This window comes from Bufo gargarizans, chromosome 3, assembly GCF_014858855.1.
Source record: "Bufo gargarizans isolate SCDJY-AF-19 chromosome 3, ASM1485885v1, whole genome shotgun sequence".
Taxonomy (NCBI): domain Eukaryota; kingdom Metazoa; phylum Chordata; class Amphibia; order Anura; family Bufonidae; genus Bufo; species Bufo gargarizans.
In genome coordinates, this window is record NC_058082.1 from 368,583,675 (window position 1) to 368,655,763 (window position 72,089).

The following is a 72,089-nucleotide window of genomic DNA, read 5'->3' on the forward strand; positions in this document are numbered from 1 at the left end:
TCCCCTATATGTTTGTTTATCAATGTGGGTGTCTTAGTGATGTGTAGTTTTCCCTGTCTTGTGAGTTTTTTGTGGGGGTCTGGGAAATTCAACTTGTCCTCCGTGCAAGGCTGTCTATAAGTGCAATTGTTATATTATAAGCTAATAATGAATACAGTTTCTATATTTTTTGTAGATGAACGTGAAGTCATATCTTGTAATGGATTATCTCTTTGAACACTGGAAGACAGCAGGACCCGACCGGCATTTAATAATTTACATTATTGATATATATTTTTGTGAATAATGTGTTTTTTATGAGCAGATACCTGGGGCCCGGTAATACAGGTGGGGCTTGGCACCAATTGCGGTCTGGGATAGTGGATTTCCAAAAATATGTGTGGCTGGGCGAGGATTGCGGGCATGACACATGTGTAGAGTGATCACTATTGCCTGTCCTCCAAATGAGGTAACTGGGACATGGAGTCACTTTACAGTGACATCTATGTTTGCTGGCTCCTCTAATGCCTGCTGCCTCCGATTGGTCACCAAGCGGAGGTTACTTGCACAGGGGGCACAGGTGTGAATGTGCGTGGTGCACGGACCTGTAGGGTAAAACATTTAAATATTTAAATATGGGGATGAGGTGGTGAAATATGAGAGTGGCTTTGGCCACCGCTTTGGAATACACCGCTGTACCCCCTTTTTGTTACGACAATGTAACTTAATAATTGATATTATGACAGATCCGTGACCTAGTGTGTGTGTGTCATGTGACTGTTCACATGATTGTTGTACCTGCCGATCTATGTCCGCCCATATTTGGGATCGAGCATACTCAGTCCGCTCATGTTGCCGTGCGGCCATCTTGGTTGTGGGCCGCTGGTCTCTGCTCATTATAGTTAGTCTTGCGGTATAAATTATGTCCCGCGCATGCGCAGTGTCGAGTTCCGGACGCCGAGTTAGTCCTGCGCTCTTCAACAGTATGTGAGATATCCAATAAATATTTTTAATTAAAACAATTATGGGCACCTGTAATTAATGATTGATAATTATGTTTATGCACTATAACTATATGGATTATTGATTTTATCTATCACAGTTTTGACACTTTTTTCGATAAACTGTAGTGTTTGACTACATTTTGTATATTATGAATTTGTACAATTGAGACTCACTATTTTTATGGTTTTTGTATTAATTGGAATCCTATTATGTAATCACATAGTAATTTTGTATGCTTTATAAGCACCTGACTTTGCACTAAACACTATGGCTTGACAAAGGCTCCATAGAGAGAGCTGAAACATTGCTGTTTACACATGGGTGAATAAAATACCATTCTGTTTTTTACGGATATTTGTGTGCTGCCTTGGATTTTTTACTAGATATTTCTAATCTGCACTCCCAAATCGCAAAGCGAGTAAACGCACGGTATTGTTGCTGTCCAAACTAACCACAAGTATTTTCCCAAAACTAGACTCAGAACAGCATAAAATATAGAAATACAAAATATTTTATTGGACATACACGTGTATAAAACATAGACATCCGTATACATAAGCAGCATTAAATAACACAGGATGATCTCCACAGGTCTGTCACATTATATTACATGTAGCTTTGCAATAATTCCCAAGCTGTGTGAAGGATAGTAATCACAGCCATCATTCAAAGTATATAAAGTGCATAGTGCATCAGCTAAAAAGGATGACATAAGGGAAAAACATGCAGTAAAGGTAAATACAGACCAAACAGTCCTGGATCCCAACACGTGTTTCGCGGTCGCTTTCTCAAGGGATACTGATAGTGTGTTTGAACTGGTCATATATAGTCTGCAAAATAGGTAGATTACCATCACATGGGTTGCATATTAGCATCTAATGGCGAAAACCGGAAGTGTGATGCGTTCCACGCTGGAACGCATCAAGTCACTTCCTGTTCCGTCAGTGTCCGGACACTCATCTCCTTATTTATAATTAAAATCATATTAGGGCAGAGAAGCTCACACATTAATGTATTTACAATGAGGGGCCATGAGTTCCTAGAACTAAAGGGTGGATCGGTGGCAAGCAAAGACAGAAAGTGCTGTCAGGAAGCGCATTGCAAAACCGGATATCCGGTATGCGTTCCACCGTGGAACGCATCGGCCCTGAACCCTGTCGGCTCAGTCTCCTCTCTCCAGCGAGCGGGGGCAGCCGGAGACATATTACCTATAGAGCACATGATGCGTTCCAGCATTCATTGCGGATGTATACATATAAGTAAGTATACTAATAAGTAGCGCTCATTTAGACACATATCTCTCTCCACAGACATACACAATATATCTCCCTATACACTAATTGGAATTTGTATCTATATCTAGCATAACAATCATAAGATACTATATAAAATATATCACATCATCGGTAAGACTGTACCTAATTATATAGTACAGATTTTTTGCATATAATAACCATTGATCTATTATAGTGAAAATAACAAAAGGTGAAAAAACTGATGAAAGAGGGTGTGTTTGTGCAAAAAATAGTAGTGAAAGTAAAAAATAAAAAGTGAAAAAACTTGAAAAAACAATAAGGAGTGAAATGAGTGAAAAGGAAAGGGCGAAGTGAATATTGGCGTTGAATACTTCACAAATTAACTTGACACTAATACCTATTCATAATACATAATGCAAATAAATGTGTATCTATCAATGGGTATGTCTATTTATTAAAGATGGAGCCCTTGCTCTTTCCATTATCATATTCAAAAGCGCTCTGTATACTCTCCATCCAAGTAGCCTTTAGTGGTACTCTCCATTATATATGATTTGTCCTCGGATGACATCACTCAATCTATAAATATATGACAATGGATATGGCCGTCAGACACATTGCACCCGGAATAACCTAAAACAGCAGAAAAATATATAAATTACTAAATTTAAAAACAGTGCATTAAAAAGAAGGTCGAAAGGTTCAACACCACTCTGGACCTACAGGGGAAGAATTCACATTGGGCACAGTTTAAAGATATTATTGGACTATCCCAAAAATGGCAAAAAACTTAAGGCCTCATTCAAGCCAAATGGTATCACCGTGTTCAGCTCAAAAATCCATTTCACTTCTTTTTGAGCAAGGACCTTCTTCCAGTCACCTCCCCTCCCACCAATCAGAACTGTATCAATCCCTCTTACCTTAAGGAGAGAGGCATTGCAATTATGATGGATCTTGAAATGTTGTGGGATCGTTTTTAGATTCTGCGGGTCATCTTCGTCCTTTGCCCCCAAAATTCCGAGTACATGTTCTCTTGTTCATCGTCTCAATTGTCTCGGAGTCATCCCTATGTAAGACAGATTGCAGGAACAGGTAGCGACATAAATCACTCCCACTGTCGTACACGAAATTGTGTGCGTAATCTCGTAGTTCTTCCGCCCCGTGCAGTCTGTAAAGGTGTTTGTATGTATGATGTTGGGGCATGCAATGCATTTTCCACACGGGCGACATCCCCATTTGGGGCCCTTAAATCCAAAAAGATTCCCCGTGGTCTTACCTTCATAATGTCTATGATCTAACATATCTTTTAGGTTCCTTTCCCATCTGAAAGTGAGAGAGGGATGATGTGGTAAATAACCCCGCAGGGTATGATCCATCCTTAGTATTTGCCAGTGTTTTTCAAGTTTGGAGGTGAGCTCCTCATGACCGGAGTTGCATGATGTAATAATCCTCACTATTTTATTACCATCCTTCTAGCAGCTTTTTCGATCTTCTAGCAGCTTTACTCTTTTACAGTATTTTGCTCGCACATATGCTTTTCTTACCAAGCGATCACTGTATCCCCGATCTTTAAATCTCTTGGTTAGGTCATCTGCCCGTTTCTCAAAGTCATCATCCCTGGAACAGATTCTTTGCAGTCTCAGGAACTGTCCAGTGGGTATGCCATCCAGTAGTTTCCCTGGATGCTAGGAGTCGGCACCGAGGAGACTGTTCACAGCAGTGGGTTTTCGAAACAGATCTGTGTGTATAAAACCATCGTTATCCACGTATAAGGCTACATCCAAAAAATCCATCTTGGTTCGCCCCATCTTGTACGTAAGATGAATGTTCACGCTGCTCACCAGTTTAACTGGTTTTAATCTCTTTACAGCAGTAAAGGATTTACAGATGTTTGCACGAAACGTAATTTTTAAGAAGTTGTATCACAGGAGTGGCACGGAGGACACTATGTTCACAGCGGTGGAATTGGAAGCAATCCGCACTTTAGAGGAATTGCAGAATGAACAAATGGATGAGACACCGGTGAGTAGACTACCTGCAACTCTATTACCAAAATCAAAGAAATTCCCTCCTATGTCATTGTTTTCAAACATTTTTGTTAAAGTTGTTACAGAGGAATTGAGGGCGGTTCGGAAACTGACATCTGGCGACAACCTCAACAGACGACAACGTCTTGCACTGAAACAACTTAACAAAATTGATAACCTCGTAATTAAATCCTCTGACAAAGGAGGCGACGTGGTTCTGTGGCCAACTCATATGTACGAACGGGAGGCCTTTAGGCAGCTTATTAACCCTGATTGTTATCGGAAATTGACTTTTAATCCCTTGTCTGCGTTCCAGGGTGATCTGGGCGGGATTTTACAAAAAGCAGTAGATACAGGAACAATCACCTCTAAAGAACAGAAGTGTTTATTCATCGTGGATCCAACTATAGCAACATTTTATATATTGCCCAAGATTCACAAGAATGCAAAGATTCCGCAAGGACGCCCTATAGTCTCAGGTAATAATAGCTTTCACTATTATTCATCTGTTTTTTCACCTTTTGTTATTTTCACTATAATAGATCAATGGTTATTATATGCAAAAAATCTGTACTATATAATTAGGTACAGTCTTACCGATGATGTGATATATTTTATATAGTATCTTATGATTGTTATGCTAGATATAGATACAAATTCCAATTGGTGTATAGGGAGATATATTGCGTGTGTCTGTGGAGAGAGATATGTGTCTAAATGAGCGCTACTTATATGTATACATCCGCAATGAATGCTGATATCGCGTGCGTTCCAGCATGGAACGCATCATGTGCTCTATAGGTAATGTGTCTCCAGCTGCCCCCGCTCGCTGGAGGGAGGAGACTGAGCCGACAGGGTTCACGGTGGAACGCATACCGGATATCCGGTTTCACGATGCGCTTCCTGACAGCACTTTCTGTCTTTGCTTGCCGCCGATCCACCCTTTAGTTCTAGGACCTCATGGCCCCTCATTGTGTGAGCTTCTCTGCCCTAATATGATTTTAATTATAAATAAGGAGATGAGTGTCCGGACACCGACGGAACAGGAAGTGACTTGATGCGTTCCAGCGTGGAGCGCATCACACTTCCGGTTTTCGCCATTAGATGCTAATATGCAACCCATGTGATGGTAATCTACCTATTTTGCAGACTATATATGACCAGTTCAAACACACTATCAGTATCCCTTGAGAAAGCGACCGCGAAACACGTGTTGGGATCCAGGACTGTTTGGTCTGTATTTACCTTTACTGCATGTTTTTCCCTTATGTCATCCTTTTTAGCTGATGCACTATGCACTTTATATACTTTGAATGATGGCTGTGATTACTATCCTTCACACAGCTTGGGAATTATTGCAAAGCTACATGTAATATAATGTGACAGACCTGTGGAGATCATCCTGTGTGATTTAATGCTGCTTATGTATACGGATGTCTATGTTTTATACAAGTGTATGTCCAATAAAATAATTTGTATTTCTATAATTTATGCTGTTCTGAGTCTAGTTTTGGGAAAATATTTCTAATCAGGATCAAGTCCGTGGTCTGTCTCAAGGAATTGCACCTACTGGAACTGTGTGCTGCTCATCAATTTTTTACTTCATAGATATATATATATATATATATATATATACATATATATATATATATATGTATATATAATAGAAAAAAGATGGGCAGCACTCCAAGAAGGAACAATTGCAAAAAACGTTATTTATCCCAGTGGAACATGCAACGTTTCGGCTCTAGACAGGAGCCTTCCTCAAGCAATGATTCATTGCCTGAGGAAGGCTCCTGTCTAGAGCCGAAACGTTGCATGTTCCACTGGGGTAAATAAAGTTTTTTGCAATTTTTACTTCTTGGAGTGCTGCCCATCTTTTTTCTATTTTGTATTTACTGGATTGGCTTTAATCCATTTTGGGCCAGCTGCACCCATCAGCTTGCATTAGGGATGGTGCTGCCACTGTTTTTTTTATTTATATATATATATATATATATATATATACACTCACCTAAAGAATTATTAGGAACACCATACTAATACGGTGTTGGACCCCCTTTTGCCTTCAGAACTGCCTTAATTCTACGTGGCATTGATTCAACAAGGTGCTGATAGCATTCTTTAGAAATTTTGGGCCATATTGATAGGATAGCATCTTGCAGTTGATGGAGATTTGAGGGATGCACATCCAGGGCACGAAGCTCCCGTTCCACCACATCCCAAAGATGCTCTATTGGGTTGAGATCTGGTGACTGTGGGGGCCATTTTAATACAGTGAACTCATTGTCATGTTCAAGAAACCAATTTGAAATGATTTAAGCTTTGTGACATGGTGCATTATCCTGCTGGAAGTAGCCATCAGAGGATGGGTACATGGTGGTCATGAAGGGATGGACATGGTCAGAAACAATGCTCAGGTAGCCCGTGGCATTTAAACGATGGCCAATTGGCACTAAGGGGCCTAAAGTGTGCCCAGAAAACATCCCCCACACCATTACACCACCACCACCAGCCTGCACAGTGGTAACAAGGCATGATGGATACATGTTCTCAATCTGTTTACACCAAATTCGGACTCTACCATTTGAATGTCTCAACACAAAACGGGACTTATCAGACCAGGCAACATTTTTCTAGTCTTTAACAGTCCAATTCTCCTGAGCTCGTGCAAATTGTAGCCTCTTTTTCCTATTTGTAGTGGAGATGAGTGGTACCGGGTGGGGTCTTCTGCTGTTGTAGCCCATCCGCCTCAAGGTTGTGCTTGTTGTGGCTTCACAAATGCTTTGCTGCATACCTCGGTTGTAACGAGTGGTTATTTCAGTCAACGTTGCTCTTCTATCAGCTTGAATCAGTCGGCCCATTCTCCTCTGAACTCTAGCATCAACAAGGCATTTTCGCCCACAGGATTGCCGCATACTGGATGTTTTTCCCTTTTCACACCATTCTTTATAAACCCTAGAAATAGTTGTGCGTGAAAATCCCAGTAACTGAGCAGATTGTGAAATACTCAGACCAGCCGGTCTGGCACCAACAACCATGCCACGCTCAAAATTGCTTAAATCACCTTTCTTTCCCATTCTGACATTCAGTTTGGGGTTCAGGAGATTGTCTTGACCAGGACCACAACCCTACATGCATTGAAGCAACTGCCATGTGATTGGTTGAATAGATAATCGCATTCATGAGAAATAGAACAGGTGTTCCTAATAATTCTTTAGGTGAGTGTGTATCTATATATATATATGTATCTATATATATATATATATATATAAATATATATGAAAAGGGGGAGAAAATGTGAATGTATGTGTACATAGTCTGCTATACTATTAATAACTATAGCAATGACTTTTATTTTCTTTATTTTAACTTTAAGAATTTTACATTTTTATTTATTTTTTACTTTTTATTTTATTTTCTTAGTGGAAAAAGTGAATTAACCCATTCCTGCTACAGTCAGGGCAAGAAAGGATACATTTTCAGACTATAGACTCACAGTTAATTTTATAGCAAGCAGGGGGTGCTCTCACATCAAGAAGAGCACGCTCCTGTCAGGTTTTTCACATTACATTTTGATGGATTAGTATAAGAAGGTGTTACAGAGATACCACTCAGGGAGACCACTATGATACTTACTTCGACTGCAGCTGTCTAATGGCGGCATGGTGACTGATATCTGCAGGACCAGGGGGCACCAACAGATCACAATGTGACCCGATACTTTTATACATTGATTTACAGATACGAGCTTATTGACACAAAGTATATAGCAAGTTAGCAAGAAGTGTAAAGTTTATAAAAATGTTTGTCTCATATCTAAACAACTCATTTTCAGTTTGCACTAATTGCTACTAATCTCAGACTTTTCTTATGTGGGCATGTCCTTCCAGTAATAGATGCTGAAGATGTGTTCTGAAAATCCAGAAATCTGTTTCATTCACTACCACTCTTGAACTAGCACAATTTAATTCTATCACTGCTTTCACCTTCTGCAGACACTGATACAGTCCCTGTGTGATTTACTCTGATCTGTGCAAACACCAATGTGTCCCTGTATTTTCTCTCCCCTCACTGTATTCTGATCTGTCTGTCTGATCTACTGTATCTCCTTCCTGGTCAATAGTGATGAGCAGGGGCAATATTCGAATTTGCTATATTTCGCGAATATTTGGTAGAATATTCGACATATATTCACAAATTCAAGATTATTTTCTTTATCGTGAATAATCGGCAATGTGATATTTGCGTAATGCGCGCGAAATACAGGCGTGGGTCACTATAGCTACATATTTCAAGCTGCTAGACCTACACTGACTATCTCCCACTAACTATCTGTATTATACATATAAGCTATCTAATGTAATGACACAGGAAAGCAGAGAACACAGCAATAACACTGCTGTCTCTCTCAGATCTGCAAAATACTGCATACAAGGGCTGCTGGGGAGGTTCTTATATAGTAAAGGGTAGGCAACTTTCCTATTCGTTGCTAGGGATGTTACAAATATATATATCACTATATTCTAAATATTCGCGATTCTCGAAGTGGCGATATTCGCGATTGATATTTGCTATTCGATTATTCACACCCAACACTACTGGTCAAGTCTGCTTTGTGTGCAGGGGCAGCCTGGTCATATACTCTACAGGGAAAATTCTCAGTGGACTTAAACCAAGGGGGCTGGCCAAGCCCTCCTCACAGCTGCTGGCTAGCTAATGATCTGATCCGCTCAGCATTATTTAATGCTAGGAACATCAGGTACTTACCGTATGCACCAGGCCAGCAGCCACAGATGCTTTCGCTTTCATGAACTCCACTGTATCACCATCCTCAGTATGGTGATTGGGCAATATTTAATGCTGTATTGGGATATTTGCTTTTGCAGGAGTGGTATTTTCTGCTGCACTACAATACTGCAGGCCCCGCCTACTTCTCTTGTCCCTGCCTACTTGTGTTGCTCCGTCTTTTGTCAATTTGGACTTGCCTACAACTTGGGGTGACTTTTTGTTTGTTTGTTTGTTTTTTTCCAGGGCAATTTTAAGTTCACAGTTTGCCCCTATGTGTGCGATCTCTGCATTATAGCAAGTTTAAAGGTGTCTCACAGACAAATAGGAGGAATCTCAAATTAACACTATCTGGAAAGTTTTCTTTTGTGTTTACAAAAAAATAAATAAAAAATCAGTACAGATATTGGTTTTAATCCTATGGCTGTGCTGTTGTTCATTTAAGTCTGTGCTTGAAAAGGCATTTCTGGGAAACCTCCACTAAGTGCCCTTCTGCAGCCAGATTAAAAGGCCCTCCCCATCAGCAACCTTTGAAAATAATATATATAGAGAGATACATAAATAGAAGGGAACATATTAAGAAAAGGTTATGGGGAACCACCAGGATTGGAAAAGAGTCTTCTTTTTTTTCTCCCATTATAGCCTGGCTTTGGTGATGGTATACTTGAAATATTGCAAAACTACAGTTCAAAAGGAACCTTAAAAGTTTTTAACCCTTTCACTATAAGCAGGTGTGTTACGTGACAACAGGTCTGTCTCCTCTATGACTTCTTGTGGACTATAGGAATACATCAGTATCTATCAAAGCCCGTCTTTCAGTTCTCAGACTCCTCCTTTTCCCACCAAGCTCCATCCTCATTGTTCCACTGTATGTTCCCTCCCCTGCTTCTGAAGATATTACTTTTGAGCCAGGGGACTAGATTGCAGTACTATAGTAGATGAGTCCCCACGAGGATTAGTTGCAGTGCTTTCAAACTCACATGACTCACACTGTTTTACGCTACTTATCTATGAACGCTGTGTTCAGTGTATTCCTATGAGATGCAGCTTCACATCACTTATAAAAGCAGCAGGAGCTTAATAATTGCATGTGGTGGGAAAACCCTGCCCATGCACCACCAAACTCGACATCCAGGAGGAAATACACTTGTCTGTATCTCACATACCCAGACACATTGCCCTATTGTGCATGCAAGCAAAGTACACGTGTTCATTTTAGAAAGGAGGCCCAAGCCACCACCACATAGCACATCTTGATCAACCAGCGAAGCAGTGAACCCTATCACATCATGCCATAGAAATGCTCACAATTAAGCAAGGGAGAGCATTGTGTGGCTACATCTTATAGACTAGACTGGGGTGCTATAAAACTTTATCTCATCTGCCTCTGAATGGGAATGGGAAATAGGCTATACCAGTGATGGTGAACCTCTTAGAGACTGAGTGCCCAAACTGCAACCAAAAACCCACTTATTTATTGCAAAGTGCCACACCAATTTTTATATATCTTCCATGTACTTTATCATTTAGCTATAATACCTGCCTACATTCAATGTGCTGCCTGTGCTGTCCATAGCATGTCCTGCACTATTGAATGGCAGGAAAAGTCTAAGGCATATTGGTACACCATAGACTTTCTCCAGGGTGCGGATGCCCACAGAGATGGCTCTGAGTGCCGCCTCTGGCACCCGTGCCATAGGTTCGCCATTACTGGGCTATACAGCTGTATGTGAGATTGTGTTATGGCAGCAACATCAGAGAGAAAGAAGGAGCCAAGATGGTGGATGTCCCATGTTTGACGCATCAACTTACACAGGTATACACAAGACACACACAAAAAATAGGATATTTCTGTATATAACAGTTGTGACTACTACACAATCTACAGGTAGGGATACCAAATGCAAAATTTTATTGTAGCTGCAAAATATATCTTGCAAGTGCATAAGTGTGAATATTGCAACATAATATTCTCCTTTGAAATTCGTATACAACAGCAGTTAAATCAATTTACCACTATATTGAATAAACCAGGGATGTATTTTATTGAAAGTCCATATTCTTAAAATCAAGTGAACACCGGTATTTTCCATTGAGAAACTTTGAGCAAACAAGACTAGGTATGCAGGGACAGGTGTAATGAAGGCGTTTACCATGGAAGGGAACCTGCAACAAAAACACATAGCAGATTTAGAAAATATAATTTTGAAGCCAACCATGACGTACACTCCTCAAAAAAAAATTAGAGCCTCTGTCACCAGGATCAGCCCTATTAAACCAGACATATTGCCTGGTAGGGCTCATCATGGTGATTAAAACGATACCTCTCATTTGTCTGTGTGCTAAACAGCTACAGAGAAATCTGTGTTTGTATTGTATGCAAATTAGCACTTTAAACACCAAGAGGCAGAGCTGAATCATCTAAGCACTGCTTTGTAACACCCCTTGTGCTGTGCACACTCTCCCTTCATTGACAGGTTTAGACAATAGGCTGGGGGCAGAGCTGTGTCCTAAAGTTGTGTGCTAGCATGTAAATATCATATACACTGTGTACTATTTTTGAATCCAGAGGGAAAACAAACCAGACTGGTGTAGTGAGCTGCATTTATATTTATATAAGCAGATATATAACGTATGTTTGACCGCGACGCGTGGTTGATTAAGTGTGGTTGATTAAGTGTGTGACTTAAGATTAAGTGACTTTAGATTCAGGGACTTCAGTGGGGGACTGCAATTAGCCAGTTTCTTAGTACTACATTATATTGTATTTCTCGCTTTTGTGGTGTAATCCCCATTTAGTATGTGTTGCACAATTGACAACGCAGTCCAGTGCACATCTTGCATGATGTATGCAGTCCTGGAACAGGAGTTCAAGGGTGTATATCTTTGTTCAAGATGTGAGCAAATTACCCATTTGGAATCGCAAATCGAGTCTCTAAACGGGCAAGTTGCAAAAGAGTTTGCTTCTCACCGAGCAAGCACTCTCTGGGGTAGATGAGGGGGAGGGTGACAGAGAGGAGGCTGAGGAAAGTGAGGTAGCTAGCTGGGTAACAGTTAGAAAGCAGGGTAGGGGGAAGAGTGCCAGGTAGGCTAGCCTGATCTGACACACCCCAACAAGTTTGCACATTTTGCAGATGAGGGGGATGTCAGTCCAGTGACGGCACTGCTGCAGCCGGACACTTCCTCTGCCAGTCAGGGGAATGTCATCTCCAGTAAGCTGGGGACCAGCAGAGCCGGGCAGGCTAGACAGGTGCTGGTAGTGGGAGACTCCATTATTAGGGGAACAGATAGTGCAATCTGTCACAAAGACCGTGATCGCCAAACAGTGTGCTGTCTTCTTGGCACTAGAGTTCGACACATTGCGGATCGGGTTGACAGATTACTGGGAGGGGCTGGAGAAGATCCAGCGTTCATGGTCCATATCAGTACCAATGACAAAGTTAGGGGTAGGTGGAGAGTCCTGAAAAATGATTTCAGGGATTTAGGTCAAAAGCTTAGGGCAATGACCTCAAAGGTAGTATTTTCCTAAATACTACCTGTACCACGGGCCACACTAGAAAGGTAGCAGGAGATTAGGGAGATTAACAAGTGGCTCAAGAACTGGTGTAGGAAGGAGGGGTTTGGGTTCCTGGAGAACTGGGCTGACTTCTCTATCGGCTACAGGCTCTATCGTAGGGACGGCTGCACCTCAATGGGGAAGGGGCAGCTGTGTTGGGGAAGAAGATGGCTAGAAGGTTGGAGGAGTGTTTAAACTAGGGACGGGGGGAGGGAAATTACATTATAGGAGGGGAAGATAGTGCAGATAGAGACCGGGGGCAAGGTAGTGGGACTGGGGGAGGAATGGAAGGAGAGACTAGAACAGTTCAGAAGGAAAGGTGTAGGGTAAAAAAATATACATAAACCTCTCAAATGTATGTATACCAATGCCAGAAGCCTGACAAATAAAACTGGGGAACTGGAATTAGTGATGTGTGAGGAGGACTATGACATAGTGGGAATAACTGAGACATGGCTGGATGATAGCTATGACTGGGCAGTTAATGTACAAGGTTACAGTCTGTTAAGAAAGGATTGGCAAAACCGGTGAGGGGGAGGAGTCTGCCTTCATGTAAAGTCCTGTCTAAAGCCCACACTCCGTGAAGATATAAGTGAGGGACATGAACATGTGGAGTCACTGTGGGTAGAGATACATGGAGCTATAAACAATAATAAATTACTAATAGGAGTTTACTATAAACCACCTAATATACCAGAGTCCACATAAAATCTACTACTAAATGAGATAGACATGGCGGCAAATGATAATGAGGTGGTTATTATGGGGGACTTCAACTACCGAGATATAGACTGGGAAACTGAAACAGGTATATCTCATAAAGGAAACAGGTTCTTGGCAATAACCAAAGACAATTACCTCTCCCAACTGGTTCAGGACCCGACTAGAGGGACGGCCATACTGGACTTAGTATTAACCAATAGGCCTGACAGAACAACAGACGTGCAGGTTGGGGGACACCTGGGAAATAGTAACCATAAAGTAATAACCTTCCAATTATCATTCAAAAGAGCGTTTCTACAGGGAGGAACAAAAATACCAAACTTCGAAAAAGCTATATTTGGCCAACTAACTAGGACAAAGTTTTCAAAAATAAAAATACAGCCACAAAATGGGATATCTTTAAAAGCATCCTAAAATCTAATTGTGAGAGGTACATACCGTATGGGAATAAAAGGTTAAGGAACAAAAAGAAACCAATGTGGATAAACAGAACTGTAAAGAAAGCAATAAATGACAAAAAGAAAGCATATAAAACACTAAAACAGGAGGGTTGCACGGAAGCACTGAAAAACTATAAGGAAAAAAATAGAACATGTAAAAAACAAATAAAAGTGGCCAAACTAGAGACAGAGAGATTAATTGCCAAAGAGAGTAAAACTAACCCTAAAATGTTCTTCAATTATATAAATGTTAAAAAGTATAAATCTGAAGGTGTCGGCCCTTTAAAGAGTAATGAGGGGGGAGTCGCAGAGAGCGACGAGGAGAAAGCAAAGCTGTTAAATATTTTTTTTCTCCAATGTATTCACTGAGGAAAATAAACTGTCAGATGAAATGCTGAATGTAAAAATAAATTCCCTATTAAAAATGTCCTGTCTGACCCAGGAAAAAGTACAACAGCGACTTAAAAAGATTAAAATAGACAAATCGCCAGGATCGGATGGCATACACCCCCGTATCCTAAGGGAATTAAGTAATGTCATAGCCAAACCCTTATTTCTGATATTTTCAGACTCTATACTGACAGGGAATGTCCAACAGGATTGGTGCATAGCAAATGTGGTGCCAATATTCAAAAAGGGTCCAAAAACAGAGCCTGGAAACTATAGGCTGGTCAGTTTAACATCTGTTGTAGGTAGACTGAGGGTTTTCTGAGAGATGCTATGTTAGAGCATCTCAACGTAAATAAGCAAATAACGCCATATCCGCATGACTTCATGAGGGATCGGTCATGCCAAACTCATACAATCAGTTTCTATGAGGAGGTAAGTTCTAGACTTGACAGCGGCGAATCAATGGATGTCGTATATCTGGACGTCTCCAAAGCATTTGACACTGTACCACATAAAAGGTTAGTATATAAAATGAGAATGCTCGGACTGGGAGAAAACGTCTGTATGTGGGTAAGTAACTGGCTGAGGGATAGAAAACAGAAGGTGGTTATTAGTGGTACACACTCAGATTGGGTCACTGTCACTAGTGGAGTAACTCAGGGGTCAGTATTGGTCCCTATTCTCTTCAATATATTTATTAATGATCTTGTAGAAGTCTTGCATAGTAAAATATCAATTTTCGCAGATGACACTAAACTGTGTAAAGCAATTAACACTGAAGAGGACAGTATACTACTAAAGAGCGATCTGGATAGACTGGAGGCTTGGGCAGATAAGTGGCAGATGAGGTTTAACACTGACAAATGTAAAGTTATGCACATGAGAAGGAATAATGCAAATCAACCGTACTTATTAAATGGTAAAACACTCGGTAACACTGACATGGAAAAAGATCTAGGAATTTTAATAAACAGCAAACTAAGCTGCAAAAACCAGTGTCAGGCAGCTGCTGCCAAGGCCAAAAAAGATAACGGGTTGCATCAAAAGGGGCATAGAGGCCCGTGAGGAGAACATAGTCCTACCACTTTACAAATCATTAGTCAGACCACACACGGAGTACTGTGTACAGTTCTGGGCTCCTGTGAACAAGGCAGACATAGCAGAGCTGGAGAGGGTCCAGAGGAGGGCAACTAAAGTAATAACTGGAATGGGGCAACTACAGTACCCTGAAGGATTATCAAAATTAGGGTTATTCACTTTAGAAAAAAGACAACTGAGGGGAGATTTAATTACTATGTATAAATATATCTGGGGTCAGTACAGAGATCTATCCCATCAGCTATTTATCGCCAGCACTGTGACGAGAGGACATCCACTGCGTCTGTAGGAAAGAAGGTTTGTACACAAACATAGAAGAGCATTCTTTACGGTAAGAGCAGTGAGACTATGGAACTCTCTGCCTGAGGAGGTGGTGATGGTGAGTACAATAAAGGAATTCAAGAGGGGCCTGGATGTATTTCTGGAGTGTAATAATATTACAGGCTATAGCTACTAGAGAGGGTTCGTTGCTCCAGGGAGTTATTCTGATTGCCTGATTGGAGTCGGGAAGGAATTTTTTATTCCCCTAAAGTGAGGAAAATTGGCTTCTACCTCACAGTTTTTTGTTGTTTTTTTGCCTTCCTCTGGATCAACTTGCAGGATGACAGGCTGAACTGGATGGACAAATGTCTTTTTTCAGCCTTATGTACTATGTTACTATAGCTTCACCACACTTAGATCTGCTCAGAAAGCTAATCTACATATTACTGCTTTATTCACAGACATAATATATTATCATACGGGCACTGGTAATATGTGATAGCTTATAATCATAGAAAAAACATACATCTCTATGTGAAAATTCTATAGCTTAGAAGTTAAGCTGTTGGTTTTGCATGAAGGGATCCCTGGTTTGAATCTTAAGAGAGACTTTGAGGTTTTTTCATTAGATATTTTTTTTCTTCCACATTTATTAGTGTTGATCGAGCACCATAGTGCTTGAGTGCTCGGGGGCTCAGGCCGAACACATCGGAATGCTCGGGTGCTCTACCGAGCACCTGAGCTCACTGGAAGTCATAGAGAGAACGACAGCATTAAACCATGCACCCCTGCTCTGAAGAACCAAGGGAGGGTGCCTGGTTGATAGTAAAAGGTTAGAAATTGATGGAAACACCACCAAAATGATTTGGGAACAGCATGGGGAGGTTGTCAGGATGCATCTTGGACTCCCAGGTCACTGCTGGAAACTATGTTGTCCGAGTTGTACGCCACTTTTACAGACTGACAATAATACGCACAAAACCGAAGATAAAATCAATTTTTGAGGAAAAATTATTAGGAAACATTCTTTCCTGTATATTTACTTGTATATAAAGTAAACGTGCTGCCAAAAATTTGACTCAACACGGGAACCCTCCCCCGGCCTGGACACGGAAAGGATTGACAAATTGATAGCTCTTTCTCGATTCTGTAGGTGGTGGTGCATGGACGTTCTTAATTGGTGGAGCGACTTGTCTGGCAAATTTCTATAACGAACGAGGCTCCTCCGTGATAACTAGTTACGCCTTCCCGGCGGTGAGGATTGTCCAGAATCTTGGAAAGTGAGAATGGACTTGTAGGTGAGGGCCTGCTGGTGAGCTGACACTCAAAAAAATTATATGCGAGGGCCTGCAGGTGAGCTGACTCTGTAAAAAATTATATGCGTGGGCCTGCAGGTGAGCTGACACTGTAACAGATTGTAGGTGAGGGCTTGCTGGTGAGCTGACCCTGTAAATAAATATATTCGAAGGCCTGCTGGTGATCTGACCCTGTAAAACATTATATGCGAGGGCCTGCTGGTGAGCTAACCCTGTAAAGGATTGTAGGTGAAGGCCTACCAGTGAGCTGACCCTGTAAAACATTATATGTGAGGGCCTGCTGGTGAGCTGACCCTCTAAAAAATTATATGCAAGGGCTTCCAGGTGAGATGACCCTGTAAAACATTTTAGGAGAAGGCCTGCTGGTGAGCTAACCCTGTAAAACATCATATGCAAGGGCCTGCTGGTAAGCTGACCCTGTAAAACATTGTAGTTGAGGGCCTGCTGGTGATCTGACCCTGTAAAACATTATATGCGAGGGCCTGCTGGTGAGATGACCCTCTAAAAAAATCCATCCCAGGTTGGGTCAGTGACTTCATTGTCCACCACCTCCTCCTCCACTTCCTCACTCTGTTCATCCTCCTGACTTGTTGACCTAACCACTACCTCAGTGATTGATTGACAACTGGTCTTATCCTCTTCCTCAATCTCTTGAGACAGTAATTGCCGTTGAGTTATTGGCAACTGTGTCTCATCATCATCCACCTCATTAAACAGTAATTGCTATCCCCCACCGTCATCTTCTTGTGATTGTGGATGCTCAAGAGTTTGGGAATCAAGGCACAATATATGTCCCTCTTCAAGCATGCTTGGCAAGAGGGCCAAATCAAGGAATGGCGCTGAAAAGATCTCCTCAGAATATTCGAGTGTGGGATCTCTTGTTTGCCCAGACTCTCCATGGTGGGAGACAGGAGGATCAGGGTGAGGATTGGGTTGAGCAGACTCTTGGTTTACTGAGACTGAACTTGGTGCAAACTGGGACATGAAGTTTGGTATCATGGATGAGTGTGTTTCTTGTGCGCTTGCAGCAGGCACAGTTTCACCGCACCCAGGGCCACGGCGTCTGTGTGCAACATCAGCATCACGACCACTGCCCCGTCCCTTACTGCTCGCCTTATTCATATTAAATGTTATATATGATTGAAAGTCTGTCACACGTACAGTAGTGTAGGATTTGGAAGTGTATGCGCAAACACATTTAAAAAGGTATTTGGGATGTGGAAACGTCACACAGGAGATATTCCACAGATAATATCAATGCTGTCACCAGTGGCTAATGAAAAATTACAGGGAATTTCACAGGTATTTGGGATGAGGAAACATTATACAGGAGAGGTATCACTGGTTATGTCACTGTACGCAGCGTCTACGCAAAAAAGTACACTGTATTTAACAGATCCATTTTAGAAGCGCACACGTTACACTCCAGATGTGGCGCTGGTAATGTCACTGTCCGCTGCAGACACCTTCTACGGAAAAAGTACACTGTATGTCACAGATAAAGTTTTTAAGCACACACGTTATACTGCAGATGTGGCACAGCTAATGTCACTGTCCGCAGCGGACACCGTCTATTGAAAAAGTACACCGTATATCACAGATATTTTTTGGATGCACACACTTTACACAAGAGATGTGGTGCAGCTAATGTCATTATCAGCAGCGGACACCGTCTACGGAAAAAGTGCACTGGATGTCACTTATATTTTAGGGATGCACACACTTTACACAGGAGATGTAGTGCAGCTAATGTCACTGTCCACAGCGGACACCATCTACGGAAAAAGTACACCGTATGTCACAGATATTTTTGGGATGCGTACACTTTACACAGGAGATGTGGCGTAGCTAATGTCACTGTCTGCAGTGAACACCGTCTACAGAAAAAGTACACTGGATGTCAGATATTTTTTGGATGCACACACTTTACACAGGAGATGTGGCGCAGCTAATGTCACTGTCCGCAGCGGAAACCGTCTACGGAATAAGTACACTGTATGCCACAGATATTTTTGGGATGCGTACACTTTACACTGGAGATGTGGTGCAGCTAATGTCACTGTCTGTAGCAGACACCGTCTAAAGAAAAAGTACACAGTATGTCACAGATATTTTTGGGATGCGCACATTTTACACAGGAGATGTCGCGCAGCTAATGTCACTGTCCGCAGCAGACACCATCTACTGAAAAAGTACACTGTATGTCACAGATATTTTTGGGATGCGCACATTTTACACAGGAGATGTCGCGCAGCTAATGTCACTGTCCGCAGCAGACACCATCTACTGAAAAAGTACACTGTATGTCACAGATATTTTTGGGATGCGCACACTTTACACAAGAGATGTGGCGCAGCTAATGTCACTGTCCGCAGCAGACACAGTCTACGGAAAAAGTACACGGGATGTCAGATAATATTTGCATGCGGACACTTTATACTGGAGATGTGGCGCAGCTAATGTCGCTGTCTGCAGTGGCCTAACTATTGTACGCTATAAATAAATATTGCTGCCACACAATAGTCTTTAGAAGGACTTTTGGGTCCGTAAAGTTTTAGCTATTTAGCACAGGTTGCGCTAAAAATATAGATTGCTGCTGCCACACACAATAGTCCTTAAAAGGACTTTTGGGTCTCTGAAAAGTATTGGTGTTAATAGTATTCTTAAATCACTTCCTAATCTGTCTGTCCCTTCCTCAGCACAGCTTTCCCTGACTAAGAATGAGCCGAACATGGGTCATCGGGTGCTATATGGCACCCGATGATGCATCCCGGCCAGCCAATCACTGTAATGCCATCAGCCAACATGGCTACGGCATTACAGTGAGGGCAGTACTTACCTGCACGTTTATGGTGATGGATCATGTGATGGACCTTGTGATGAGTGCATTAACGTCACCACGGGTCTATTTCCTCCTGGGCATCAAGGAAGAAGACAGAAGAGAAGCCGGGCTGAGCGAACAAGTGGATGAGATGAGGTACATTTTTTTTTTTTTTTTTAACCCCTCTATCCCCCCTATTTTACTAAGCATTCTGTATTAAGAATGCTATTATTCCTGGATTAGGGCATACAGAGTGTCTCAGAGGTTCTCACTTGGATTTAGGTCTGAGTAGTGGCGTCGCTAGAGGGGGGCGAGGGGGGGCAATTGCCCCCCCTATGTTGTTCCTTGCCCCCCCGGGTGCCCCCCCGCTGATTCCCCTGAGTGAATACTAATGAGCGCTTCCATTATGGAAGCGCTCATTAGTACCGAAGAACCAGGAAGTGGTGAACGCTCTGTACTCACCACTTCCTGGTCCTCGGCTGTCGGCTGTGCAGGGCTGCGCACAGCGTGAGGTCGCTCTGTGACCTCACGCTGTGCGCGCCAGTTTAGAGCACAGTCGACTGAGGAGGGAGAAAATGGCAGGCGGCGTCCGTCCAGGAGCAGGAGAGGTAAGTGTTTTTTTATTTTATTTTATAAAAAATGTGGCTGCTGGGGGCATTATGGGGGCTAATAGGAGGCATATGGGGCTAATAGGAGGCATATGGGGGCATTTAGACGCATATGGGGCTAATTGGAGGCATATTTGGGGGCTAATTGGAAGCATATTTGGGGGCTAATTGGAGGCATATGGGGGCATTTGGAGGCATATTTGGGGGCTAATAGGAGGCATATTTGGGGGCTAATAGGAGGCATATTTGGGGGCTAAAAGGAGGCATATGGGGCTAATAGGAGGCATATGGGGGCTAATAGGAGGCATATGGGGGCTAATAGGAGGCATATGGGGGCTAATTGGAGGCATATGGGGTCTATGGGGCTAATTGGAGGCATATGGGGGCTAATTGGAGGCATATAGGGGCTAATTGGAGGCATATAGGGGCTAATTGGGGGCTAATAGGAGGCATATGGGGGCTAATTGGTGGCTAATTGGAGGCATATGGGGGCTAATTGGAGGCATATGGGGTCTATGGGGCTAATTGGAGGCATATGGGGGTTAATTGGAGGCATATGGGGGCTAATATGAGGCATATGGGGGCTAATATGAGGCATATGGGGGCTAATAGGAGGCATATGGGGGCTAATAGGAGGCATATGGGGGCTAATATGAGGCATATGGGGGCTAATTGGAGGCATATGGGGGCTAATTGGAGGCATATGGGGGCTAATTGGAGGCATATGGGGGCTAATTGGAGGCATATGGGGGCTAATTGGAGGCATATGGGGGCTAATTGGAGGCATATGGGGGCTAATTGGGGGCTAATAGGAGGCATATGGGGGCTAATTGGGGGCTAATTGGAGGCATATGGGGGCTAATTGGAGCCATATGGGGGCTAATTGGAGGCATATGGGGTCTATGGGGCTAATTGGAGGCATATGGGGGCTAATTGGGGGCATATGGGGGCATATGGGGGCTAATTGGGGGCATATGGGGGCTAATAGGAGGCATATGGGGCTAATAGGAGGCATATGGGGGCTAATTAGAGGCATAATGGGGGCTAATTAGAGGCATAATGTGGGCTAATGAGGCATAATGGGGCTAATATGAAGAATAATGGGGGCTAATGAGGCATAAGGGCTGATATGGGGGCTAATGAGAGGCATAATGAGGGCTAATGAGAGGCATAATGTGTCATCCACAGATGCCCCCATAACAGTGTGTCTTCCACAGATCCCCCATAACAGTGTGTCTTCCACAGATCCACCATAACAGTGCGCCTGTGCACTGACGAGAGACAGAAAGAAGGGGAAAGAATCCGCGGAAGCAAGCAGAGGAGGCACAGCAGACGACTGAATAGCTTCTTTTGTAAGTAAATTGTTTTATTATAAATGTATCCCTGCATACCGCAACTCTCTAGTATTTTGTAATCTTATTTCTATATACTTATTTTGTTTTTGCCCCCCCATTTTTGACTGTGGTATCTTTGTGCCCCCCCTATATATTGTTCCTAGAGTCGCCACTGGGTCTGAGGAATGTGAGGGTCAGTCAATGGCATCAATGCCTTTGTCATCCAGGAACTGCCTACACCCTCTGGCCACATGAGGTCGGACATTGTTCTCCACCAGGGGGAACCCAGAACCCACTGCACCAGCACAAGGTTTGACAATGGCTCTGAGGATTTCATCTTGGTGCCTAACAGCAGTCACACTCATTGGTAGTAGGTTTTGCCTTAAAGGGAATCTGTCACCTCCCACAAGTCCTATTAAGTATGTATTGAACACATGCCTCTGACCTTTGATCAGTAATTTGTATGTCAATACTTACCCCCAGCCATGTACACAGATCTCATAGGTCCCATAGCATAACTAGGGCCCCCCTTTGCCCCACCCAGTATGCATGCTTCAAACACTCCCAGGCAAAGCGGAATCCAAAGTGTGATGCCTATACATCATGAATTTACTATTTGCTTTATTAAAGGAGTTGTCTCACTTCAACAAATGGCATTTATTATGTAGACACAGTTAACACAAGTCTCTTACTAACATATTGAGGCTTTATTAATATTTCAATCACAGAGTATATAAGCCTAATTTCCAGGGGTTACTACCAGCTTGCAATCCAGCAGTGGTGGCCGTGCTTGGACACTATAGGAAAAAGCGCCAGCCTTTCTGGTGGACAGGACAGTGGAAGCGTGCAGTAGGCACACATATACACTTTTTATCTGCATTGCACCCGATCGACATAACCCCTGAAAGAAGTAGTGTATAATGCGATGGAAAAATAAATCAAGCCAGCAAAGGAGGCAATATGGACATTTACAATACATTAGTAACTGCCTTGTATTAACGTTGTCTACATGATAGCTGTCATTTGCTGAAGGGAGACAATCCCTTTAAGCTTGAAACTATTTTATTTAAAATAAATTGTAATAAAAAAAAACTCACTCTCTGCCTCACTGACATTATCTGACTTCTATGGAAAAAGTGGAAATATGGAGTTTAATCTGAAAACCATATGTATCAATGCATTTACACCAGACAACTGGCGTAACTACATTGATAAATCTCCAGCTTCCTTGATAAAACTGGCTGGCTGCAGTCATCACAAGGGGGATCTCAATATATAGGAGTTTGTACAGCTAACATTGACTGCAATGGAAGCTATACTCTACTTACACAGGAAAATGTACTGTTTCACATGTTCGGGACAGAAGAAGGATTTTAGTTCTGGCATCCCTTCCTCTGAGCCCCATAGCCACTGTTCATGACTGTCCCTCTGCAGTGCACCCCTGGAAAACAGTCCCTCTCCATTATGTGTGCATGGTCATCTCATTGCATTTCAGAGCTGGTTTGCATGCACACAACAGGAGAACTATTCACAGACAAATGACTGGTCAGATGTCAGTGGCGGATGTTCTATACTCATATTACTTTACTCCACGGGGCTTGAAGGAGATGACAGATTCCCTTTAAGTCATGACTTTAAAATGTTGTCTCCATTACTCTATACATCATATTGTAGCAAATTGTAAATTATGATATATTCCTTGAGTAAGTCTATTATAGCACCTTCCACTATGGGAATTTAAATACCCATAGTGTACATAGGAATATACACTGTTTCGGGTATTCATATGTTTATGTTCTCTTTAGAACTTCCCAAGGACCATCTATAGGCAGAGATATACTGGGTAATGTTTTGTCAACAAGTTATGGCCATATTTGTGTGATTATATGGGGGTACTGCCTTAGAACCTGGAAAATCATATGGTTGTGTGGTCAACTGTCCAAATGTTAAAACACAATTGAATTATATAGCAAGGGAATGACTTAAAGTCGGCCAGGAAACAGCAGAACGTGTTGGCATTCACTGTTTCAGCAGCTCCCATTGCATCTAGTAATTCTCCTGAAGCCTGGAGGCATGTCCTAATACAGGCTGTCTGTCAGTACTATACTGATTAAAACGACTATACCTATTCAAAACATTGCATCTTACTTGGTAATTAAACTATTGCTAAAGAAAGACAAGAAGTGCTGCGGTTTTTTATATTCGGACTGTCTACCGGGACCTTTGGGCCAGGGTCCAACACTGCGAGAACAACCACTTACTGGAGTTCACCCTTGGATCATATGGTGGTGCTGTTGTCGCCTTTCTTCTTTAAAACATCATAATAGCAATACAAACCAAATTGCAAATACCCTGTCTGGGGTATTGCATATGCAGTGGTTATATTGGTGGGGACAGGATACCTTATGGCTGAATGGATGACATTCCTCTCCTTCCTGTCCCATTGGGGTGCACATTCTTAGTCCACGTAACCACAAACTGATTGCACAGCAAGATCCAACTCCACATTGTAGATCTCTTTCACAGGCCTAATAATTCAAAAAGATATTTTTTTTATAAATCACCTCATATCACATTACAATCAGCACATCAGAGAAACAAGTCAAAAACGATGGCAGCCTTATAAAATACATGTATAAAATAATTTTAGGTATCCCGTTATTGTATATGACCCATAATTACAGAGTCGGAAGTAGAATGGCCTGGTTTTTAACAAACACAGCCTCCATGCAACTAAGCTGCCAGTTGAGCATCCCCGTTTTGGAACTATTGTGGCTTCTCTTTAAAAAAAAAAAAGCCCCTTAGCCCTTTCATGACTCAACCATTTTCTGTTTTGGCATTTTGGTTTTTTTACTCACAGCATTCCCAAAGAAATAATGATTTTTATTTTTCCGTTCACATAGCTGGATACCCCTTCCAGTTTTATTTCAGCCCGTGGGAGTGGCCCAGTTTCACAACATGACCCTCAACTTAAAAATTGTATACAATAAAATATTGTATACAATTTGCATGGAACTAAATAATAAAAGAAAATGCAGTATTCTCAAACTTTCCCATGGTGGTAGCTATGGTCATTTCCAAAGATATGATTTTAATGTGACACCTAGACAACTAACTCAGAAAACTATTGATTTCTATGGAACACTGGTGTGGGCATGTTCAGTCCAAAGGTCAATGGGCTCAGTGTAGAAAGAAGAGCTGCACTGTGTCCATCCTGTCCCTTCTGCCTTCTACCATCTAATAACAGTAACCAAAGGTGTGACTTTTTATTGCAATCCTACCTTATCGGCACAAAAAAAAAGAAGTGTCAGGGATGTAACAATGTAACAATCAGTACAAATGGTAATAGATATGTAGGGAAAAGGGGTCCAACTCATCTCAAACCCTAGGCAAGTGCTGGAGTAGAGGCACCAAAAATCAGGCATTCACCTAACAAAAAAGGCCTTTTATGCCTCTGAATATACATAAGACAAGGACCATTCTTTGTTCTGTATGGTGGTGAATATGTGTGGGCTGGCATGAGAAAATTCAATTACACGTGGTCGTCACAGGTGTTCAATTCCTCCGAGATCCATGCCTCATTCTTTTTTAGAAATGTGAGGTAGTCCACACTGTCGTGAGCTAGGCAAGTTCGCTTATCGGTCATGATCCCCCTTGCTGCGTTGAACGTCCTTTTGGACAGGACACTCGATGAGGGGCAAGCCAAGAGTTCCATGGCAAATTGTGCCAGCTATGGCTACAGGTCAAGCCTGCACACCCAGTAGACCAGGGGTAAATCGCTTCTCAGAGCGTCCACATCGGCCGTTAACCCAATATAGTTAGACACCTGACGGTCTAGGCATTTCCTGAGGCTAGATCCGGAGTGCGGCTCTCGATGGGTTGGCTGCAATAAAATATCTGAAGTGACCAACACATCTTCAAACCACCCTTTTCTTGCAGGCGTGATAGGATTGGTACCCGCACCTGTTTTGCTGTTGGTGGAAATTCCTCTGCCAGCGCCTACAACAGCAGAATGCAGCATCTCTCGCAGCAAGGCCTGGAATGCTGCATTCTGACAGCCCTCTGTGACTGCTGGTAACATGTCCGCCATGGTTCTGGGGAGCTTGGGGGGTGCCATGGAAGATGCGGAAGCAGTGGAAAAGGAGGAGTCAGCCGAGGAGGAGATGGAGGATGGGGTAGGCGGAGGAGAAGAATAGGCAGGCCTGCATGCAGTCCGTGGCGGTAACACCAAATTCAAATGGGTGCCACAGGTTATATGCTTGACAGCCGTCAGAAGGTTCACCCAGTGGGCAGTAAAAGATATGTACCTTTCCTGCCTGTGTTTGCTAGACCACGTGTCTGTGGTCAGATGTATCTTGGCACCAACACTGTGTGCCAGAGATATATTCAATCGGCGATAAACGTGCCATATAGCTCTGGGATGCCCTTCTGAAAGAAATATTTCCTTCCGGTGACCTTCCATTGCGGTGTGCCAATGGCTACAAATTTTCTAAAGGCCTCCAAGTCCACCAGTTTATAAGGCAGTAGTTGGCAGGCTAGCAGTTCCGACAAGCCAGCAGTCAGCCGTTGGGCAAGAGGGTTATCTGGCATCATCAACTTTTTACGCTCGAACATTTGGGCCACGGAAGCCTGCCTTTTGCCAGATGAATGCGACGATGGCACGGTGGAAGGTGGAGTGGAGGACAAAGGGGAAGAGAGAGAAGAAGGAGAAGAGGCAGGACATGGAGCATTGGGAGTGTGGCTTTGTGGGTTCTGACGGCGTTGCTCCCACTGGGCTTGGTGATGGGAGACCAGGTGCCTTCTTAAGGCAGTCGTCCCTAGGTGAGTGTTGGGCTTATCGCGACTTGTGCGTTGACAGCACAGACTGCAGATGGCAACACTATTGTCAGCAGCTGACACGTTAAAAAAAGCCATCACTGCAGAGCCATGCGTTGGCGTCCAGGGAGCACAAGATGTCTCCATGCATGGTAAATGGTTCACTCCAGATATATTTACAGTCTGCTTTTTGCCTCCTGTGCACTGCGAGTTCTGCCTGCTTCTCCTCCCTATCTGTTGCTCCGTCTTTCCCTCTGAACTCTCCTCCTCTTCTTCTCTTGTGGGCACCCTTTTGACGTCCATCGACACGTCATCATCGTCACCTTCACCACCACTGACATTAGAGTTCTTAGAGTAGGCAGAAACAGCGAAGACCACCCTCCTTGGGCTGATCTGGGTCAGACCGCTGTGTGGTGGCTGCTGCTACCTCCTCTTCCTCATCTGATGCCAAGAATAGCTGCGCATCGGTAAGGTCTGGGAATGGATGGGAAAATAATTCCTCTGACTTGAGTGGGGGGGGGGCTATGGTGGTGGTTTTGGTGGTGTCTTTAGGGGTGTATACAGCAGAGATTGAGGAGTGTGCAGATACAGAGGATGAGAAGGGTGCAGAAGCGGAAGGCTGAGTGAGCCACTCAACCTACTCTGGTGTGTCCACCAACTTCCCACTTAGGCTCCAGCCTGGTGCACCTGCCCGACCCCTACCACCCCTGTGGAACGGCCTGCCTCTTCCTCTGCCTGTCATTATTAAAATGACCCTGCGCCAAAGTCCCTAGAGAAGAGCAGTATTTGTGGAAGCAGGTATATCACAGGCCTCAATCAGTATTTGGTGGAAGCTGGTATATAGCACCCCTCAATCAGAATTTTGTGGATGCATGTATATAGAACCCCTTAATCATTATTTTGTAGAAGCAGGTATATTGCACCCCTTAATCAGTATTTTGTGGAAACAGGTATATAGAACACCTGAATCAATATTTGGTGGAAGCAGGTATATCGCACCCCTCAATCAGTATTTTGTGGAATCGGTTATATCAAACTCCTCAATCAGAATTTAGTGGAAGCAGGTATATCGCACCCCTTAATAAGAATTTTGTGGAAGCAGGTATATATCGCACCCCTCAATCAGTATTTTGTAGAAGCAGGAATATATCGCACCCCTCAATCAGTATTTTGTGGAAGCAGGAATATTGAACCTCTTATTCAGTATTTTGGAGAAACAGATATATTCCACCCCTCAATCAGTATGTCACGGTGCGCTCTGTGCGGAGGCCGGGACGGCTGGGGCGAGCATGTGTCCTCAGCATGCCCGACATCGCCCGTTCCCATGCTAACCGCAATGGGGCTGAATTGGAACTAAGGAATCATGTGACGCTGGTCACGTCACATGACTCCACCAGCGCCCTATTTAAACAGGCAATCTGCTGGCCACAGATTGCCTGTTATTGAGGTCCTTCCTTCGATTACTTACCTGGTTTGTTGATTCTCCTGCTCGTGTTATACTTCCCACCCGTCTCATCCCTTGATCTTGGCGTTCCCTCCTGGTTCTGACTTCGGCTTCCTCCTGGCGATCATCTGCTTGCTCCTCTGGTACTTTGCTGCTCTCTTGGTTATAGACTCAGTTCGTTTTGACTGATCTGTTGTATATTTGTCCGTTTTCCCTGCACTTATCCTAGTTGAGAGTTTTTCGACCAGTTTTCCCTTGTCACTAGGACTTGTGAGGCAAGTAGGCAGGGATAGGGGTGCAGGTTGAGCTCAGTGGCAACTTCCCCCACTCCCTGTCTGTGTGTGACAGTATTTTGTTGAAACAGGTATATAGAACACCTAAATCTATATTTGGTGGAAGCAGGTATATCGCACCCCTCAATCTGTATTTTGTGGAAGCAGGTATATCAAACCCCTTAATCAGTATTTTGTGGAAGTAGGTATATCACACCCCTCAATCAGTAATTTTGTGGAAGCAGGTATATGGAACCCCTTAATCAGTATTTTGTAGAAGCAGGTATATTGCACCCCTCAATCAGTATTTTGTGGAGACGGGTATATAGAACCCCTGAATTAATATTGGGTGGAAGCAAGTATATCGCACCAATCAATCAGTATTTTGTGGAAGGCGGTGTATCACAGGCCTCAATCAATATTTGGTGGAAGCAGGTATATCACATCCCTCAATCAGTTTTTTGTGGAAACAGGTATATAGAACCTTTTAATCAGTATTTTGTAGAAGAAGGTTGTGGCGAAACCAACCTCGCCACTGGGTTTTGGAGGGCCCTGGCTACTAGCCTCTTGCCCCAGGATTATGGCCCATACTATCTTTGAAGGAGAAGACAGACCGGCCGCACAGCTTAAATCTGTGGAACTGTTTTGGGCAGAAAAGCCATGCTTTGCAGCCGGCCAAATGTGACTTCCATGGAATTCGGGAACCCCTGCTCGGATCTGGGTGATTTTTTTGATATGTTGTTCACCCAGATCAGAGCTATCCATGGATGTATACATTATGGGGATATGTGGGGTTTTGGGGAGTTTTCTGTGTTTTGGGGAAAAATTTGTGTTTTCTGTCTGTGAGTGATTAAGTTAGCCCATTACGATTGGTAATTGTATTTTGTTGATTGCATCTCAGACAATGCCAGTGTGTTAGTTAATTGCGTCACAGACAATGCTTATTGTATTTTTAGTTGATTGCATTACAGACAGAGGGAAGGGGATTTTGTGTACAATTGCTGGGAAGGTTTCAATACTGTAAATGCATGTGATTGGCTGTTTTTACAAAACCCTGTGGGTGGTAACCTTGTTGGAAGATGTGAATAAATCAATGCTTGTGTGTTCAAATAAAGGGAGTTCCTGTTTTACCCTTTACCAAGTTGAGGCTGGTGTTTGGGTAACTGATCGACACTGGGGGATTGCTATACGCTGAAGATTTTCTATACTCCCCTGGCATAACTACTAGCTCTTGTAAGAGCTGTTCCTGCTCTCTGGTTTTAGGAGAGGTTCACCCACTGAAGCCTGGAGCCTTGTCGTAGGTCCAGGGTGGGTAGGAGACGGTGAGACCTCAACCAAGCTTTGGCGGTTCGTGGGGTGTGCAGTGCGTACGGTGTCAAGTGGAGTGCTTGGAGTCCTCGGAAAGCACTAGGAGCATCTATCGACGGAGGTACCCTGTCGGGGTGCCAGGAGATCCGTTACAAAGGTATATCCCACTCCTCAATCAGTATTTTGTGGAAACAGTTATATAGAACACCTGAATCAATATTTGGCGGAAGCAGATATATCACACCCCTCAATCAGTATTTTGTGGAAGCAGGTATATCAAACCCCTTAATCAGTATTTTGTGGAAGCAGGTATATCACACCCCTCAATCAGTAATTTTGTGGAAGCAGGTATATGGAACCCCTTAATCAGTATTTCGTGGAAGCAGGTATATCGCACCCCCCAATCAGTATTTTGTGGAAGCAGGAATATAGAAGCCCCTTAATCAGTATTTTGTGGAAGCCGGTGTATTGTTCAGCACAAAAATGCAAATACAAAATGCATTTGACAAGCATCTCACTTTATAAATAAGCGTAGCATGAACACTATAATATTTTTTGTGACTATGACATTATTGTACTTTATCTAATTTGCAGAGTGCTGTTGCATTGTTATTTTTTCTCTATGTTTTCTGCCATGGCAGTGTGCACCTGCGCATTGGGATGTGCTGACTAACCTCCTTTTCTTTGCAGGCCTCAATCAATATTTGGTGGAAGCAGGTATATAGAACCACTTAATCTGTATTTTGTAGAAGCAGGTATATCGCACCCCTCAATCAGTATTTTGTGGAAACAGGTATATAGAACCCCTGAATCAATATTTGGTGGAAGAAGGTATATCGCACCCCTCAATCTCTATTTTGTGGAAGCAGGTATATCAAACACCCTACTTTTACATTCGCGGCAGGATGGATCCGACAGGCTGTTCACCCTGTCATATCCGTCCTTCCGCTATTTCACTGTGCCACCGGACAGCCGCTCCACCCCCATTGACTATAATGGGGACAGGGGGGGATCTCCGGCGCAGCACGGCAGTGCACGGCGAAAGGCCGCCGGACTAAAAGTCCTGCATGTCCGACTTTTTAGTCCGGTGGCCTCTCACCACAAACTATAGTACTGCGCTGGAGTTCCGCCCCGTCTCCATTATAGTCAATGGGGACGGAGCGGCATTCCGGCGCCACGGCGAAATAGCGGAAGGACGGATCCGACAGGGTGAACAGCCTGTCGGACCCGTCCTGCCGCAAGTGTGAAAGTACCCATAATCAGTATTTTGTGGAAGTAGGTATATCGCACCCCTTAATCAGTATTTTGTGAAAGCTGGTGTATCGCAGGCCTCAATCAATATTTGGTGGAAGCAGGTATATTGCACCCCTCAATCAGTATTTTGTGGAAGCAGGTATATCAAACCCCTTAAACAGTATTTTGTGGAAGCAGGTATATCGCACCCCTCAATCTGTTTTTTTGGGGCAACAGGTTTATCACACCAGTAGCAATTAGTTATTCCAATAGTGTTTTGTCCCTCTGTATAGCTGTGGTATCGCAGCAGAACCGCACATAACTGCTGCACAAAACAAAAGCACTTTAATATACTTTCTATGTTAGAAAGTATATTATAAGCTATAGAGACATTATAGGATATTACACCACTCTGGCATTCCTAATGTGGGACATGCGCTATAACACCTTGGAAGGCCCCTTGGATAGCACCCTGTGCACGCTGAAATTGACGTCATGACAAATACAGAATATTACCCCCCCTTACCTGGCCACTGCATATCACACCCCTGCCTCAATTAGTTTTTTGGGGGGGCAACTGATATATCACACCAACCAATTAGTTGTTCCAACAGTGTTTTTCCCTCTATATAGCTGCGGTATCGAAGAACTGCTGCCCAATGCAAATGCACTATAATATACTTTCTATGTTAGAAAGTATATTAAAAGTATATTACACCCCTCAGTATATTACACTTATCGATAGTACACCTACACCAGTCCTTAAAAGGACTTTTGTGGCCCTATTAACTAGCGTTTGGTGTCCCTGCTCCACAATGCAACCTCTCCCTACACTGGCAAAACACAGAATGTAAAATGGCTACCAGATTGGGTTCTGTTATAGGGTGGAGGTGTGTCCATGTGCTGTCTCAATTGCCTGTCCTGCCCACCTGATGGATGTGTCATGGGTGAAAGTTTGGGGCAATGCAAAAGAATATGGTGCATGCGAACATCGCCATATGTTTGCATGTTCGGCGAATTGGAAATGAGCAAAGTTCGCAGTTAAACTACCTCTGGGCGAACCGCAAGGCCATCTCTAATTCACACCCTTAGGCCCCTTTCACACGAGCGTGACGTATTAGGTCCGGATGCGTTCACGGTACGTTCAGTGAAACTTGCACCATTTTACAAGCAAGTTCAGTCAGTTTTGTCTGCGATTGTGTTCAGTTGTTCAGCTTTTTCCGCGCGGGTGCAATGCGTTTTGATGCGTTTTTCACGCTCGTGATAAAAAGCTGAAGGTTTACAAACAACATCTCCTAGCAATAATCTGTGAAAAACGCATCGCACCCGCACTTGCTTGCGGATGCAGTGTGTTTTTCACTCAGCCCCATTTACTTCTATGGGACCAGGGCTGCGTGAAAAACGCAGAATATAGAACATGCTGCGATTTTCACCCAACACAAAACTGTACACATTGAAATGAATGGGTCAGGATTCAGTGTGGGTGCTATGCATTCACGCCACGCATTGCACCCGTGCGGAAAACTCGCTCGTGTGAAAGGAGCCTTAGGATGCCCATCCAGTCAAACTCTATGGTAGAACATAGAGCCTTTGGCTCCTCGCCCCACCACAGGTGGATATACACATTGGGGGACATTTATCAAACTGGTGTAAAGTAGAACTGGCTTTGTTGCCCATAGTAAACAATCAGATTCCACCTTTCATTTTCTAAAGGAGCTGTGAAAGGTGAAATCTTATTGGTTGCTATGGGCAACTAAGCCAGTTCTACTTTACACCAATTTGATAAATATCCCCTATTATTCTAAAGTTGATAAAAATGACCAATTTCAACCGAAACAAAACATTTATCTGATGAAATTTAACTACGAACTATGGTTTTAGCTGACCGATGACAAACCATTACTGCGTGTTTAATATATTTTTTTGATAGTTAGACAAAATATCTTTCATTCAAAATTGATCGTGAACAATTAAATTACAAAACACAATGTATTTGCTGCAGTTTTCATAAAATCATGTTGGAAATTATGCAGTTAGGTACAAATTTACAGAACTGTGATTGTGCAGTTAAATTTGGGTTGGTTATGCATGGATTTTGTAGCATAACCGCTGTGAATTTACCAGCAGCATTGCTGCAAAACTGCAATTTTGCAAATTTGCACAGAATTACATTAATTCCAACATGGTTCTATGTAAAGTGAAGCAATATTGCACCATTTTGCACAGATTTTTACCAAATTACAGCAAAGTGTGTTACAAAAGAGGTTGGGCAGCCCACTGTGTGACCAGACAATTGGGAATCTGCCTAGGAGAGCAGATTGCCAGACCAGTCCTAGTAGTGTTTATCTAATATAGGACTATGGCATACTGGAACTCGGTTACACTACTTTACAACCCACAATCAATTTTGATTGCAAACCATAAGGTCTCTTGATAGTAGTTTTGAGTATAATTTTTTATTTTTTTTGTCATATCCACAGTTTCTCCTATTTCAGTAGGCTAGAATACAACAATTTGTATATATTTTACAATTATTGACAATAGAACTCATCATTTACCATAGTAATATAGTATTTTTGTCAAAGAAACAGTTACATTTCATGTACAGTATTCTACACGTTCATGTATGTGAAGGCATAAACAAAGCTCTAATTGTTATATAACTTATTAACCTATGTACTTTATGTTCCACTGACTGCTGGCTTACTGTACATATTGTAGGGTAAATTTATCATGAGGGAAATTGTTAAAGTCAGTTTTCTTTGTGAAATATGTGACAGTGTTTGATAACTTTGGTGCATCTTTAAAGATAGCACCTTTGGTAAATGTGCCATATACCTCATTAACATCGATAACCATGCCAACTTCCCCACCCACTTTTGAAGAGTGTCAAGAGTAGTGTAAAATTGCAAAAAGGTGCACATTTTTGTTTTAAGCAAAAAATTTGCTGCCATATTTTGGGTGTAATAAGTTTCTTCTTTAGTGTTGCATATGACAGTATTTTTCACATGTAAAATGCCAGAGAAATGTGATTGCCAACTATATTTCATGCCCTTTAATATAATATGCAGTATAAATTAATAACATACAATTTTAGTAAATTATGCAAAAAATGTAATTTGAAATTGTCTCCTACCACTGGAAAAAAAATAGAAATTCAATTAAAAATAATCAAATTTTGGGAAAAATGGAAACGTGAATAGATGTTTTAATTAGAAAAAAACTATTGTGCTGCTTGTCAATAAGATCAAAACATTAGTGCAAAGTTTATACAATAATTATTCTTACATGTTCGCTCATCCTGATGATAGCATAAATCTTTTTAAAATATTAATCTAAGGGAGTATAGATTCTAAAATTTGTCTACTCTTATATATTAATAAAATCACCATTATTAGCAATCAATAAAATTTTGAGAGACTTACCCCGGTTATGACTGCACACTTTGAAAATGTAACAATCAAGAGAAGGAAAACAGCTTGCATCATCATTTTCATTTCTTGGGTTGGGGTACCAGCAAATTCTCTCTGATCACTTTCTCCAGTCTGCTTGCAGTCTGGCAGCAGCTTCCTTCAGCCACTGTATATAAGCAAAACGTTTCTTCAGTTTTCCCACTTCATCTGATGCTCTTCTGAATCTATAATGAACATTAAATAAAAAAAGAGCATTCTGACAGATCTGTTCACTGAGTGGCAAATGAGAGGCAGAGGTTGTATGCTCTATCACAACACTGAGGTTGTCACATTGAAGTTTTTTTTTTTTACATTTGTATGGCTATATGGGTTTTTGTTACTATTTAAAACATTTGAGCTATCTATTTATGTGCTTTTAGTCAACGTTCATTTGTATTTTATTTTTTGATCAGTAATTTTTCTGTATTCCATTACAATGTTTTTATGTAACTAGAAAATGATTGGCTGAAAGAAATCTCACATGTAAAAAGACTGGAGATTTGTATACAAGAGAGTATCAACATAGCAGAAAGGAAAAAAAAAAGGAATATATCCATTCACATATTAAAAGATGAAGCAACATAAAACAGAGCCCCACACTCCAGTAGCTACAACAAAGCATAGACTTGAGATCATAAGGTAAATGAGAATAGTTGCTTCATCTACAGTCGTGGCCAAAAGTTTTGAGAATTACATAAATATTGCAAATTGGAAAAGTTGCTGCTTAAGTTTTTATAATAGCAATTTGCATATACTCCAGAATGTTATGAAGAGTGATCAGATGAATTGCATAGTCCTTCTTTGCCATGAAAATTAACTTAATCCCCAAAAAAACTTTCCACTGCATTTCATTGCTGTCATTAAAGGACCTGCTGAGATCATTTCAGTAATCGTCTTGTTAACTCAGGTGAGAATGTTGACGAGCACAAGGCTGGAGATCATTATGTCTGGCTGATTGGGTTAAAATGGCAGACTTGACCTGTTAAAAGGAGGGTGATGCTTGGAATTATTGTTCTTCCATTGTTTACCATGGTGACCTGCAAAGAAACGCATGCAGCCATCATTGTGCTGCATAAAAATTCCTTCACAGGCAAGGATATTGTGGCTACTAAGAACTTCACGGAAAGAGGTTCAATTCTTTTTAAGAAGGCTTCAGGGCATCCAAGAAAGTCCAGCAAGCTCCAGGATCGTCTCCTAAAGAGTATTCAGCTGCGGGATCGGAGTGCCACCAGTTCAGAGCTTGCTCAGGAATGGCAGCAGGCAGATGTGAGCGCACAGTGAGGCAAAGACTTTTGGAAGATGGCCTGGTGTCAAGAAGGGCAGCAAAGAAGCCACTTCTCTCCAAAAAAAACATCAGGGACAGATTGATCTTCTGCAGAAAATATGGTGAATGGACTGCTGAGGACTGGGGCAAAGTCATATTCTCCGATGAAGCCTCTTTCTGATTGTTTGGGGCATCAGGAAAAAGGCTTGTCCGGAGAAGAAAAGATGAGCGCTACCATCAGTCCTGTGTCATGCCAACAGTAAAGCATCCTGAGACCATTCATGTGTGGGGTTCACATGGTCTAGGTGCAGCTCTGACCCATCTGAGTGATTGGGTCTGAGCTGTAATACCAAGTGCAGTGCTATCAAATGGACAGCGCTGTGCTTGGTAACGAGCAAAGAGGCTGCGGCGCTCACTAGGACATTGCGGTCTCCTCACACAACTGATTGTCGGGGGTGCCAGAAGTCTGACCCCCACCATCTCATAACTCTCTGGGTATAGATAACACAGTTAACTATTGTGTTAAGTGGGGTGTTACATAGGACTGCATGGAACATCTACCTCACTGTTATCTGGGCTGTTACATGAGACTGCAGGTGACAAATAAAAATTTTAGTTGCCAAATATAAAATACATACAATTATGATAAAAAAAAGACTTGGAGGAGAAGATGAGTGAGCCAGCTCTACATATAGGGGAATACAGCACCACAATACCTGTCACGTCCAGTGATATCTCCTGTCATGTAGACCTTTTCTTTCCTCTTCTCCTCCGTTTTACCCAGACTGCCATGACTAATTCTTTCAGACACATCTCGTCTCTACAGAGTTTTTTACACAGACACGTTAGAGTTCTCATAATTGGGGTCATTTATCAAACTGGTGTAAAGTAGAACTGGCTTAGGTGCCCATAGCAACCAATCAGATTCCACCTTTCATTTTCCAAAAGAGCTGTGAAAACTGAAAGGTGAAATCTGTTGCAATGGGTAACTAAGCCAGTTCTACTTTACATTTGATAAATTACCCCAAAGTTCCTTATAGTGTCTACAGCAATTATAATGTCCCCTAGAGTGCCCCCAGTAATAATGACATCCTATATTGTGCTCCAGGTAATAAAACCTGTATAGTGTCCCCCAAAATAATGTCCCCTAATAGAAACGCCTCCACATGGCCCCATATAATAATTTCCCCCATACTGCCCCATATAGTAATTTCCCCCAAACTACCCCCATTTAGTAATTCGCCTCATACTACCCCCATACAGTAATTTCCCTAAACTTCCCCCATAAAGTAATTTCTCCCACACTACCCCATGCAGAATTTCCCCCACACTGCCCTCATATAGTAATTTCCCCCACATTGCCCCATATAGTAATTTCCCCCACACTGCCCCATATAGTAATTTCCCCCACACTGCCCCATATAGTAATTTCCCCAACACTGCCCCATATAGTAATTTCCCCCACACTGCCCCATATAGTAATTTCCCCCACACTGCCCCATATAGTAATTTCCCCCACATTGCCCCATATAGTAATTTCCCCCACATTGCCCCATATAGTAATTTCCCCCACACTGCCCCATATAGTAATTTCCCCCACACTGCCCCATATAGTAATTTCCCCCACACTGCCCCATATAGTAATATACCCCACACTGCCCCATATAGTAATATACCCCACACTGCCCCATATAGTAATTTCCCCCACAATGTCCCATATAGTAATTTCTCCCACACTATCCCTATATAGTAATTTCCCCCACACTACCCCATACAGTAATTTCCCCCACACTACCCCCATACAGTAATTTCCCCCACACCACCCCCATACAGTAATTACCCCCACACTGCCCCATATAGTAATTTCCTTACACTGCCCATATAGTAATTCCCCCCACACTACCCAATACAGAATTTTCCCCACACTGCCCCATATAGTTATTTCCCCCACACAGTAATTTCCCCCACATTGCCCCATATAGTAATTTCCCCCACACTGCCCCCACACAGTAATTTCCCCACACTGCCCCATATAGTAATTTCCCCACACTAGTAATTTCTTCCACACTGCCACCCATGTAGCAATTCCCCCCACAAAGTAATTTGCCCCCCACACTGCCCCATCAAGTAATAACCCCCCATACTGCCCCATTAAATAATTAGCCCTGACACTGCCATCCATTAAGTAATTTGCCCCCACACTGCCCTTCATTAATGAATTTGCCCCCACACCGCCCTATCAAGTAATAACCCCCCACACTGCCCCCATTAGATAATTTGACCCGACACTGCCATCCATTAAGTAATTTTGCCCCCACAGTATTAAATTCTCCACACTGCAACCGCAGTATTAATTTCTCCACACTGCCCTCACAGTATTAGTTTCCCCCATGGTAATAATTTGCCCCCACAGTATTAATTGTCCCCCACAGTATTAATTTTCCCCACACTAGTAATTTGCCCCCACATAGTAGTTTCCCCCCCACTGTCCCTTCAGTAATGTCCCCCAAAGTTGGCACACAAAAAATAAAAAAAATAAAAGCTAATACTTACCTGTGTCTCAGTCGGTGCTCACTCGTAGATGGTGCAGGCGCGGTGTATCCTCATGCCCACCTGCACTGGGATTTTACTATTGCATAGGCTTCAGACCTACTAGGCCTGAAGCCTATGGCGGTAATCAGCGGATGGCGGCGGGGCAGGGAACTATGCGCTCCCGTGCTGGCGGTGTTGGGCCCACCAGCGATGCCGGGCCCGGGGCTACAGACTCAAACATCCAAATTGTAATCCGCCACTTGGTACTATGCCGTTAGTATTACAGGAAGGTGCAATTTATCAGCGTCTACATCACTGTGCAGTGCACCAAGATTCATAGCTAATCCCTTCTGTTAAACAAAAATAAAATCATACGCCACCTTTCAGTAAAGCCAAAAACCCGTAGGCACCTGAGCTGTGTCCAATGGGTTTTAATGGAGCAAAATAAAGAAATGGAGGCAACGTCAATAAAGTAGTGGAGAAAAAAATATTCTTTTAAGTCCCAACATATGCTTTTATAATCCCTTCTGTTAGATGTAGGTCTAATTTATCACGTGAAGTGTCCCAAGATTTAAGTAGTGGCCCCATGACAGAGTGGGTAGGGTAGCAGCAGCAGTGGCAGTGACAGTGGAATCCCCATGACAGAGTGGGAACGGTAACAGCAGCAGTGGCAGTAACAGTGACAATAGCGCCCCTATGAACAGCTTGGGGAGGGTGGCAGCAGTGCAGTACCAATGACAGTAGTGGCACCATGACATAGTGGGGGGAGGGGGACAGCAGCAGTGAAACAGAAAACTAAATAAAACGAAGCTTGTATTTTGAGCATCCATAAAGCCTCTTTCAGACGGTCAGTATTTGATCAGTGATTGTAAGCAAAAAAACGGGAGTGGGTCCAAAACAGAGGTAACCTGTAATGGAAATATTTGCTTCTCAACTGTGTTTTAAACCTAATCCTGCTTTTGGATTACAAATTCTGATCAAATACTGATTCAAAATACTGACCAAATATTGACCACATGAAAAAGGCCTTATGCTCAATTGCATCCGTTTTGGCAATTTACTGTACATCTGAAATCAATTTTTTTTAACAATTAATTGCCTCTTTCACACGGTCAGTATTTGGTCAGTATTTTGCATGCATTTTACCATTGAATGATGCTAAAAACAACTTCAGTGGCTCAAAACCTATGAATGGATCAGTAACTATGCCCCCTGCTGTACTGAACACCAACTCTGATGCCACACTACTGGCTGAGCAGCAAGGCATGCCCATGGCAAACTCGGCCAGTTGTGGCCACACTTTGCATGCCCAGGATCCCGGGGGTTCTTGGATTATGGGTGACAGGGTGCAGTCCAAGTATGCCCCCACCTGCTAGTTGAGGTTCTGCTGCATGTCCTGCTGCTGGGTAGTTTCTTCAGTAATCAGCTGAAGAAAACTGCTTCTAATAGACTCCAGACTGAAGTTGCTGCATATGAAGTTGGGGATTCACAGCTAAGGCAATATCCCGCCAGAGGGAATGATGACCACAGGTGGTATCAGTGCATATTATTGTGATCACAGGAAAACAACCTGTTATAAAACGTAGCCTTTAATTTAATATACAAATAAAATAACAAACTCCCACAAACAAATATAGAAAAGGAACAAAAAAGAAAGAAGGAAAATTGTCACCATGACGACATAAGGGATGATGCTGTAACGCTCAATGGCATGAGTCAATAATGAACAGGGTGGACAGTCGTGGATAATAGTCTGTCCCTGAGTCTAGCCCTAGACTCAGTACCCCTGCCTATATACGGGACTACCGTCCTGACAAGGACGATCCCGTGTTCTGGAACCTCCTATTGGGTCCTGGAATGACCCTAAAGTGTTGGTGAGTACCTGATGGAGACCTACACTAGGTTACAGAGCAAACAAAAAAAGGGTATTAGATGTTACAGTCTACAGAGCACTGAACCGTCCTTGCTCGTGGATGCTGCGTCTACGGGCGGATAAATGCTCAAAATATTACGTCATGGAAGATACTAAGATAACCACAAGTGTGATCATCAATAATCATATATATCATCAAAGAGAAAAAAATAATAATAAATTAATATGTAATGTTCACACACAAGAAAACTGCCATATACATTTGTACATACGGGTGTGTTTTATATATACAAAGTTGGCACCAGAGAACTGCCTCCTAGATTAGTGGCGTATGGTCAGGTGCCCAAGTCCCAACGCGTTTCACCCTAATTGATTGTCGGGTTTATCAGGGGCCATATTCTAGTATAGTGCTATTCTTAGGCATCAGTAATCATTGAGAAGTGGCAACGCAGTAGGCCGAACTCTCAATTGTGATGACATAGTTCAATTGGTATTGATAACCTAGTCAATTCAATCATTTAAGCTTCAACGAGTATAAATGCAAAGCCCACAGAATCAGGACCATCCTATAACATATCATGCCCAGATCATTCTGGAGATACATGAAAAAGTGGCCCTGTAGGGTGTACACTCCCACAGGGATACACAGACCGAATATAGGTATGCGATCCCAGTGTAGATAGTAGGAGTGCTAACCCTCAGGGACAAACTTACACGTGTAATGACACGTCAGATTGTAAGTAATCAGATGCTACTTGCGTGTCTGGACACTGTCAGGCCGGCTCCGGACTGTCTGTGGGATTAACAATGTGCCCACTGCCGCTTAAGCCGTAGCCCGTGTGCAAACTATTGGGAGCAAATAGAAGATACCAAGTGTTAGCCCGATGAGAACCACAATGACCAACCTGTTATAGATGAAAAAGGATCTCAAGGTTGATGGAGGACTCACAGGTAATGGAGCCTCACTGGTCCTGTGTGTGAGGTTAATGTGCAGGGTAAGTTGTCAGGTTTAAATAACCCGCTCTCCCCACCCAGTGGGTGGAGCCAGCTCAATTGGGTCTATCTCTGTAACACATGCAGTATAGGCGTGAATACACAAAATAGGGCGTTTGGTGCCGCCCACAATGGGCGTGGCTCATATACGGCACTGTGTAACAACTGCCCTACCTGATCCCTGTTAGTTTAGGCGTGGTTTTACACCTACAGGCGCTTAGTACCGCCCATAATGGGCGTGGTTATCATGCGCTGTAATAAACAGATGCCCTCCTAGATCCCTACCTTATGCCATCCTCTCATGCCCTTAATGGGTGTGCTCAAAAGTTGGTGACGCATCATCCACAGCCTCAGTCAGGGCCGTCCATGATGACGTCATCTATTGCGGTTAGATGACATGGCCTCGCAATTATCGCATCGCGTCATCAGCCGGCGTCAAGGCCATACCTGATGACGCTGTCAAGGACCTCCAGTCACGTGGAATGACCGGCTCAGGTGAACAGTGAAGTTGGTGTTGACCCTACCGCCACCACCAAAAATGGAGCATGAGCGCAGAAGGTCCCCCCAGGCAGACCTTCCTGAGGATAGGCAATGGTGCTCATAAGCAGCGACCAACTGACTACACAGCATTTCTCTATAATAATCCATTTTTGCATCCCTCTCAGAAAGTCTAAAAATGTCCCCATTTATGACTTACAGAGAGGGTTTAACAATGTGGATAGCCAGTAGTCATCCCTCTGCTGAATCTTGACAATGTGCAGTGGTTGGGTTTGTGGTGGCCCAATGCTTCTCTAGGTCCCCTGGACACCATCAAGGTGTCATCATGTGTGCTGCTCTCCCGAAGGCGTGGTGCACCCCAGAGTCAGTAAACCAGTGTGCTTCTTTACTAGAGGAATTCAGGTGCAAAACTCCTCCCTGAAAGAAGAAGGATTTGATATTGAGGAAAGGCCTAAGCTAGCTATCTCTTTCTCTCTCAGAAGGCTGGTACCCTGGTTGCTCAGTAGTCCAGGTGGCTTCTTGGTCACAGGGTTGGTGAACCATGGTCTGTGGCTCAGCGTCCCTATCTCAGCGTCTTCTTCTTCTGGTCACTCATGTAGTCTGGCTGAGTCTACCCCTCGAAGCACTGGTCTCTAAGTGCAGAACACTAGGTGCTCTGACCGCTCTCCTTATATACCATTTCTAGCTAGACTGGAACCTTCTAGTGGGAGGGGTGGAGTGGAGAAACTTAGCACAAACAGTTACAAAGTTACCACTCCCGTCTGGCATAGACTTACATTAGAGCTTCAATGATACTCAATGGCAATGACACAACAGTTTTTCCAGACAAAAACAAGTTTCCAAAACATGCTCTTCTCTTCTAAACTGGCGTTTTACGGATCCGTTTAAAACGGATCTGTCTTAAGAATTGCAAAACGGACGCATGCGGTGACCTTTTCATCAGATCTGTTTAATCCGCCTGTAAATCGGATCCGTTATTTCCATTTGCATCCATTTTTTCTTCAGTTCAGCGGATCCATTTTTTTATAAAATGGTGTGCCTCACGGAGTCCACCCACTTTGAAAGAGTATTAAAGCAGGTACACCTCTATTCATGCTCATAGTATTTTGGAAACATGTTGCCTGCACACTTGCGTCTCCGATTGAGGTTTCAAATCCTGAAAGCGAGATGAAGAAGAGGAGACCAGGAAAGAAGACGCCGGTATTGGATACACCCTATAACTTCCAAACGGATGACCAGAGAGTTTTTTTCAGTACTGTATTTGGAGCTGCGTGCGAATCTAGAATTTTTTCAATTATAAGCGCATGACGGTTGACAGTTATTACCAGCCTCTACAGCGCATTTCATCTAGCATTGAAAGACAGGTTACCCGAAACAGAAGGGCCATTTCACCGGCAGAGCGGCTAATGGTGACAATAAGGTAAAAGTTTCTAATTTAGTTATTTTTTATGTATTCTATTTTGAAAGGTTTCTTACTACTGGAAAAAGTCTGACATTGTTACATTACCAATATTGCATTGGATTTTCTACACTCTCAGGAGTAGACAAAGATACTTGTCGTGCATTGTGGGCGGTATTGTATGAGGACTTCATATCGCATCCTACAACAGAACGGTGGCTTTAGATAGCAGACAAGTTAATGGAAACAAGCCAATTCCCTAATTGTGTAGGAGCTGTGGATGGCAAACAAGGAAAACATATAAGGATTGTAAAACCTTCTGGAAGTGGATCTGAATTTTTTAATTACAAAAATATTTCTCCATTATCTTAATGGCCATTGCAGATGCAGATTATCGATTTGTTGCAGTTGACATCGGAGCATATGGACGGACAAATGAGTCGATGGCTTTTAAAACCTCCTCTATGGGACGCCTCCTGTATTCTAAGCAATTTGGATTACCACCTCCAAGACCGTTGCCAGGTACAGATGGACCTCTCATGCCATTTGTAGTAGTAGGGGACGAGGCGTTCCAAATGTGTGAGAGCCTCATAAAGCCATACTCGTGACTTGCCGTGACTTGAACTTTACAAAGATTATTTATAACTATATACTGACACGAGCTAGATGACTGGTGAAGTGCACCTTTGGTATTCTAGTTGCCAAATGGCATATTTTCAACAAAGCCATTAACCTCAAAGTAGAAACCATAGAAGATGTAGTGAAGGCTTGTGTAGTTCTACATAATTATCGTTTATCAAAGGAACCACTGCATCTGGACCCGCAAGAGGTTGATTGTACACTCGCCAGGATGCAACATTTGTCACATCACTGTACCCTAGCCGTTGCTAGAATGAGGGACCGTTTTGCCGATTACTTTGTCTCTGATGCGCGTAGAGCGAATTGGCAAAATGGCAAAATTCTATAATTTATAACACCTTTTGTCAACTTTTTTATGTTAACCAACCAAGGTATAGTCATTACTGATAAACACGTACTGTGTTATCCATAGTGCTACCAGGCGCTGGCCTGCATCCATCTGTGATTGCTGTGCGATCACCTGCACTATTGGGCAAGCTGTAGCCCTGTCAAAGCTGGTCAAACAGCTATGACATGGCTACAGCTAGGCTTCCACAGACTATTATTCAAATACACTGTTTGTAGGAATTCTCCGCCAAGCAGTGTGTTATTGTCAGCCCTTTCTATGCATGATTCAACACATGTCAAGGGAGAGCATTCCAGCTTGAACTGCTGAGTTCTTTGGCTAGGCACAATTCCATATTTGGCTCTGAACCCGGTCAAAAACTGACATCATTACGTTTATTTCCTGTCCCTTGTGGTAATGATGATAATTTCTGTGCCAGCTTCATCTTTGCTAAAGAGCAAAATATAAATATTTTTACTCTCTAGTAAATGTAATTGTTAATGAGGCCGATTCACATGTACCGTGAGTCTCACAAGGGTTCATGTGGATTTGAACCAGATTGGCTGATGAACATGCTTTTGCTTTTACAAAGCCCGATATTGATCGTGCCCTCTCAAATATTTTTCTACCTTTAATACTACAGGTGTAGCAAAAATCAATTTCCTATAAACTTTTTTTCTTTTATTAAGAAACTATATGTAATTTTTTTTTATTTTTAAGTATTTCAAGGATATATACTATGGAGTTACATCCCTCCAAAATGAATAAATGTAAACATTTCTTTACATAAAGTAAAATAATGTATATATATATCCATATAAAAAATAAAGTCATTGATACAAGAACAAATAAAATATGACAAACATGGAGAGGGTAGGGGAGGAAAGAAGGGAGGGAGGGGGGGAGGAAGGGAATGGTTAACGGAAGAACAGGTAAATGAGAAAGAAAGGTTACCAGTCAAGAAATTGGTCTATGTACAGACCTCTTGGTGTAACTATATAAGCTATAACAAATACCCAGTTAAACATCAATCACATTAACAACATATATGCTTTTTCTGGTGTCAAATATGTAGTCCATTTTTCCCAAATGTCGTCATATCTCTGTGTGTTATGGGCCAAAGTCCATCGTATTCTTTCAAAGCTTTGAATTTTCTTTACTTCCAAGAACCATTCCTTAAGTGTGGGGAGTTCTTTCTGCAGCCACTTTCTTGGTATTAATATCTTAGCCGCATTGAGGAAAAGCATACATAACTCTGACTTTATTAGAAGCATGACATACATCAAACCAATTGAACAAAATCAGACGTAGTGAAAATGTAGTTTTGGCTTGGAAAATCTCATTGACAATTTTGTTTATCTCTTTCCAAAAAGGAACAATTAAAGGACTATTATAACAAAATATGAGTGTATGTCCCTATCTCTCCTCCACATCTCCAACAGCGATCGGTGATCTCTGGGTTTACTCTGTGTAACAGAGACGGGGTTTTATAGCAACGTGATGTCAATTTGTATTGCATCTCTTGATATAAATAGCATTTTGAAATTGAGTGTGCGTTTCTCAATATGTAGTTTGTTTGTGACGCATTAAATGGAGAGTTCAAGTTTTTGCCCCATTCTCTAGATAAGTAAGGGGTTTTGTCGAGTCAGTCATTAATTTGTAACATTTGGAGATCAGGTAAACCCACAGTTTTTTGGCTGGGGAGACACCCCATCCTAGTAATCTTGACACCAAGGCAGCCTTATAATATCCTTCTATGTCCAGAAGCCCAACACATCCTTCCCTTTTACTTTTCGTCATAGTGTAATATGGTATCCTGTTATGTTTGTTTTGCCACATAAACTTCAGGAAGAGACGTTTAATCTTGCTAATAAAAATTTCTTAGGAATCTCAATTGGAAGGGTCTGAAATAAATATAGAATTTTAGGTAAAATCATCATTTTTATGACGTTAATTTTCCCAAACCATGAGAGGAACAATGGCTCCCAATCTTTCAATTGTTTTTCTATACTTTTTAAAAGTCTTTTTATAAATCTGTTTGGTCTAAACACATATTTACTACCAAATATTTAAAGGATTTGGGGGCCGGTTTTAGATCACTTAAATTCCTTATCTTATCCCAAGTTTAGGTGTCTAGTGAAACATTAAATATTTCTGATTTGGTCAAGTTTATTTTAAAATCTGAGGCTTTGTTAAAGGCCTTAAATTCTCTGACAAGTTCTGGAAGATAATTTAGGGGGTCTGTTAATGTGAATAGGGTATCATCTGCAAAAGCAGCTATTTTATGGTTGCCTGATTTAGTTATTAGTCCTTTAGTATTTTGATTTTCCCTGATTCTGGAGAAAAAGGGTTCTAGGGATAAAACAAAAACGAGGGGGGATAGTGGGCAGCCTTGTCTCTTTCCATTATATATATTAAATGCTTTTGAGAGAGTTCCATTGACTCAAACTTGTGCCGAGGGGGTGGTGCCATGATCTTTTCTATAAAAACTGCAGGAAAAGCAAATTTATTCAAGACCGAGCGCAGAAAAACCCAGTTTAGCCTGTAAAAGGCTTTTTCCGCATCTGAAGCCACCAATAACAAGGGGTGTTCTTCAATTTCGCTGCTTGAATAATCTGCAAAAATTTTGTGGTTTTGTCCTTTGTCTCCCTTACTGGCACAAATCCAACCTGATCTTCCTGTACAAGAAAACTCATTAGTTTCTTTAGTCTGGTTGCCAGTAATTTTGCATAGATTTTAATATCGTTATTAAGCAACGATATGGGCCTGTAGTTTACACACAAAGCATTATCTTTCCCTTCTTTGGGCATTACGGATATATGAGCTAGTGTAACATCCCAGAGTTATGTTACTAAACTCTTTTTCCCTGCTACTATTTGTTGGTAACATGTGCCTTGTCATCTAATGTGATTTTATTTAATATCCCTCACTAATGTGGAATTTCTAATCCTTGTTAAATGTATTTGCTGTAATTTCCATGTACACCAGCAGGTGGCAGCAATGTTTAGCAAGGCCTTAGTTCAGTTTAGCATATCTAGACTGGAATAGTTTATTCCAGTTAACTCCCCCTCTATGAGCAGAAGTGGGCTGGCCCATGTCCTGCCTCATGGGGAGGGAAGGAAGTTCAGTTAGTGTGCCAGCCACCCCGGCTAGGGGAAGGCTGTGCTGGTAGGAGCTCCCAGAAATAGGGATCCCAACCTAAGTTGCAACACCTTAAAGGGCCCTGAGACTGTACCCTGCGCACGCTGCAATTGGCGTCACAAACAAAAACTCTTAACTATCATTTACACCTGACCCAGTCAGTGCATATTATTGCGTCAGTGTGCATTATACCAATCCGGCTTACTGCACTAGCATGGACTCTGTCCTAAGGTTTTTTTTTGTTTAGATCTTGTTAAAAATACTGGCTAAATGGGGAGCAAGGATACCTTTATTTGTTTTTTATAATAGCAAGCAGCAAATCCATCTGGGTCTGGGGTCTTACCACTAGCCATCAAGTCAATTGTTTTGGCTACTTCTACAGTAGTAACTGGGGCAATCAGATTATCAGCTTGTTCCTGAGATATTTTGGGAATTTCTGTTTTACTGAGATATTCATCAATAAAATGTTTTAAGGGGGGGATCAGCTCTTTTATCTGGTTGAAGATTATATAATTTGGCATAAAATTCTTTGAAAGTATTTGCAATACCTTCTGAATCATAAATATCCAGATTATTTTCAGATTTTATTTTAGGGATTTATGTAGCCAGGGTTTTACCACACTTATTAGCATTCAGATAGTGTTTGAACCTAGCCATAAATAGATATCTTTGAGAGTTAGTATCAAGCAGTTCTTTTAGTTGAATTCTAAGTTGCACTAATTCACCTTCAATTTTTTTTACATAAAGATGCTTTATGTAGTCTTTCAAATTTCCTAATTTTTGTTAATATAGCATCAATTTCCATATTCCTGACTTTTTTCTCCCTAGCGCCTAGTTGAATGAGTCTGCCTCTAAGGACTGCTTTATTTGTTTCCCAAGTCAAAGGGTCACATCCATCAATAGTATTGTTTTTGTAAAAAAAAACTGTATTTGAGAGGCACGTAAATCTATATTGCTTTTTTTGGACAATAAACTTTCATTTATCTCCAAGACATGTGTATCTTCGGTTGTGAACCAAATTGAACTTGGAGGGGAGCGTGATCTGAAAGGAGAATAGAGTCATAGTTGATGTTCTTTACTGTATTAACCACCTAACTACACTACTTTCACCGTTTATTGCTCAGTCATGCAACTTAACACCTAAGTGAATTTTACTTCCCTTTCTTCTCATTAATAGATCTTTCATTTGGTGGTATTTCATTGCTGCTGACATTTTTACTTTTTTTGCTAATTTACTGAATAATTTACTGAAATTTACTGAAATTTTTTCAAAAATATGACATTTTTTACTTTCAGTTGTAAAATTTTTCCCAAAAAACGACATCTATATATACATTTTTCTCTAAATTTATTGTTCTACATGTCTTTGATAAAAAAAAAAGTTTGGGTAAAAAGTTATAGCGTTTACAAACTATGATACAAAAATATAAATTTCCGCTTTTTGAAGCAGCTCTGACTTTCTGAGCAGCTGTCATGTTTCCTGAGGTTCTACAATGCCCAGACAGTAGAAAAACCCCACAAATGACCCCATTTCGGACAGTAGACACCCTAGGATATTCGTTGATGGGCATAGTGAGTTCATGGAACTTTTTATTTTTTGTCACAAGTTAGTGGAAAATGATGATTTTTTTTCATTTTTTTTTCTTTACAAAGTCTCATATTCCACTAACTTGTGACAAAAAATAAAAACTTCCATGAACTCACTATGCCCATCACGAAATACCTTGGGGTGTCTTCTTTCCAAAATGGGGTCACTTGTGGGGTAGTTATACTGCCCTGGCATTTTAGAGGCCCTAATGTGTGAGAAGTAGTTTGAAATCAAAATGTGTAAAAAATGCCCTGTGAAATCCTAAAGGTGCTCTTTGGAATGTAGGCCCCTTTGCCCACCTAGGCTGCAAAAAAGTGTCACACATATGGTATTGCCGGCAATGTGTTTTGGGGTGTCATTTTACATATACCCATGCTGGGTGAGATAAATATCTCGGTCAAATGCCAACTGTATAAAAAAATGGGAACAGTTGTCTTTTGCCGAGATATTTCTCTCACCCAGCCACCGATGCGTCACTCTGCCTGAGACAGCCGCCTCTGGACCGCGATGCTGCGTTAGGCGGTCCGGAGGTGGTTAATCTCTCTTTGGGTTACTAGTATATAATCAATTCTTGAATATGTTTTGTGGACCTTGGAGTAAAAGCAAAAATCTTTGACTGTTGGGTGAAGCACCCTCCAGATATCCACTAACTGATACTGTTGAAACAATATATTAATTTTAGTCTATTAAGTGGGACGTAAGACTTTCCATGATATGTATCTAAACTTGGTTCTAGGGTTATATTGAAATCTCCTCCAAATATCAATGTCCCTTCCAGGAATGGCTCCAACCCATTAAAGACAAGTTTGAAAATAGCGGATTGGTTGGGGGCATAAACATTAACAAATATAAACAGATGACCACCTATTTTGCCTTTGAGAAAAATAAATCGCCCATCAGGATCTGTTATATTGTCAATTTTTCTAAGTTTATATGTTTGCTGAATACAATAGATACTCCCTTTCTTTTTTGTGTAGGGGTACAAGCATTGAACCATTGTGTAAAGTATCTATGCTTCTTAGCTGGGCTGTAGGTCTTTTTAAAAGGATCTTCATGCCCCTGTATTTTAAAAGGATCTGTGTTCGGCCTTGTTCCCAGGGCGGCTTTGCTAGCTGGGAAGCTCACTGCTCTTAGGTCTGCCTTGAGCGCCGAGCTGATCACTCGGTGCTCTACTTGTCTGTCTGTCGGTCATGTGATGCTGGCCACATCACATGACCCTCACTCCCCACTATAAATACAGGCAACCTGCTGGCTACAGGTTTCCTGTGATACTGGTCCATTGGTGCTTCCTTGTTCCTTGGTTCTAGTCTGCGGCTGCTTGTTCTGATTGACCTCCTGACCTCGGCTTGTTCTTTGACCTCGACTTCGTCTCATCCTTTGTACGTATTTGCTCCCCTGGATTGACCTCGGCACTGACTGTTGACTTAACATTTGCCCGCTCCATTTGTACTTCCGCTTCCCCTGGTTCTGACCCTTGGCTTGTTGACCTTCCGTATCTTTCCTCTGTGCACTTATGTAAGTAAGGGACCATCGCCCAGTTACACCCTGTCGTAACAGGGGGTTGTGGGTGGAGTCAGACTGCATCCTCTTTCCTTCCTCTCTGTTCCCTGACAGTAATACAATTGAGATCTGTCATCTTATGTTGTATAGAATTAGGATGTTCATTAGGCTATGACTGGTAAGGTGTAAAGAAACTTCAACTGATAACATACAGTAAACCTCTAGGAAACGAGTATAGTACTGAAGGGGGAAAAAGAAAGCATCTAGTCCACTAGAGAAGGAAGAAAGTTCTCTGTGGAGCAGAGTTTAGATTGCAAAAATATGTGCACTTCTTTGAGTGGGGGGTTGAGCTGCTGAAAAATATGTAGATAAATTAAGTTAGTAAACTAACATAGGCTAACGCCTAAATAGTGTAACAAGTTATTACAACTTCTTATGTGTATTACAATAACACAAAAGAGTGTTTCAGTAGATAAATGGTTTCAGATCTTAGACCTAAAAGACCACTGATCTAGTCAAACGAGTAATATGAAGATAATGACCATCAGACATCACATACTCTATATGAAACAGTGAATATTACTGAATCAAATTAGAACGCATAAAAGGATATAGAGCTGGGATCAGTCTGGTGGGAGACCTCTTCCGTATTTCCGAGGGGCTCTTGGCGGCAGCTGATCTTGCATGCTGGCTTTCCTCTGTTTTGGTGTAGTGACCTTCTCCCATTTATCCATCGTTGGAAGTTTAGGAAAAGTCACTGTTGAATCATCAGCAGTCCAATCTGGTATCTCAATTAGAGTTGAGCGAACACCTGGATGTTCGGGTTCGAGAAGTTCGGCCGAACATCCCGGAAATGTTCGGGTTCGGGATCCGAACCCGATCCGAACTTCGTCCCGAATCCGAACCCCATTGAAGTCAATGGGGACCCGAACTTTTCGGCACTAAAAAGGCTGTAAAACAGCCCAGGAAAGAGCTAGAGGGCTGCAAAAGGCAGCAACATGTAGGTAAATCCCCTGCAAACAAATGTGGATAGGGAAATGAATTAAAATAAAAATTAAATAAATAAAAATTAACCAAAATCAATTGGAGAGAGGTTCCATAGCAGAGAATCTGGCTTCCCGTCACCCACCACTGGAACAGTCCATTCTCAGATATTTAGGCCCCGGCACCCAGGCAGAGGAGAGAGGTCCCGTAACAGAGAATCTGTCTTCATGTCAGCAGAGAATTAGTCTGCATGTCATAGCAGAGAATGAGGCTTCACGTCAGCCACCACTGCAACAGTCCATTGGCATATATTTAGGCCCAGCACCCAGGCAGAGGAGGGAGGTCCCGTAACAGAGAATCTGTCTTCATGTCAGCAGAGAATTAGTCTGCATGTCATAGCAGAGAATGAGGCTTCACGTCAGCCACCACTGCAACAGTCCATTGGCATATATTTAGGCCCAGCACACACACAGGCAGAGGAGAGAGGTCCCGTAACAGAGAATCTGGCTTCATGTCAGCAGAGAATCAGTCTGCATGTCATAGCAGAGAATGAGGCTTCACGTCAGCCACCACTGCAACAGTCCATTGGCATATATTTAGGCCCAGCACACACACAGGCAGAGGAGAGAGGTCCCGTAACAGAGGATCTGGCTTCATGTCAGCAGAGAATCAGTCTGCATGTCATAGCAGAGAATCAGGCTTCACGTCAGCCACCACTGCAACAGTCCATTGTCATAAATTTAGGCCCAGCACCCAGGCAGAGGAGAGAGGTCCCGTAACAGACAATCTGGCTTCATGTCAGCAGAGAATTAGTCTGCATGTCATAGCAGAGAATGAGGCTTCACGTCACCCACCACTGCAACAGTCCATTGGCATATATTTAGGCCTAGCACACAGGCAGAGGAGAGAGGTCCCGTAACAGACAATCTGGCTTCATGTCAGCAGAGAATCAGTCTGCATGTCATAGCAGAGAATGAGGCTTCACGTCACCCACCACTGCAACAGTCCATTGGCATATATTTAGGCCTAGCACACAGGCAGAGCAGAGAGGTCCCGTAACAGACGATCTGGCTTCATGTCAGCAGAGAATCAGTCTGCATGTCATAGCAGAGAATGAGGCTTCACGTCAGCCACCACTGCAACAGTCCATTGGCATATATTTAGGCCCAGCACCCAGGCAGAGGAGGGAGGTCCCGTAACAGAGAATCTGTCTTCATGTCAGCAGAGAATTAGTCTGCATGTCATAGCAGAGAATGAGGCTTCACGTCAGCCACCACTGCAACAGTCCATTGGCATATATTTAGGCCCAGCACACACACAGGCAGAGGAGAGAGGTCCCGTAACAGACGATCTGGCTTCATGTCAGCAGAGAATCAGTCTGCATGTCATAGCAGAGAATGAGGCTTCACGTCAGCCACCACTGCAACAGTCCATTGGCATATATTTAGGCCTAGCACACAGGCAGAGGAGAGAGGTCCCGTAACAGACAATCTGGCTTCATGTCAGCAGAGAATTAGTCTGCATGTCATAGCAGAGAATGAGGCTTCACGTCAGCCACCACTGCAACAGTCCATTGGCATATATTTAGGCCCAGCACCCAGGCAGAGGAGGGAGGTCCCGTAACAGAGAATCTGTCTTCATGTCAGCAGAGAATTAGTCTGCATGTCATAGCAGAGAATGAGGCTTCACGTCAGCCACCACTGCAACAGTCCATTGGCATATATTTAGGCCCAGCACCCAGGCAGAGGAGGGAGGTCCCGTAACAGACAATCTGGCTTCATGTCAGCAGAGAATCAGTCTGCATGTCATAGCTGAGAATGAGGCTTCACGTCAGCCACCACTGCAACAGTCCATTGGCATATATTTAGGCCCAGCACACACACAGGCAGAGGAGAGAGGTCCCGTAACAGAGAATCTGGCTTCATGTCAGCAGAGAATCAGTCTGCATGTCATAGCAGAGAATGAGGCTTCACGTCAGCCACCACTGCAACAGTCCATTGGCATATATTTAGGCCCAGCACACACACAGGCAGAGGAGAGAGGTCCCGTAACAGAGGATCTGGCTTCATGTCAGCAGAGAATCAGTCTGCATGTCATAGCAGAGAATCAGGCTTCACGTCAGCCACCACTGCAACAGTCCATTGTCATAAATTTAGGCCCAGCACCCAGGCAGAGGAGAGAGGTCCCGTAACAGACAATCTGGCTTCATGTCAGCAGAGAATTAGTCTGCATGTCATAGCAGAGAATGAGGCTTCACGTCAGCCACCACTGCAACAGTCCATTGGCATATATTTAGGCCTAGCACACAGGCAGAGGAGAGAGGTCCCGTAACAGACAATCTGGCTTCATGTCAGCAGAGAATCAGTCTGCATGTCATAGCAGAGAATGAGGCTTCACGTCACCCACCACTGCAACAGTCCATTGGCATATATTTAGGCCTAGCACACAGGCAGAGCAGAGAGGTCCCGTAACAGACAATCTGGCTTCATGACAGCAGAGAATCAGTCTGCATGTCATAGCAGAGAATGAGGCTTCACGTCACCCACCACTGCAACAGTCCATTGGCATATATTTAGGCCTAGCACACAGGCAGAGCAGAGAGGTCCCGTAACAGACGATCTGGCTTCATGTCAGCAGAGAATCAGTCTGCATGTCATAGCAGAGAATGAGGCTTCACGTCAGCCACCACTGCAACAGTCCATTGGCATATATTTAGGCCCAGCACACACACAGGCAGAGGAGAGAGGTCCCGTAACAGACAATCTGGCTTCATGTCAGCAGAGAATTAGTCTGCATGTCATAGCAGAGAATGAGGCTTCACGTCAGCCACCACTGCAACAGTCCATTGGCATATATTTAGGCCCAGCACACACACAGGCAGAGGAGAGAGGTCCCGTAACAGACAATCTGGCTTCATGTCAGCAGAGAATTAGTCTGCATGTCATAGCAGAGAATGAGGCTTCACGTCAGCCACCACTGCAACAGTCCATTGGCATATATTTAGGCCCAGCACACACACAGGCAGAGGAGAGAGGTCCCGTAACAGAGAATCTGTCTTCATGTCAGCAGAGAATTAGTCTGCATGTCATAGCAGAGAATCAGGCTTCACGTCACCCACCACTGCAACAGTCCATTGGCATATATTTAGGCCCAGCACCCAGGCAGAGGAGGGAGGTCCCGTAACAGAGAATCTGTCTTCATGTCAGCAGAGAATTAGTCTGCATGTCATAGCAGAGAATGAGGCTTCACGTCACCCACCACTGCAACAGTCCATTGGCATATATTTAGGCCTAGCACACAGGCAGAGGAGAGGTTCATTCAACTTTGGGTAGCCTCGCAATATAATGGTAAAATGAAAATAAAAATAGGATTGAATGAGGAAGTGCCCTGGAGTCCAATAATATATGGTTATGGGAGGTAGTTAATGTCTAATCTGGACAAGGGACGGACAGGTCCTGTGGGATCCATGCCTGGTTCATTTTTATGAACGTCAGCTTGTCCACATTGGCTGTAGACAGGCGGCTGCGTTTGTCTGTAATGACGCCCCCTGCCGTGCTGAATACACGTTCAGACAAAACGCTGGCTGCCGGGCAGGCCAGCACCTCCAAGGCATAAAAGGCTAGCTCTGGCCACGTGGACAATTTAGAGACCCAGAAGTTGAATGGGGCCAAACCATCAGTCAGTACGTGGAGGGGTGTGCACACGTACTGTTCCACCATGTTAGTGAAATGTTGCCTCCTGCTAACACGTTGCGTATCAGGTGGTGGTGCAGTTAGCTGTGGCGTGTTGACAAAAGTTTTCCACATCTCTGCCATGCTAACCCTGCCCTCAGAGGAGCTGGCCGTGACACAGCTGCCTTGGCGACCTCTTGCTCCTCCTCTGCCTTGGCCTTGGGCTTCCACTTGTTCCCCTGTGACATTTGGGAATGCTCTCAGTAGCGCGTCTACCAACGTGCGTTTGTACTCGCGCATCTTCCTATCACGCTCCAGTGCAGGAAGTAAGGTGGGCACATTGTCTTTGTAGCGTGGATCCAGCAGGGTGGCAACCCAGTAGTCCGCACAGGTTAAAATGTGGGCAACTCTGCTGTCGTTGCGCAGGCACTGCAGCATGTAGTCGCTCATGTGTGCCAGGCTGCCCAGGGGTAAGGACAAGCTGTCCTCTGTGGGAGGCGTATCGTCATCGTCCTGCCTTTCCCCCCAGCCACGCACCAGTGATGGACCCGAGCTGCGTTGGGTGCCACCCCGCTGTGACCATGCTTCATCCTCATCCTCCTCCACCTCCTCCTCATCCTCGTCCTCCTCGTCCTCCAGTAGTGGGCCCTGGCTGGCCACATTTGTACCTGGCCTCTGCTGTTGCCAAAAACCTCCCTCTGAGTCACTTCGAAGAGACTGGCCTGAAAGTGCTAAAAATGACCCCTCTTCCTCCTCCTCCTCCTCCTCCTGGGCCACCTCCTCTTCCATCATCGCCCTAAGTGTTTTCTCAAGGAGACATAGAAGTGGTATTGTAACGCTGATAACGGTGTCATCGCCACTGGCCATGTTGGTGGAGTACTCGAAACAGCGCAACAGGGCACACAGGTCTCGCATGGAGGCCCAGTCATTGGTGGTGAAGTGGTGCTGTTCTGTAGTGCGACTGACCCGTGCGTGCTGCAGCTGAAACTCCACTATGGCCTGCTGCTGCTCGCACAGTCTGTCCAGCATGTGCAAGGTGGAGTTCCACCTGGTGGGCACGTCGCATATGAGGCGGTGAGCGGGAAGGCCGAAGTTACGCTGTAGCGCAGACAGGCGAGCAGCAGCAGGATGTGAACGCCGGAAGCGCGAACAGACGGCCCGCACTTTATGCAGCAGCTCTGACATGTCGGGGTAGTTGTGAATGAACTTCTGCACCACCAAATTCAGCACATGCGCCAAGCAAGGGATGTGCGTCAAATTGGCTAGTCCCAGAGCTGCAACGAGATTTCGCCCATTATCACACACCACCAGGCCGGGCTTGAGGCTCACCGGCAGCAACCACTCGTCGGTCTGTTGTTCTATACCCCGCCACAACTCCTGTGCGGTGTGGGGCCTGTCCCCCAAACATATGAGTTTCAGAATGGCCTGCTGACGTTTACCCCGGGCTGTGCTGAAGTTGGTGGTGAAGGTGTGTGGCTGACTGGATGAGCAGGTGGAAGAAGAGGAGGAGGAAGCCGAGAAGGAGGAGGTGGCAACAGGAGGCAAAGAATGTTGCCCTGCGATCCTTGGCGGCGGAAGGACGTGCGCCAAACAGCTCTCCGCCTGGGGCCCAGCTGCCACTACATTTACCCAGTGTGCAGTTAGGGAGATATAGCGTCCCTGGCCGTGCTTACTGGTCCACGTATCTGTGGTTAGGTGGACCTTGCCACAGATGGCGTTGCGCAGTGCACACTTGATTTTATCGGATACTTGGTTGTGCAGGGAAGGCACGGCTCTCTTGGAGAAGTAGTGCCGGCTGGGAACAACATACTGTGGGACAGCAAGCGACATGAGCTGTTTGAAGCTGTCTGTGTCCACCAGCCTAAATGACAGCATTTCATAGGCCAGTAGTTTAGAAATGCTGGCATTCAGGGCCAGGGATCGAGGGTGGCTAGGTGGGAATTTACGCTTTCTATCAAATGTTTGTGAGATGGAGAGCTGAACGCTGGCGTGTGACATGGTTGAGACGCTTGGTGACGGAGGTGGTGGTGGTGGTGTTGGTGGTACATCCCCTGTTTGCTGGGCGGCAGGTGCCAACGTTCCTCCAGAGGCGGAGGAAGAGGCCGAGGCGGCAGCAGCAGAATAGGCCGAGGCGGCAGCAGCAGAAGAGGTAGCAGGGGGAGCCTGAGTGACTTCCTTGGTTTTAAGGTGTTTACTCCACTGCAGTTCATGCTTTGCATGCAGGTGCCTGGTCATGCAGGTTGTGCTCAGGTTCAGAACGTTAATGCCTCGCTTCAGGCTCTGATGGCACAGCGTGCAAACCACTCGGGTCTTGTCGTCAGCACATTGTTTGAAGAAGTGCCATGCCAGGGAACTCCTTGAAGCTGCCTTTGGGGTGCTCGGTCCCAGATGGCGGCGGTCAGTAGCAGGCGGAGTCTCTTGGCGGCGGGTGTTCTGCTTTTGCCCACTGCTCCCTCTTTTGCTACGCTGTTGGCTCGGTCTCACCACTGCCTCTTCCTCCGAACTGTGAAAGTCAGTGGCACGACCTTCATTCCATGTGGGGTCTAGGACCTCATCGTCCCCTGCATCGTCTTCCACCCAGTCTTGATCCCTGACCTCCTGTTCAGTCTGCACACTGCAGAAAGACGCAGCAGTTGGCACCTGTGTTTCGTCATCATCAGAGACATGCTGAGGTGGTATTCCCATGTCCTCATCATCAGGAAACATAAGTGGTTGTGCGTCAGTGCATTCTATGTCTTTCACCGCTGGGGAAGGGCTAGGTGGATGCCCTTGGGAAACCCTGCCAGCGGAGTCTTCAAACAGCATAAGAGACTGCTGCATAACTTGAGGCTGAGACAGTTTCCCTGGTATGCATGGGGGTGATGTGACAGACTGATGGGGTTGGTTTTCAGGCGCCATCTGTGCGCTTTCTGCAGAAGACTGGGTGGGAGATAATGTGAAAGTGCTGGATCCACTGTCGGCCACCCAATTGACTAATGCCTGTACCTGCTCAGGCCTTACCATCCTTAGAACGGCATTGGGCCCCACCATATATCGCTGTAAATTCTGGCGGCTACTGGGACCTGAGGTAGTTGGTACACTAGGACGTGTGGATGTGGCAGAACGGCCACGTCCTCTCCCAGCACCAGAGGGTCCACTAACACCACCACGACCATGTCCACGTCCGCGTCCCTTACTAGATGTTTTTCTCATTGTTATGGTTCACCACAACAACAAATATATTATTTGGCCCAATGTATTGTATTCAAATTCAGCGGGATATAAATTTGAGGCCTAGTATTTAGGCGCTGGGTGACCGGTATGGATTTAGTGACAGAATTAGACTTGGAAATGCACAGAAGCATGTGTGTGAAGTTATTCTGAATGACCCTATGTGCACCTTCAATATGATCTACCCTTTTAGGGATAGATTTCAAATAGCTCTGATATAGCAGAAACGACTAAATTATGAAATTGCTAAATTGGGAATTGTATTTCAACCCAGAACAAAAAATGTGCTTTGACGGACACTAAATAACTTTCCCAGCCACAACAGGACAGCGGTAACGAGAGATTTAGCGGGATATAAATTTGAGGCCTAGTATTTAGGCGCTGGGTGACAGGTATGGGTTTAGTGACAGAATTAGATTTGGAAATGCACAGTAGCGGGTGTGTGAAGTTATTCTGAATGACCCTATGTGCACCTTGAATATTATATACCCTTTTAGGGATAGATTTCAAATAGCTCTGATATAGCAGAAACCACTAAATTATGAAATTGCTAAATTGGGAATTGTATTTCAACCCAGAACAAGAAATGTGCTTGAACGGACACTAAATAACTCGCCCAGCTACAGCACTAGGGACAGATTTAGCGGGATATAAATTTGAGGCCTAGTATTTAGGCGCTGGGTGACAGGTATGGGTTTAGTGCCAGAATTAGACTTGGAAATACACAGTAGCGGGTGTGTGTGAAGTTATTCTGAATGACCCAATGTGCACCTTGAATATTATATACCCTTTTAGGGATAGATTTCAAATAGCTCTGATATAGCAGAAACCACTAAATTATGAAATTGCTAAATTGGGAATTGTATTTCAACCCAGAACAAGAAATGTGCTTGAACGGACACTAAATAACTCGCCCAGCTACAGCACTAGGGACAGATTTAGCGGGATATAAATTTGAGGCCTAGTATTTAGGCGCTGGGTGACAGGTATGGGTTTAGTGCCAGAATTAGACTTGGAAATACACAGTAGCGGGTGTGTGTGAAGTTATTCTGAATGACCCAATGTGCACCTTGAATATTATATACCCTTTTAGGGATAGATTTCAAATAGCTCTGATATAGCAGAAACCACTAAATTATGAAATTGCTAAATTGGGAATTGTATTTCAACCCAGAACAAGAAATGTGCTTGAACGGACACTAAATAACTCGCCCAGCTACAGCACTAGGGACAGATTTAGCGGGATATAAATTTGAGGCCTAGTATTTAGGCGCTGGGTGACAGGTATGGGTTTAGTGCCAGAATTAGACTTGGAAATACACAGTAGCGGGTGTGTGTGAAGTTATTCTGAATGACCCAATGTGCACCTTGAATATTATATACCCTTTTAGGGATAGATTTCAAATAGCTCTGATATAGCAGAAACCACTAAATTATGAAATTGCTAAATTGGGAATTGTATTTCAACCCAGAACAAGAAATGTGCTTGAACGGACACTAAATAACTCGCCCAGCTACAGCACTAAGGACAGATTTAGCGGGATATAAATTTGAGGCCTAGTATTTAGGCGCTGGGTGACCGGTATGGATTTAGTGACAGAATTAGACTGGGATATGGCCAAAAAATAAACAGACTATTGCTGGTTAAATGCACTTGGTGTGACAGCTTCACCCTGATGTAGGCTTTAGCCAAAAAACAACCACACCATTGAGGGTTAAATGCACTTGGTGACAGGCGCAGCTTGCCCCTGATTTAGTATATGGCCAAAAAATGAACAGACTATTGCTGGTTAAATGCACTTGGTGTGACAGCTTCACCCTGATGTAGGCTTTAGCCAAAAAACAACCACACCATTGAGGGTTAAATGCACTTGGTGACAGGCGCAGCTTGCCCCTGATTTAGTATATGGCCAAAAAATGAACAGACTATTGCTGGTTAAATGCACTTGGTGTGACAGCTTCACCCTGATGTAGGCTTTAGCCAAAAAACAACCACACCATTGAGGGTTAAATGCACTTGGTGACAGGCGCAGCTTGCCCCTGATTTTGTATATGGCCAAAAAATGAACAGACTATTGCTGGTTAAATGCACTTGGTGTGACAGCTTCACCCTGATGTAGGCTTTAGCCAAAAAACAACCACACCATTGAGGGTTAAATGCACTTGGTCGCAGCTTGTGCTGGCGCACCACAAGACACAAAATGGCCGCCGATCACCCCAGAAAAATGTGACTGACAAACGGTCTGGGCAGCCTAAAAACAGTGAGCAATTGAGGATCAGCAGCTCAATGATCCACAGCTGCAGATCGATCAGTTAATCAAGTCCTTTGGAGGAGTTAATCTGCCTAATCTCGCCCTACTGTCGCAGCCGCAACCTCTCCCTACGCTAATCAGAGCAGAGTGACGGGCGGCGCTATGTGACTCCAGCTTAAATAGAGGCTGGGTCACATGGTGCTCTGGCCAATCACAGCCATGCCAATAGTAGGCATGGCTGTGATGGCCTCTTGGGGCAAGTAGTATGACGCTTGTTGATTGGCTGCTTTGCAGCCTTTCAAAAAGCGCCAAGAAAGCGTCACAAAAGCGCGAAGAAAGCGACGAACACCGAACCCGAACCCGGACTTTTACGAAAATGTCCGGGTTCGGGTCCGTGTCACGGACACCCCAAAATTCGGTACGAACCCGAACTATACAGTTCGAGTTCGCTCATCCCTAATCTCAATTTGTCCCAGGTTTGTCTAGAGTTTTTCTCTAGTACTTGGGAAAGGTCGTCTGGTGACCTTACGGTTAAAGGTCTACCGTTGTGGGTAACAAGGATTCCAAATGGGTAGAGCCATCTGTATTTTATATTTCACTCTCTCAGAGCCCTGGTAAAGGGGATTAGCTGCCTTCTCCTATCTAATGTAAATTTTGAAATGTCCTGAAAAATGGTGACTTCCCTTTTGTCGTATTCAATCTTTTTTTTCAGAGCGCGCCTTTTTAAGTATTTCCTCCTTTATGCGGAAACTTAGTATGTAACAAAGAATGTCTCTAGGTACATCAGATGACATGTGTCGTGGACGAAAGTCTCTGTGCGCTCTTTCAATGCCCAAGTCTTGGGGTTCTTCTTCTTTTCCAAGTAGCTTCAGAAAAATCTTCGTCAGGAATTTTGTAATATCTTTGTCTTCTACTTGTTCTGAGAGACCTTTTTATCCTGAGGTTGTTTAATCTTGACCTGTTTTCTAAGTCATCTAAGTGAAGGTGTAGATCGTATATTTCTTTCTGTTGGGATTTGACTTTGTTTTACAGATGGGATGCATGTTGGACTACTTTCTCAGATACTTCTTCTATTGAGTCCATTCTGTAGAACACTTGTCTGATGTCGGATTTGATTTCTGTTAGTTCAGTTTTGATGGTGGAAGACAATTCTTGGAGCATGTCTCTAATGTTTTCAGAGGTCGGTAGGTTTTTAATATATGTTTTGAGGTCCTCTTGGCCTTGGTTAGAGTCCTCATCTTCACTATCTGAACCTGGACCTTGAGCTGCAAAGAATTTACTTTGGCTTTTCATGGCATCTTTGGAGTAATCCACTTCATTAGTTGTATTTGTTGATGATTTACTTAAATCAGTCTGTTTTTTAGGTGTTTTTAGTGTTCTTGTGTCTTCTGCTAGACCTTTTGGTTTTCCCATTTCCTGGGCGGGACTTTTTCCAGTATATAAGCAAAACAGATACTTTCAGTGTATTTGCTTATGAGTCAAAAAGAAAAACAATAGAAAAATCTTGTGAAGGGAAGAAGGAGAAGGCAGCTATTATGAGAAAATGTCTCTTTTTAACATGAGAGGCTGTTTATTTATCTAGCATGACCAGCGGATAGGTCTTGTGGCAAAATTTACATCGGAGTAAATTTAAGCCATATTTTGTAATTTGATGGTTGTAGCACTGTATTTGAACAGAAATGTCTTTCTGTTTTTACTGAATTAAAACTTCAGATATAGATACAGCTTCTCATAAATCTCAGGATGTGCTGTCTAATTGATCACTGTATATGTTTGTTCAGTCTTGTTCACATCAGATAAAGTGTGACATAGTGGGACAGCAAAGGGAGGATGGATCCCTTTGCTGCTAAAAGCAATTGTCAGCAGCCTAGATTAGAGCTTGAGATTTAATGTGTCTGAGGCATTCAGTGAAACAATAGCCTCCAATTCTTGCAGCGTTTTGTGCTGTTATTTAATAGGGTCTGAGGGGGGCTATTCAGATGTAGTAAAGGGCAATTTCCTTCTAAGAATTTTCCTCAGGGCTGTACAGTTGCATTGAAGCAGCCCCTTTCTAATTGGCTGTAGTGCCTGATCGTCAAGTTTGAAAAATGGTGAGGGGAGGTGGAGCGTTGAGGGGTGGACCTATGCGAACCGGCAGCAGTAGTTCCCCTGTCTTCTGTTGAGGAATGAAAACTACGGACCACAGGAAAAGATGCAGGATGAATTCTGGGGGTGTGGAGAGTGGAAGGGTCGGAACTGGATTGTTCCCGAGCATGTGTAGAAGAAGGAGTAGGGAAAGAAGTTGGAGCATGATAGTGAGGAGGAGAAGGTGTGGAAGAAAAATAAGGCAGATGGTACACATGCTTGGGGGGTTGGGAAAGGGATGGATGGTGGAAATGGGAAGGTTGGCGGATGGGGCATGTTGAAAAGAGTGGGATGGGGGTAGGTGGTGGATGGGGGGCAGGTGGTAGATGGGGGGCAGGTGGTGGATGGGGAGCGGTGCATAATTTCCCACGACCCGTTCTCCATCAAATTTCTGAACTCATGCACCTGTTCAGGAGTCATTTGGTCCATTCGAAGAACATAGGCTAGCATGTAATGTTCATTCTCAGAGAGTTGACACACCGACTCCGCCCCCTCCACTTGGCGTGCCAAGTCATTCAACGCACAACGCATCTCATCTGCAAAACCTTCTAGAGCATCGGAAACGATCTCTACAAGGTCCCCATAGTCCTCCCGACTGCTCCTACTGGATCTCCTGCTATTTAGCGTAGCTCTCACATTTTGTCTCCAATTTGAGAGCATTCACTGAAAAGAGGGACCCGGTAGGGGACCTGGATTGACCCGAACAGGTGTACAGGAGGGACAGGAGGGTTGGTGGTGGTGGCCGCTTCTGGGGCCGCTTCAAGAGATGGTTCAGGCGCCTGAGTTCTTCTTGCAGTTCTGTGGAGAGAAAAATAATAAGGCCTTGTATTAATACTTACAGTATATGACATTGTCTACTTCATAATGTAGGGGGCTGCATGAGAGAAAGGTGTCAAACCTTCCTTTGTCACAGACAACCCTTTGCAGACAGAAGGTGATAAAAGCCAAATCATTTTAAAATAGAAAATAAAAATTTACCTTCTAAGTGCCAGCATTCTAAGTAAGAACCCCAGGGCCGCACTGTAGACATATGTCGACCCTGAGGTTGCTCCGGAACCACTCGGGGCCTGAACTTCCTTGTTGTAGTCTCTCTTGAAGCGGTCCCGCATTGATCACAAAGAAAATGGTTAATTTAAGAATATTATTGTGGACTAGGTTTACATTATACATGAGTTAGTGCTGTACTTACCACATTCTTTCTGATCCGCCGCACTGAGATCCTCCCAGCAACTGATATCTGCCTCCAGAGCCGCTGGGTCAGGTGATGGTCTGCATGGTGGCAGTCGGTGTGGTCCCATAATGCAGGACACGCCTCCATCAGCTGGATAAGGAGATCATTGTCTGTACGAGGGACAACAAACTCCCCATCTTCCCAGGGGGAGACTCTGGAACCTTGGAAGAAAAAGGAAAAGATACATTAAAGAATGTACAAATGAAAAATTCTATAAAAAAAACTAAGTCTTTGATACTTACACGTCCCTGACCGACACGGCCTTTCCCACGGACTCTGGAGGGGACTGAGGGATCCTGACTGGCGCATCTAGTAGAAGTTTCCTAATAAACAATAAAAAAAGAATGGTTAAAACATTAAAGTTTTTGTATAATATAGATATAGAGAAATATACTTACTTGCTGCCGGTCCTTGTCAATCCTATCTCCACCTCCCCTCGGTGACTCAGATGACCTGGCCCCAGCAGATGATGTTGCTGGCGTGGCAGCAGAGCGGGTCGATGATGAAGACTAGAACATTTTTAAATCATATTTAATAAAAAGGAATGTTATTCGAAAAATATATATATATTGTTGCGTGTACTTACCGGTTCTTGAATTCTGTGACGCCTTCTTGAAGGCCTTGGTCTTGCGCCTTGTTCTGATTCGGACATCTGTAGAGATATAATGCAAAAGTATATTTTAACATGCAAAACATTATAATTGGTTACCTACTTTATTTTTTCTACGGACGTCACAATTATTTTATTTTTTGACTTGTAGATGCTAAAAAAAAAAAGATAAATATTCTAATAAACATGCATGACATTTTTTTTATTACCAAACTCAGTGCCGTCTGCCCACCCCTATTGCCATTTGCCTCCACCTGTACCATGTGCCCCCATTCCGTGCCATATTTGACCCACCCCCGCACAACAAACCCCCAACCCACCATCAGCGACACTGCTCTGGAATCAGACCCCTCTATGACATCTTTCCCACCCCTGCAATAATCAGGCCCATGCTCAATGACCCAAACACCCCCCCATACCATTGCTCCCACACCACTTCGCTGACATCTGCAAAAACACGCCCAGGCAAGTGCCATTATATGCCCCCATGATAGATAGAAAGATTTTATGAAAATGTACACAAAGAGAGAGCGAGCGAAAAATAGAGAGAGAGACAGAACTTTTCTGTACATACCTGTTTGTGACTTGTGCATTCAAGATGGCCGCTGGGTTTGCAGGGGGAGGAGACATGCAGGGGGAGGTTAAATACATTCTGAGCATGCTCAGATATTGCAAATCAATGGAAACGGATCCGCCTCTGACGGAGCCATCACCGACGGATCCGTCTCTATTTATTTAGATCTGTTAGGCTCCGCTTCGTCAGGCGGACACCAAAATGCTGCAAGCAGTGTTTTGGTGACCTCTAACTTAGCGGATTACAGATGCAACGGAGCAAAAAATAATGCATTCTGAACGGATCCTTATCCATTAAGAATGCATTGGGGCTCAACGGATCCGTTTTGGGCCACTTGTGAGAGCCCTGAAACGGATCTCACAAGCGGACCCAGAAACGCCAGTGTGAAAGTAGCCTTATTCAAAGTCAAAAAATTCTCTCAGTATTCATTATCCCTTTCCACAGAGTCTCACGAATACAATGCAAATGAGCAAGATGTATATCACAACATACATATAAAATGCAGCTGCACAGTATTAAACAGTGCAAGTTAACCCTTTTAAAAAGGGTTGAAATAAAGTAAGACGCTGCATAGGTGAAACGGGCTAATGTTCACAAAAGTCCAGGTTTCAGAGTACCTCTGCTCTAGGGCACTACAAATGTGGTTGTCAATACACAAATGTGGCAGAATGTATCTGGTAATTTTGCAAGGTACTCAGAGGGCCTCCCTGCCTCCATCTCCACTGCATAATGCTACAGTCTGTCTGGGTCATCTGCGTCATCGCCCTCCAGCTCCTCATGCTTCTCCTGCTCCTCTCCTGTCACTTGGGAAGATAAACCACCTAGTTGTGTATAAGATTCTTCCATTCCTCCTCCACTGCCAGTTCATCCTCCTCGGGGCTCAGGTGGACATGAAATGGAGGTGTCATATCTTCTGTCCCCTCGCCAATCAAATTTGACAGCATGTCCTACAGGTCGTGAAGGAGTGGAATGACATCATTCATCCAGTAGTTTTGCCAACTGACAAATAAAGTGGCCTCCTCAAAGGGCCTGAGCAAAGAGTACATGTCACACATGAACGGGGAAGTTACACAGGGGAGTAGCCCTGACCATCTGCAGCATTAAGCAATCGTTGACTGCCTTCCTTTGCTTGTACAGGCAGTCTAACATGTGGAGCATAGAGTTTCAACGGGTGGAAACATTGCATATCAGGCAATGTTGGGGAAGAGCATTTTGCCTTTGTAGCTCAAGGACGGCATGTTTTGCACAGTAAGGGCTCATGACACAACTGTATGTATCTTGCAGTCCGCAAAACACGGATCCACAAAAAATGCGTATGACGTCTGTATGCATTCCGTACTTTGCAGACATACGGAAATGGAATGCACTACAGAGCAACTTCCATTCTTTTGTGGACCCATTGAAATTAATGGTTCCGCATACAGTCCGCAAAAAAAAAAAATGGAACGGACATGGAAAGAAATTGTGTTTGTGTGCATGAGCTCTAGGAGTGGCTGAAGAACAAGCACAGTTTCCTGGACATTTTTAACGGCTTTTGCAGTTCAGTGGAAGACTTGAGAAACCAGTTGATAATGAGATTGAAGATTGTAGGGAGCATGGGTCAGCCCTCCCTCACGCAAAGCAGACAAAATGTTCTTTCTCATCAGTAACAATACTCCTATCTCCAGTTGGCGAGGAGACAGCCAGTGTTCGATTTCTTTATTGATGACATGGAGCAGTTCCTCCCAAGAGTGGCTCTGTTGACCAAGAGTGACCAGGTGCAGAACTGCAGGAAAACGCCTAGCTTTGCATAGGTGATATGTTGGAGGACCACTGTCAACGGTGTCTGGGCTGGTACAACATTTACCCAGTGGGCTGTGAATGACATATATTGTCCTTGACCATAGTTACCATATGTCAGTGCTGGCGTGAACTCTAGTAAACATTGAGAAGTCCAAGGACTGGCCCACCTTCTGCTCAACATACGTGTGCAGGGCTGGTACAGCTTTTTTGGAAAAGTAATGTCGATTTGGCACTCTCAATCTTGGGTGAGCACAAGCCGTCAGTTCTCTGAAATGTGAAGAGTCAACTACATGGAAAGGGAGGGACTATAATACCTGTAACTTGGCCAGGTGCATGTTCAGCTTCTGTGCTGTTGGATGAGTGCAAGCATACTGTTGTCTTTTTCACCATGGTGACTGATTGCTGTCGAAGCAAGTGATGAGGAGTAGGAGGAGGAGCACCAGGAGCAATAGATGACAGTGAAGTCGATGGGAAGGAAAGACAGCTTTCTTCTGCTGACGCTGGAGAGTCCTGACTGCTAGATAGGGGTTTTGGGAAGGTGGGAGATGCAGCGGTTGCTGCATCAGACTGTAACACTAAATAAGTGGCACAGTTTTCCCACTCCACTTTATCATGACACTCCATGTGTTGACACAGGGCCAAAATTACCACCCTGGCCATGCCTCACCTTCTGCCCACATATCCTGCACACCGCCACCTTAACATCCCCCAGCCAGTTGGTGAAAAATTGCAATACTACCGAGTATGGCATTTTCCCTCCACCACTGTGTGATGTCTGCCTGCCACTGCTTTTATGAACCTGTGCACTGCTAATGTGTTCCTCACAGCTTGTCTCCCAAGTAGCAAACGGTGTTCCCCTCCCACATTTGGCTACAGATCTCTCACTGCTTCCACCCTGCTGTCTCATGGGCATGCTTCCACCCTGCTGTCTCACAGGCACACTGCCAACCTCACCCCCTGATGATGATTGAAGAGAAATGCGAATCCATCTTGTTTGCTCTAAATATGTAAAGAATTGTTATAGCATCTCTCCCACGCACTGTTTCAAGTTCCTCCGCTGTGAGTTAGGTTCGCTTATCTGTCCCAGGACAGATTCTGGGAATCTCCTAGAACTAGTACAAACGTTCTTGCCTTATTCAGGGTCATTCGGCACAACTGTGTACATTCTTATATGTGACTGATTAAAACCTATTCTTTTTGTTCACTGCACGTACACATACCATATAAGGATGTTCCGGTAGTATGTGCATGAGCACCAATGTTTATCTATATGATTGGTTTAACGCTGTTGTTATGCAAACTTTTCTACTGCCTATATAAGGCCAAGCAATAGCATAATAAAGTTAGAATATTTCTCAGTGATACCTGTGTGTGTGTCATGTTATTGCTAGCTGAGAAATATCTCCCCTGACGTCAGTGACATCAAACCAAGGTGGTCCAGAAAGGTCCAAATCCATTCAGTTTGGGGGCTCCGTCCGGGATAGAAAAGGCCATCCTCGTGTCCGGTAAGAGAGGCATCCTTTTTTTTTATGTATACGGGATACATTGTTAAGCCTGAAAAATAGACTCAGGGAGTTTATAATAATTATTTGGAGTAGCATAATAAAGTTAGAGTATTTATCAGTGATACCTGTGTGTGTGTCTGTCATGTTATTGCTAGCTGAGAAATATCTCTCCTGACGTCAGAGACATTAAACCAAGGTGGTTATAGAAGTCCAGAAAGGTCCAAATCCTTTCAATGATGATGCCCCCTCTTCACCCGGCTCCCACGTGCGATCAGCTACATTATCATCTAAATCTGTTTGGTCATCAGGTATGTCACCCTCCCCTGTCTCTTGCACACATCCCTGACTTCTTGCAACATGTGCTCCCTCCCGACTGTCATCATTGGTAGCAAGCCTAGAGAAGTCCACAGCAGATCTCCCCTCCAAGTCTGTGTTGGCTTGGAACTGCTGACTGTCCTCACAAAGTGCAGCCTTGCTGAAAAGGGGAGCAGAGTGGGCAGCATACATTACTTGGCTAGCAGAAAGGGAAGCAAAAGCAAGAGGCGGGTTTAGGATAGGTGAGGACACAGAGGCAGTTCCTGGGCCATGGGTGGTGTCAGAGGAATCCACCAATTCCTGGCTGTGTGTATCTATTGTCATTTAAGATGATGTTGAAGAGCAAGTCAGCCATTTCTGTACAGCTGGATTGTTGGTCAAAACAAGACCGCTGGATGACAGTGGCAGCTCTGGCCTGTTGATGTGGCTACTGCTACCACCACCGCTTCTTCTTCTACCACCACCGCTTCTTCTGCTGCTACTTGTGCAGCTACAACAACAATTTTGCCACTCCCCATTCCTTTAGAGGGCCCAGGCAACTGTCTGCTGGCCATAGTCTACAGTTCTACAGTTGTCTACATTTGTATCAATAATGTAACAGAATAACTAAGAATGTGACAGCAGTTCAACAAGATGCATGCGGCAATATATTAGACCGTCATTTAAAACGAAGGCACAGTAATTCTATGTATAAGCTAACAGATTAATGGGGATTATGGCAGTAGTTCAACAAGATGCACATGACAATTACACTCAACTTGCACTGTCCCTACATTCTCCCTATGCTCGCCCTACAGTGTCAAAAAACTCTCCCTACGATCTCCTTACACTGTACCTGCACTCCCCCTATCCAATATTCTACAATAAATAGCTTTCTGAAATACTTTCCCTAACACAAAAGCACTTGTCACATCTTTCCCTAAGCTCAGCTCACAGTGAAATAGCGGAGACCACGTGGGATGAGGCTTTTATAGGGCTGTGACATCACAGCCTGATTGGCTGGCTTCACGGCAGTATGGGTCATATTGCATTCCTGGGCTTCTTACCCTCACTTTGTAACACTTATAGCAGCCATTTTAGAAAAAAAAACTATTTGTTACCACAAAGCACATAGAAATTCGGATTCATAGTGAATTGAATTTCTCCGAAACTTCGGATCGAATTCCACTTCGGATGCTTCAATTCACTCAAAAACTAGCAAATATTTTCATTTTGTGAGTAATCACAACTGAAAGTACATGTATGTTGACTCATGAAAGGAAAGGCTTGCTGGCTGGGATTGGTTAACCACATCTGGATGGTTGTTATCACAGTCCTGGGGTGAAGATACATGCATATGCAAAAGAAAAGTTACCTGTATATAGCGCCTCCTCTTTAACCCCTTAGGGACCAGGCTCATTTTCATCTTAAGGACCAGACCATTTTTTGCAAATCTGACCAGTGCCACTTTATGTGGTGATAACTTTAAAACGCTTTGACTTATCCAGGCAATTCTAAGATTTTCCGTCACATACTGTACTTCATTACACTGGTAAAATGGAGTAAAAAAAAATCATTTTTATTTATGAAAAATACCAAATTTACCCAACATTTTGAAAAATTTGCACATTTTTAAGTTTCAATTTCTCTACTTCTAAAATACATAGTAATACCTCCAAAAATAGTCATTACTTTACATTCTCCATATGTCTAATTAATGTTTGGATCATTTTGGGAATGGTATTTTATTTTTGGGGGATGTTACAAGGCTTGGAAGTTTAGAAGCAAATCTTGAAATTTTCAAAAACCCACTTTTTAAGGACCAGTTCAGGTCTGAAGTCACTTTCTGAGGCTTACATAATAGAAACCACCCAAATGACCCCATTCTAGAAACTAGACCCCTCAAGGTATTCAAAACCGATTTTACAAATGTTGTTAACCCTTTAGGTGTTCCACAACAATTAATGGAAAATAGAGATACAATTTCAAAATTTCACTTTTTGGGCAGATTTTCCATTTTAATATTTTTTTTCCAGTTACAAGGCAAGGGTTAACAGCCAAACAAAACTCAATACTTATGGCCCCGATTCTGTAGTTTACAGAAACACCCCATATGTGGTTGTAAACTGCTGTACGGGCACACGGCAGGGCGCAGAAGGAAAGGAATGGCATACGGTTTTTGGAAGGCAGATTTTGCTGGACTGTTTTTTTGACACCATGTCCCATTTGAAGCCCCCCTGATTCACCTCTAGAGTAGAAACTCCAAAAAGTGACCCCATTTTATAAACTACACCCTTCAAGGTATTCAAAACTGATTTTATAAACTTTGTTAACCCTTTAGGTGTTCCACAAGAATTAATGGAAAATAGAGATACAATGTCATAATTTCACTTTTTGGCAGATTTTCCATTTTAATATTTTTTTTTCCAGTTACAAAGCAAGGGTTAACAGCCAAACAAAACTCAATGTTTATGGCCCTGATTCTGTAGTTTACATAAACACCCCATATGTGGTCATAAACTGCTGTAGGGCACACGTCAGAGCGCAGAAGGAAAGAAATGTCATACGGTTTTTGGAAGGCAGATTTTGCTGGACTGTTTTTTTTTTACACCCCTGATGCACCCCTAAAGTAGAAACTCCAAAAATGTGACCCCATTTTAGAAACTACGGGATAGGGTGTCAGTTTTGTTGATACTAGTTTAGGTCACAGGCAGGTTTAGGCAAGGTAACAAGAAATAGCTGTTTTGGCACCCTTTATTTTTTTGGTTAATTACAACATTCATCTGACAGGTTAGATCATTTGGTATTTAATAAAGCAGATTGTCATGGACGCAGCAATACCTAATATGTATATATTTTTTTATTTATGTAAGTTTTACAATGATTTCATTTTTTAAACCAAAGAAATCATGTTTTAGTGTTTCCATAGTCTGAGAGCCATAGTTTTTTCAGTTTTTGGGCGATTATCTTGTATAGGGTATGATTTTTGCAAGATGAGATGATGGTTTTATTGGCATTATTTTGGGGTGCGTATGACTTTTTGATCGCTTGCTATTACACTTTTTGTGATGTAAAGTGACCCAAAAAATTGTTTTTACAGTGTTCACCTAAGGGGTTAGGTCATGTAATATTTTTATAGAGCAGGTTATTACGGATGCAGCGATACCTAATATGTACCGTATACTTTTTTATTTATGTAAGTTTTACACAATAATATCATTTTTGAAACAAAAAACAAAATCATGTTTTAGTGTTTCCACAGTCTGAGAGCCAAAGTTTTTTCAAATTTTGGGCGATTATCTTGAGTAGGGTATGATTTTTGCAGGATGAGATGACTGTTGATTGGCACTATTTTGTGGTGCGCAGGACTTTTTGATTGCTTGCTATTGCACTTTTTGTGATGTAAGGTGACAAAAAATGGCTTTTTTTACACTGTTGTTATTTAGTTTTTTTTACGGTGTTCACCTGAGGGGTTAGGTCATGTGATAATTTTATAGAGCTGGTTATTACGGATTTGGCAATACCTAGTATGTATACTTTTTTTATTTATGTAAGTTTTACACTATATCATTTTTTAAACAAAAATCATGTTTTAGTGTCTCCATAGTCTGAGAGCCATAGTTTTTTCATTTTTTACGGGATTATCTTAGGTAGGGTCTCATTTTTTGTGGGATGAGATGACGGTTTGATTGGCACTATTTTGGGGTGCATATGACTTTTTGATCGCTTGCTATTACACTTTTTGTGATGTGTTTTTTATGGTGTTCATCTGAGGGGTTAGGTCATGTGATATTTTTATAGAGCAGGTTATTACGGACACGGCGATACCTAATATGTATGTTTTTTTTAATTTACTAAAAGTTTTACACAATAACAGCTTTAAAAAAATATATATAATGATGTTTTAGTGTCTACATATTGTAAGCCATATTTATTTTTATTTTTTGGGCGATTGTCTTAGGTATGGGCTCATT

General features: G+C 43.2%; 1 protein-coding gene across 1 annotated transcript; it reads right to left on the reverse strand.

Moving 5' to 3' along the window:
• Positions 1 to 11,098: 11,098 nt before the first annotated feature.
• Positions 11,099 to 34,165, reverse strand: PROK1 (prokineticin 1). The gene is made up of 3 exons (XM_044285672.1): positions 34,100 to 34,165; positions 24,005 to 24,130; positions 11,099 to 11,221 (listed from the first exon to the last, which is right to left on the reverse strand). The coding sequence occupies exons 1-3, from the start codon at positions 34,163 to 34,165 to the stop codon at positions 11,099 to 11,101; spliced, it is 315 nt and encodes a 104-aa protein (XP_044141607.1).
• Positions 34,166 to 72,089: the final 37,924 nt, after the last annotated feature.

What these genes read in the sequence shown, in the direction of transcription:
- PROK1 (XM_044285672.1), bottom strand. Translation starts at nt 34,165, where the DNA reads ATGATGATGCAAGCTGTTTTCCTTCTCTTGATTGTTACATTTTCAAAG. An exon ending in AGTGTGCAGTCATAACCGGG is followed by an intron (nt 24,131 to 34,099) that starts GTAAGTCTCTCA and finishes TTGAATTATTAG; the next exon opens with GCCTGTGAAAGAGATCTACA. An exon ending in GTCATCCATTCAGCCATAAG is followed by an intron (nt 11,222 to 24,004) that starts GTATCCTGTCCC and finishes TTTTTGTTGCAG; the next exon opens with GTTCCCTTCCATGGTAAACG.